Genomic DNA, 72,089 nt, shown 5'->3' on the forward strand with positions numbered 1-72,089 from the left:
GCACGTACGTGCCCCCTCCCTCCCCCAAAATCTTTAGCGTAGTGGGCTGGCTCGGCGTACGTAGGGCTAGCGTAGGGGTATGAATAAAAGGCACATTTCTCTGGGTTTGGTTCTCTTCCAGAATGGCGAATGCGTCTGCTAGATCTGCACAGCTTACATCACCACGAGGCTGATGCCGTGAGCGAAGGTGGCTGCGGGAATGATGCTCTCAGCCTGCTGGTACCAAGAAACCGTCATGGCCGCTGCGATGCACATATGCCCCACAGATCACCTTTGGACACTGCCGTATGTGAAAGAGGACCCACCACGTGCCGGCGGAAGCTCCTGAGCCGAGGTCTGCAAGCTCGGAAGGCACCTGAGATCAACGCTGGCTACCACGAAACAGGCACACAGTGCCCAGCCTGAGGCCCAGCACGGTGTAGTGCTCGGTATACGACTAACATAGTAGTCCAACAGGTACCAACAGTGGAACGGTGTCTTGATCCCACAATGGACGATGTTAGAACTGCATCTGAGAGTGGAGATGAAGGCACTCTCTTCGACCAGGTGCAACCAACTCTAGGTCCCAACAGTGGAACGGTGTCTTGATCCCACAATGGATGATGTCCGATATTACCTGCTGCTTTTTTTTCATACAACTCCCTCCATTGAGGTGCATCACACTCAGTGCTTCCGTAGCTAACTGCTGCACATGATTATTGGGATTGGCCAACTGCAGTCGCTGGATTACACCGCGGTACAGCAGGTCCGAACAGTGAAACGTGGTCTTGGTTCTATGATTCAGGATGTCAGAAGTTAAAGTGTGTGATGATTACTGTGTACTCCCTCCGATCAGGTGCAACCAACTCCATGCTTCCGAAACCAACGGCACATGGATTTGAGGCGTTAATGAACACTGCCTCTGGCCTACACTGCGGTCAGTAGGGCTCAGAATTCAGATCGAGTGGTGATTGTTTAATTTCAGAATCCAGTAGGTAACTAACTACAACGTCTATTGAAATATAAACAATATCCTTTTAGTATACTTGCTTGAAGATTTTTAGATGAGTTATATGCTTACTACAATGGCCAAATTCTTCTTGGTAGTGGAAAAGAACACTGAATAACAGTCTACAATGTGGACAGCGGAGATCGCAATTCAAATTGTTTTGATTTAATTATTGCAGAGTTTTTTGTAATTTTGTTGTTGTATTTTGTGAAGAGGAAGTGAGATACAGTATTCATGGAGGTCTGAGTTGACTACTGCCTTCAATTTACACTGTAGAGAGCAGTGTGCACAATTTAGATTGAGTCGCTATTGTAGATGACGCAGTCCTGCAGGCAAGAAATTGCTCCAGTGCGCTTTGTCCGCACCAGGCGTAGGCATCATCGCAGGCTCCGCACACACTTTTTGTTGTTTCGTGTATTACAAACTGGGCAGCTCAAGTCAACGCCATGTGGCTCTGGCCCCTTGCTTATCGCTCTCTCTGGCTTACACTACAGACAGCAGTGTTCACAATTCAGATCGAGTCGCTATTGCAGATGATGCAGTCCTGTAGGCAACAGACATTGCTCCTAGTACGGCACGCCCGCAGCACGCGTCATCGCTGGCTGTGCACATGCTTATTACTTTTATGTGGCTATCTGAGTGCACTAGAACTGATGGACCCATTATGATACAATCTTTTTGTGTATTATTATCTACTGCCTGTGTCTCAGTATGCCACAAGTTATGTTTTTTTTACAATAGAATGTTTTGTGTATTATTTCACATCTATTGTCACTACCTTACTGCAGCACAAACTATTGACCCTTTTATTATTGAATCTATGTGTGTGATCCAATGATTACTGTTGTAGTTGATGCTAGCAGCAACCATTCCCAGAGGCTGGTTTACACTCACCACACATGCATCCAGCACAGATGTCACTGGATATGTGACCCTGGTAATAAAAAGGGGTCGAGCACACGTGCCCATACCCACTTCCACTATCTATCTGTGTCCGTGTGTTCATTATCTATGCATGATACTGCCCCTGGGCCATACCACATTACATTGTGCCCCCACAGCCGGTTGCTCCTCCCCACTGCTCTGCCGCCTGCCTGCTTGCCGCTGCCTGCCTACCGCTGTGTGTGGTGAGTGAAGTTGCTGCCTCTGCCTACAGCCTGCCTGCCTCGCAGGAACCACCGGACGCTCTCTGCTTGCCGCCGCTGCCCCCTCCTCACCCGCTGACCGCCGCCGCTGACCCGGTCACTTGACCCCCGTTCTCCCGCCGCCGCCCCAGTCTCCTCCTCCGCCTCCAGTCCCGCCTCCCCTCCCTGCCCATTGGCCACCCCGCCTGACCCTCCCTCCCGGCTCCTTATTTAAAAGGACTGTGGCGGACTGGTCAGTGTGACCCCCTGTGCCCCCACAGCCGGTCGCTCCTCCCCACTGCTCTGCCGCCTGCCTGCTTGCCGCTGCCTGCCTACCGCTGTGTGTGGTGAGTGAAGTCGCTGCCTCTGCCTACAGCCTGCCTGCCTCACAGGAACCACCGGACGCTCTCTGCTTGCCGCCGCTGCCCCCTCCTCACCCGCTGACCGCCGCCGCTGACCCGGTCACTTGACCCCCGTTCTCCCGCCGCCGCCCCAGTCTCCTCCTCCGCCTCCAGTCCCGCCTCCCCTCCCTGCCCATTGGCCACCCCGCCTGACCCTCCCTCCCGGCTCCTTATTTAAAAGGACTGTGGCGGACTGGTCAGTGTGACCCCCTGTGCCCCCACAGCCGATTGCTCCTCCCCACTGCTCTGCCACCTGCCTGCTTGCCGCTGCCTGCCTACCGCTGTGTGTGGTGAGTGAAGTCGCTGCCTCTGCCTACAGCCTGCCTGCCTCGCAGGAACCACCGGACGCTCTCTGCTTGCCGCCGCTGCCCCCTCCTCACCCGCTGACCGCCGCCGCTGACCCGGTCACTTGACCCCCGTTCTCCCGCCGCCGCCCCAGTCTCCTCCTCCGCCTCCAGTCCCGCCTCCCCTCCCTGCCCATTGGCCACCCCGCCTGACCCTCCCTCCCGGCTCTTTATTTAAAAGGACTGTGGCGGACTGGTCAGTGTGACCCCCTGTGCCCCCACAGCCGGTCGCTCCTCCCCACTGCTCTGCCGCCTGCCTGCTTGCCGCTGCCTGCCTACCGCTGTGTGTGGTGAGTGAAGTCGCTGCCTCTGCCTACAGCCTGCCTGCCTCGCAGGAACCACCGGACGCTCTCCGCTTGCCACCGCTGCCCCCTCCTCACCCGCTGACCGCCGCCGCTGACCCGGTCACTTGACCCCCGTTCTCCCGCCGCCGCCCCAGTCTCCTCCTCCGCCTCCAGTCCCGCCTCCCCTCCCTGCCCATTGGCCACCCCGCCTGACCCTCCCTCCAGGCTCCTTATTTATGACGCCCCCTCAGCGACCGCGCAGCGGACGTGCGCAGCGGGAGTGCCGTTTGAGCGCCGAAGGTGCGCCAAAGGTAAGCCCGTCAGCGCCCGTCCGCGCCTGGCCCGCGCCCAGCGCCAGACCCCCTGGCCCCCGCGCCCGCCAGCCCCCCCGCAGGACCTACAACTTCGCCACACTCATCGCACTCAAGACCGCCCGAGCCCCCGGATGCTACCAAGCATCCCCGCGACACACCCATGGACCCTTCGTTTGCCGAGCCTGCAACTTCTCCTGCCACCGAACCTGCACCGCACCTGCCAAGACCGGAAGCAACAACCACCTCAAGTGCATCATGCTCAACACCCGCTCCATCCACCGCCACGCCGTGAAACTCTGGAACCTCCTCGACACCGCATCCCCAGACGTCGCCTTCCTCACGGAAACCTGGATGAACGCCTCCTCAGCCCCCGACATCGCCATAGCCATCCCGGACGGCTACAAGATCATCAGGAGGGACCGCATCAACCAGACCGGAGGAGGCATCGCCATCGTACACAAGAGCACCATTCGCATCTCGACTGACTCCAACATCACATTCAGCGCCGCCGAATACCTCCACTTCCAGATCCACACCGACCCCAAGACGACCCTCAGAGGCACCCTCATCTACAGACCCCTGGGACCGCGTTCACAGTTCTGCGATGACATCACGGACTTCATCAGCCCACACGCCCTCCCCTCCACCGACTACATCCTCCTCGGGGACATCAACTTTCACCTGGAGAACAACAACGACCGCAACACCACCACCCTGCTGGACAACCTCGCCAACCTCGGACTCAAGCAGCTGGTCAACACCCCCACCCACTACGCCGGCCACACGCTCGATCCTATCTTCTCCTCCAGCAAGCACGTCTCCTTCAGTCACTCCACCGTACTCAACTGGACAGACCACAGCTGCGTCCATTTCAGCTTCGCTAAGAACACGGTCCACCACCACCCGAAGCAGGTTCCCCACAGGAATTGGAGCAAGATCACAGCCGACCAGCTCGCCACCTCCCTCAGCCAGAACCCACCCGTCAGAACAACGGACCCTAACACAGCAGCCTGCAACCTCACGCATTGGCTGACCACAAGTGCTGACGACCTCGCCCCACTGAAGGACCCACTCACCAGACCCAGAAGCAAGAAGGCTCCCTGGTTCACAGACGAACTCAAGGACTCCAAGAAGGCCTGCCGCACCCTCGAGAAGACCTGGCGCCTCAACAAGACCACCGACAACATGACCGCCCTCAAACTCGCCACCCGCAGACATCACCAGCTCATCCGCACCACAAAGAAGAAATTTCTGAAGGAACGACTGGACAAGAACGCCTATGACAGCAAGGAACTCTTCAGCATCGTCAAGGAATTCTCCAACCCCAGCACCGGCAACAACGACATAACCCCCTCACAGGACCTCTGCGACTCCCTCGCCTCGTACTTCCACCGCAAGATCTCCGACATCCACAACAGTTTCAGCTCTCAACCCCCGCACCCACCGGTCGAACCTACGCACCCAGCCGCCATCCTCCAGACATGGACCGAGGTGACCCTGGAAGACACGACAAGCATGATGAACACCATCCACTCCGGAGCACCGACCGACCCGTGCCCCCACCACATCTTCAACAAAGTGGCCCCCACCATCGCACCCCATCTCCGAGACATCATCAACGCCTCCTTCAACACAGCCACCTTCCCTGAGAGCTGGAAGCACGCCGAGCTCAGCGCACTACTGAAGAAACCAACAGCGGACCCGACCGACCTCAAGAACTTCCGCCCCATCTCGCTCCTTCCCTTCCCGGCCAAAGTCATCGAAAAGGTCGTCAACAAGCAACTGGCCGCCTTCCTCGAGACGAACGGATCCCTCGACCCATCGCAGTCCGGATTCAGAGCCAATCACAGCACCGAGACCGCCCTCATCGCAGCCACTGACGACATCCGAGCCCTGCTCGACAAAGGTGAAACAGCGGCACTCATCCTCCTAGACCTCTCCGCTGCATTCGATACTGTTTGCCACCGCACCCTAGTCCAACGACTCAACGGCACCGGCATCCAGGGGAAGGCCCTGGACTGGATCACCTCATTCCTCTCCAGAAGAACACAAAGAGTACGCCTCCCGCCGTTCCGTTCAGAGGCCACCGAAGTCATCTGCGGCGTCCCGCAAGGATCTTCGCTCAGCCCCACTCTCTTCAACATCTACATGAAACCACTAGCTGCCATCGCCCGCAACCACAACCTGAACATCATTTCCTACGCCGATGACACCCAGCTGATCCTCTCCCTCACCAAAGACCCAGACACCGCCAAAGCGAACCTTCACGAAGGAATGAAAGACGTCGCCGAATGGATGAACAGCAGCCGCCTAAAGTTGAACACGGACAAGACAGAAGTCCTCATCCTGGGAACATCCCCCTCCGTATGGGACGACTCCTGGTGGCCCCCAGCCCTAGGCACCGCACCCAAGCCAACAGACCACGCACGCAACTTGGGCATCATCCTGGACTCCTCCCTATCGATGACCAGGCAAGTCAACACCGTCTCCTCATCTTGCTTCCACACACTCCGCATGCTCCACAAGATCTTCCAATGGATTCCCACCGAGACAAGGAAGACGGTCACCCAGGCCCTCATCACCAGCAGACTGGACTATGGAAACACCCTCTACGCCGGAACAACAGCCAAGCTTCAGAAGAGACTCCAGCGCATCCAGAATGCCTCCGCCCGACTCATCCTGGACGTCCCCCGACGCAGCCACATCTCGAGCCACCTGAGAGACCTACACTGGCTCCCTGTCAACAAGAGGATCACGTTCAGACTCCTCTCCCACGCACACAAATCCCTCCACGGCCTGGGCCCTAGGTACCTCAACGACCGCCTGACCTTCTACACGCCCACCCGCCAGCTGCGATCGGCGAACCTCGCCCTTGCCGTCGTGCCTCGCATCCAGAGAGCCACCGCGGGAGGAAGATCCTTCTCCTACCTAGCGGCTAAGACATGGAACTCCCTGCCCGTCCACCTGCGACTGACCCAGAACCACCTCGCCTTCAGGAAACAGCTCAAGACCTGGCTGTTCGAGCAGTAGCAGACCCCCCTCCCCACGCGCCTTGAGACCCTTCCGGGTGAGTAGTGCGCGATATAAATGCCATGATTGATTGATTGATTGATTGTGCTGTGGACAGCATATGCAACCATGTTACCTCCAACAGTGGGGAAAACTTTGGTTATGTAACTTTCAGGTGCATGGCTATCACAGGTGGAAGGCTACTTTGCAGACCATGAATATTGATGAAGATGATGGTTACATGTTTTGTGTAGTGTACGATATGTGTACATAGCAAAATGTTTTCAAAAAAGCCCTCTAAGCAGAAGAGGTGTGTCTCATCAAATGCTATAGAGAGAATGACTAAAATGGGTGGCGCTACAATGGGAAATGTTATGAACTAATCAAATGCTTTTTTTTAAAGTCACATGGCAATCGCACACCCAGCGTGCAAGGACACCGCACCCGACGCAATTTTGATAAAATATATTTACCATAATATAAGTTTATTACAGTTAGAAATGCATAAATGTTTAAAATATTTTAGATTATTGCTTTCTCTCATATACACTTTAAAGTTATTTAGATATAGTTTTGAGAAGTAAAAAAATGAGGGAATGGCGTACCCGGTTAGACACCATACATCTATGATGAAACACAGGGCGTGGCAGCGTGCACTCGTCGCATAGGCAACGTGCAACGGGCGTGACCCCATACGTACATGACGTAACGCGTGGCTTGGTATTGCGTACCCGTCACATACCGAAGTAGCAGCTGGTGCGACCACATACGTATATGATGTTATGCGGGATGCGGTGTCACGAACCCGTCAGATATGAAATGCGCATCATTTACTAGTTTAGCAATATGGCGGATAGTATCTGCGTGCTAATGGAGCTTGCTACACTACCGTTACAGGACTCTAGTTCTCTCAAATAAAAAAAGGTTATGCAAAACATTACATAATTTTTAAAGTTAAAAAGAAGAATATTAGAGTTCCAAAATATTAAAAAAAATAGTTTTTATAAATATTCGAATATGAAATTAACATTTAAAAAACGTTCATAATTCACTGAAAAACCCATAGGTTCAACAGACATTATAGTTAGTAATTAGCATTTAAAAAACATTTGAAATTCAATAAAAAACCATAGGTTTCAGGGACGTTATTGTTAGTTGGTCATTTGACCTATATAAAACCAGAGAACTGTGCCTGTTATAGTTAGTTGAGCTAACTATAACTCACGCGCCCGCAATGCACTGCTGATGACGTCACATATTACATCACTCATGACATGGTCAGTGACATCACTGATGACATCACTCATGACATCTCAAATGACATCACTGATGACATTAGTGATGACATTATCCACGTGATAATCTGATACCCTAATATAAACTTTGATATACCCACTCTAAAATACAGACTACTATTTTTGAAGCCATGCACACAACAATGCCAGATACTACATACCACCCACTATTTCCTAGGTCTACACACACAACCAGTCACTTATACATGCAGTTACTCATCAATACAGTACTATAATATGCACTCATACACCTATACATACAGTCACATTCCACCACTCATCCATAGAGTTACTCACACACCTGGTCAGTCATGCAAAGAATCAATCACATATCCATTTATTCATGTATACAGTTATACACTCCAACTCAGTTATGTATACACACACCACATCACTTATTTATGCAGATACTAACACATACTTATTGTCTTATTCAATCACTGATACACGCAGACACTCATTTATACACGCACTCTTCAAATAACTTACTCTCATGTATAGTCATTTATTTACTCCAACACTCACATATACTGCCTTAAAACCTATCTAGTTACTCACACATATACCACCGAGACATTCATTCACTCACCAACACACCCATACACACACTTACTGACCCATGCAGCCCTTCCCTGATATACTTTTGAATCCATACAATCAGTGAATCACCCACTCAGACATTTATGCACAGAGTCACAGACACAGACACGCAGGCACCCATACTGATACTCAGACAACAAATCAATAACCCCTTATAGACACTCATGTAGCTACTCACCAACATATGCAGCCGCTTACAGACCAACTGAGAGACTAATACAGACTTTCACACAGTTTAGCCACTAACCCATGCATTCAGTAAGACACGTTCAATCACTCACTTATACCATCAGTCACTCACCTACTAAATAATCCCTTCAAGCACTTGTAAATCCACTCATTCCTCAATACACCTTGGCATAGATATATATGAAACATTTTAAACTTTACATAAACACACATTCACTGGATGATGTCATCAGTGATGTCCTTTGAGATGCCATCACTGATGTCATCAGTGATTTGACTGATCATGTCATGAGTGTTGTAATATGTGACGTCATCAGCAGTTCATTGCGGGCACGCAAGTTATAGTTAGCTCAACTAACTATAACGGACACATTTCTCTAGTTTTATATGAGTTAAATGTCCAACTAGCAATAACGTCCCTGACACCTATTGTTTTTTAGTGAATTACAAAGGTTTTTAAATGCTAATTCCTAACTATAAAGTCTGTAAAACCTATGTTTTTTTCAATGAGTATATATATATATATATCTATATTCACTGAAAAAACCATAGGTTATAGACCATATATAGTTAGGAATTAGCATTTACAAAACCTTGAAAATTCACTGAAAAAACCATAGGTTATAGACCATATATAGTTAGGAATTAGCATTTAAAAAACCTTATTTTACTCACACAAAACCATTGAAATTCCATATATAGTTAGTTGCACTAACTATATATCGCGCACCCGCAATCCACTGCTGATCATGTCACATATTACATCATTCATGACATGGTCAGTGACATCACTGATGACATCACTGATGACATCTCAAATGACATCACTGATGACATCTCACATGACATCACTGATGACATCATCTAGTGTCTGTGTGTTTTTGTAAAGTTTAAATATGTTTTACATATTGAAGAATGAGTGGATGTATAAGTGTCTGGATGAAGGATTTAGTAGGTGCGTGACTGACTGTATGAGTGAGTGATTAAATGTGTCTCACTGAATGCATGGGTTAGTGACTAAACTGTCTTAATTTGTGCATCATTATGTCTGTTGTTCTGTAAACTGCGGTCAGTGGTACCTAGGATAAGTACCAACTCCTCGAGCACAACCTTCAGCGAAAAAATTCACAATTTATTCCAAAACTGTAAGAATTACGTGTCCATGTTTAATTCACATGTATTAGTTCATGTCCATAATCCAATCTTTATCAATTGTATCATATATGCAATCCACTTATAGTGTTTCAGTGTTTAAACATTTTCCCTCCCGATGCATTTCGGACCTCAGTCCTTCGTCAGGGGATTCCTACAAGGCAAAGACATAGTCTAAACATTTCACCCCGAGGTTCAAGAAATCAAAAATAGCTCTGTAATTAATGCGCTTGGAAAGTAAAGAAACCGTGAACTACAGTGCTCAACCAATATTCAATCATTGTCCAATTCTCGTAGTATTCATGCATTATCTTAATATTACCGCTGTGTTTGCTCAAAATGAGTGACAAAATCAACACAAGATAAGTAAAGTCCAGATCACTTCTGTAACACCCAGTGTTCGGTAAACAGTGCTCGTATTACATACATACATCAATCATCGTGTGCTCTGTGCCTAAACGTTCTTTGCAAAGTTCCTACATCGAAACACTCAAAAATAATAAAGCCAAACTTACAGAAAAGTGGTGTCTGTGAGAGCCCGCGTCCCACTCGTGTGCTATCTGGCGTTTGCCGGCTGTGTTTGAACCTAACCACAGACATAAATGAGGGGTGCTCAGGTGCGTGTAAGCCTAAACTGTTGTAGCGGCCATCTTGTAGTGGTGAAGAGTGATTAACCACATCTATACAAAGCAATCCAAGTAGTGCATCAATGTCTATCTATGTGCATAAATAAACCTAAGAGGATGAACAAACAACATTTATACAGGCTGTAGCAATGGTAAATTCAAATAAACATCAAAATGAAAAATAATAATAAGCGCTAATATTCAACATAGCGGTGACATTCAACATATAGTACAGACACATATAAGTGTCCATCATGGTCCATTACAGGTAACATGTAAACTCCATCCGATCATTGAGACCGGATGGCTTCATGGATTGAAGAAACTTAATCCAATGATTCTCACGTTGCAGTAAAAAGTCATTATTGTCTCTGCCTTCCCGTTTTTTCACCACTTCCACAGCAGCGAACCTCAATTGACTGATGTTGTGTCGGTTTTCTTTGAAATGTACAGCAAGGTTGGATTTCAAGTTCACTGTTCTTATATTACTTTTGTGTTCATTTATCCTCACTTTAAGTTTCCTTGACGTCTTGCCAGTATAAACCAAGCCGCACGGGCATTTAATAATGTAGATCACATTCTCAGTGTCACATGTGGCGTTCAGTTTGAGTCTGATATTGGTACCCTTCAGGGGGTGTTTCAGTGTAGAGCCTTTGATCATGTTATTGCAGTTTTTGCAATTCAAGCACGGCTGATTTCCTTTGTAAGTAATTTGCTCATGTTGGCTTGGATGTGTAATGATCTCTTTCAAATTTCTACCCCTTTTGTAGGCGAGTAATGGCTGTTGATTGAAAATGCCGTTGAAATCTTGTTCTCCACTAATGATCGGCCAATGCCGCAAGATTGAAGTCTTGTATGCCTGAGAGGCTTCAGAAAATTTAGATACTATTACTGGTCTTTTGGTATCTCCTTTAGCTTTCGTTGTTAGTGTGTCCTGTCTTGTGAGACTATCACAACGCTCCTTAGCTTTCATTAGGATACTCTCTGGGTATCCTCTGTGTTCAAAACGTTCTAACATTTGTTGTGCTTGTGACTCATATTCAGATTCGTTGGATACGATTCTTTTCACCCGAAGAAGCTGTGAGAAGGGCAGGTGATTCTTTAATGGTCTTTGATGGTACGATTTATAATGTAAAATATTGTTTTTGTCCGTTTCCTTTCTATACAGATTGGTTTCCAGATGGTCCCCAACCCGTGTCACCCTGACATCAAGAAATGTGATCGTTAACTGGTTCACTTCATGCGTGAACTGGATGCGGTCGTTGATGGTGTTCAAATTTGTTAAAGCTGATAATAACGAGTCTTGATCTCCATGCCACAGGACGAAGATGTCGTCTATATATCTCAGAAACATAATGGCATGTCGTATCCACTGGGTCTGGTTCAAGATATGATTGTTTTCAAAATATTGCATGAATGCATTAGCGTACACAGGTGCCGCACAGTTGCCCATGGATGTCCCAGACAATTGTGCGTACAGTTGGTCACCCCAAGAAAAATAACTTTGATATAACGTGAAGTGCATCAGCTGCATGATGAAAATTTGAAAATCTTCAGCCAAATCTGAATGTAGCAAAATATTCTCTACTGCTTCCATCCCCAAGTCATGGGGAATGCTGGTATACAAAGATTTAACATCTATGGAACATAGCCAAATGCTGTCGCTTTCCTCAAACTTGATTTCCCTGATCTTTAACAAAAAGTCGGTCGTGTCTTTTACATATGTGCAAGACTGTTGTATGAAAGGCTGCAGGTATCGATCAATGAATTTCCCAGTGTTCTCATGTATACTTCCACGAGTCGAAACAATTGGCCTGAATGGTGGCGATGTTAAGTTCTTGTGAACTTTAGGGAGCATATACATGCTAGGAGTATGTGGATTAGTGGTGGTTAGAAACTTCCTGGTTTTGGGATTTATCGTTCCGTTCTCCTCAGCCATTGACAGTATGTTCAATAGTACCTCATTGTATTGAGCAGTGGGATTGGATTGCAGCCGGCTGTAAGTATTGGTGTCAGCTAGATGTTCTTGAACTCGTTCATTATACAATTTGGTGTCCATCAGGACTAGAGCCCCTCCCTTATCTGCTGTCTGGTAGGTAATCTCTTCTTTACTTGCTAGATTATTCAAAATAGAATACTCCTTGTTAGTTAAATTCACATGTTTCTTTTTCCTGGTGAAGTTGATGCTGCTAATGTCATTCTTAACCAATTTCTCAAAAGTGTCTAAGGACTTGTGACTCACAGGTGCCATGAAGGTACTCCTTGCTCTTAATCCTCTCAATTGGTCAATACGATCACTCTCTGTTGGGGGCATCACGTTCTCAAAGAAGTGCCTTAATCGCAAGTTGCGCATAAATTTGAACAAGCTAATCTCCAATTCAAGCTCATTGGTGTGACTGGTGGGGATGAACGAAGTGCCTTTTTGTAAAACTTTGGTTTCATCATCAGATAACGTATAGGAAGAAATATTGATCACGAGGTTGTTTTCTTTGTTTTCTCTACTCTCTTGTTCAAGGTTGAACTCCTCATGTCCCTCCCTATCTCTTTTTCCTTTTCTTTTGGCCTGGCTCCTCCTGGGTCGTCTCTTTCTCCTGATCCCTCGCCTAAAAAAGGAACCGTAGTTGGAACTGATGAATCCGCACTAGTTGTAGGTCTGTTGGTGTCTGCTCGTCTCCGATCACCCCGAGATTCCTCCTCCGAGGATGAAGTTTCAGTTGTATTAGTCTGATCCCTCGGTGGTTTGTTCTGTCTTCTCCTGGCGTATACCTCCGCCCAGGAGTACACCTCCCCTAGCTTATAATCAATGGTATCTCTTCGATACTTGCGTATCTTTCGTTCATTGATTTCTCGAGTGTGCTTGTCCATTTGAATAGTGATATCATCCAATATCTTGGACCATTCCTCAGCGGACAGCATCTCATTTAGTTCCTGTTTACATTGCTGTATTTCTTTGTTTAATTCTTCCAATGCTCGGGATAACTCATCAACTATTAGCAAAATCAAGTCGAGAGAGCATTTATTAAGGATGGCGTACCATCTTTCCACGAATTTAGAGCTGTTCCTGCATAGAAGTGGCTTTAGTGGGATGCGGAGACCTCTTGGTATCCGCTGTGCGCGGTGGTAGCGTATTAAAGTGCTGGCATGAAGCCTTTGACTAATTTCCTTTCGTGAGTAGTAAAGAAGTTGCTTCAAACAATTGTCTTTATTCCTGGTAGGACCTTGAGGACTTGCCACCTCGGGGATTAAAGCGTAGATTTTGTCGATGTCTTCAGTGTTAAAAGCAAAAGTGTCTGCTTTCAAATCAGTTAATGCCGCAATGTCATCATATGCTAAAGAGGCCATGTTTTTAGCATATGATGACATTGCGGCATTAACTGATTTGAAAGCAGACACTTTTGCTTTTAACACTGAAGACATCGACAAAATCTACGCTTTAATCCCCGAGGTGGCAAGTCCTCAAGGTCCTACCAGGAATAAAGACAATTGTTTGAAGCAACTTCTTTACTACTCACGAAAGGAAATTAGTCAAAGGCTTCATGCCAGCACTTTAATACGCTACCACCGCGCACAGCGGATACCAAGAGGTCTCCGCATCCCACTAAAGCCACTTCTATGCAGGAACAGCTCTAAATTCGTGGAAAGATGGTACGCCATCCTTAATAAATGCTCTCTCGACTTGATTTTGCTAATAGTTGATGAGTTATCCCGAGCATTGGAAGAATTAAACAAAGAAATACAGCAATGTAAACAGGAACTAAATGAGATGCTGTCCGCTGAGGAATGGTCCAAGATATTGGATGATATCACTATTCAAATGGACAAGCACACTCGAGAAATCAATGAACGAAAGATACGCAAGTATCGAAGAGATACCATTGATTATAAGCTAGGGGAGGTGTACTCCTGGGCGGAGGTATACGCCAGGAGAAGACAGAACAAACCACCGAGGGATCAGACTAATACAACTGAAACTTCATCCTCGGAGGAGGAATCTCGGGGTGATCGGAGACGAGCAGACACCAACAGACCTACAACTAGTGCGGATTCATCAGTTCCAACTACGGTTCCTTTTTTAGGCGAGGGATCAGGAGAAAGAGACGACCCAGGAGGAGCCAGGCCAAAAGAAAAGGAAAAAGAGATAGGGAGGGACATGAGGAGTTCAACCTTGAACAAGAGAGTAGAGAAAACAAAGAAAACAACCTCGTGATCAATATTTCTTCCTATACGTTATCTGATGATGAAACCAAAGTTTTACAAAAAGGCACTTCGTTCATCCCCACCAGTCACACCAATGAGCTTGAATTGGAGATTAGCTTGTTCAAATTTATGCGCAACTTGCGATTAAGGCACTTCTTTGAGAACGTGATGCCCCCAACAGAGAGTGATCGTATTGACCAATTGAGAGGATTAAGAGCAAGGAGTACCTTCATGGCACCTGTGAGTCACAAGTCCTTAGACACTTTTGAGAAATTGGTTAAGAATGACATTAGCAGCATCAACTTCACCAGGAAAAAGAAACATGTGAATTTAACTAACAAGGAGTATTCTATTTTGAATAATCTAGCAAGTAAAGAAGAGATTACCTACCAGACAGCAGATAAGGGAGGGGCTCTAGTCCTGATGGACACCAAATTTTATAATGAACGAGTTCAAGAACATCTAGCTGACACCAATACTTACAGCCGGCTGCAATCCAATCCCACTGCTCAATACAATGAGGTACTATTGAACATACTGTCAATGGCTGAGGAGAACGGAACGATAAATCCCAAAACCAGGAAGTTTCTAACCACCACTAATCCACGTACTCCTAGCATGTATATGCTCCCTAAAGTTCACAAGAACTTAACATCGCCACCATTCAGGCCAATTGTTTCGACTCGTGGAAGTATACATGAGAACACTGGGAAATTCATTGATCGATACCTGCAGCCTTTCATACAACAGTCTTGCACATATGTAAAAGACACGACCGACTTTTTGTTAAAGATCAGGGAAATCAAGTTTGAGGAAAGCGACAGCATTTGGCTAAGTTCCATAGATGTTAAATCTTTGTATACCAGCATTCCCCATGACTTGGGGATGGAAGCAGTAGAGAATATTTTGCTACATTCAGATTTGGCTGAAGATTTTCAAATTTTCATCATGCAGCTGATGCACTTCACGTTATATCAAAGTTATTTTTCTTGGGGTGACCAACTGTACGCACAATTGTCTGGGACATCCATGGGCAACTGTGCGGCACCTGTGTACGCTAATGCATTCATGCAATATTTTGAAAACAATCATATCTTGAACCAGACCCAGTGGATACGACATGCCATTATGTTTCTGAGATATATAGACGACATCTTCGTCCTGTGGCATGGAGATCAAGACTCGTTATTATCAGCTTTAACAAATTTGAACACCATCAACGACCGCATCCAGTTCACGCATGAAGTGAACCAGTTAACGATCACATTTCTTGATGTCAGGGTGACACGGGTTGGGGACCATCTGGAAACCAATCTGTATAGAAAGGAAACGGACAAAAACAATATTTTACATTATAAATCGTACCATCAAAGACCATTAAAGAATCACCTGCCCTTCTCACAGCTTCTTCGGGTGAAAAGAATCGTATCCAACGAATCTGAATATGAGTCACAAGCACAACAAATGTTAGAACGTTTTGAACACAGAGGATACCCAGAGAGTATCCTAATGAAAGCTAAGGAGCGTTGTGATAGTCTCACAAGACAGGACACACTAACAACGAAAGCTAAAGGAGATACCAAAAGACCAGTAATAGTATCTAAATTTTCTGAAGCCTCTCAGGCATACAAGACTTCAATCTTGCGGCATTGGCCGATCATTAGTGGAGAACAAGATTTCAACGGCATTTTCAATCAACAGCCATTATTCGCCTACAAAAGGGGTAGAAATTTGAAAGAGATCATTACACATCCAAGCCAACATGAGCAAATTACTTACAAAGGAAATCAGCCGTGCTTGAATTGCAAAAACTGCAATAACATGATCAAAGGCTCTACACTGAAACACCCCCTGAAGGGTACCAATATCAGACTCAAACTGAACGCCACATGTGACACTGAGAATGTGATCTACATTATTAAATGCCCGTGCGGCTTGGTTTATACTGGCAAGACGTCAAGGAAACTTAAAGTGAGGATAAATGAACACAAAAGTAATATAAGAACAGTGAACTTGAAATCCAACCTTGCTGTACATTTCAAAGAAAACCGACACAACATCAGTCAATTGAGGTTCGCTGCTGTGGAAGTGGTGAAAAAACGGGAAGGCAGAGACAATAATGACTTTTTACTGCAACGTGAGAATCATTGGATTAAGTTTCTTCAATCCATGAAGCCATCCGGTCTCAATGATCGGATGGAGTTTACATGTTACCTGTAATGGACCATGATGGACACTTATATGTGTCTGTACTATATGTTGAATGTCACCGCTATGTTGAATATTAGCGCTTATTATTATTTTTCATTTTGATGTTTATTTGAATTTACCATTGCTACAGCCTGTATACATGTTGTTTGTTCATCCTCTTAGGTTTATTTATGCACATAGATAGACATTGATGCACTACTTGGATTGCTTTGTATAGATGTGGTTAATCACTCTTCACCACTACAAGATGGCCGCTACAACAGTTTAGGCTTACACGCACCTGAGCACCCCTCATTTATGTCTGTGGTTAGGTTCAAACACAGCCGGCAAACGCCAGATAGCACACGAGTGGGACGCGGGCTCTCACAGACACCACTTTTCTGTAAGTTTGGCTTTATTATTTTTGAGTGTTTCGATGTAGGAACTTTGCAAAGAACGTTTAGGCACAGAGCACACGATGATTGATGTATGTATGTAATACGAGCACTGTTTACCGAACACTGGGTGTTACAGAAGTGATCTGGACTTTACTTATCTTGTGTTGATTTTGTCACTCATTTTGAGCAAACACAGCGGTAATATTAAGATAATGCATGAATACTACGAGAATTGGACAATGATTGAATATTGGTTGAGCACTGTAGTTCACGGTTTCTTTACTTTCCAAGCGCATTAATTACAGAGCTATTTTTGATTTCTTGAACCTCGGGGTGAAATGTTTAGACTATGTCTTTGCCTTGTAGGAATCCCCTGACGAAGGACTGAGGTCCGAAATGCATCGGGAGGGAAAATGTTTAAACACTGAAACACTATAAGTGGATTGCATATATGATACAATTGATAAAGATTGGATTATGGACATGAACTAATACATGTGAATTAAACATGGACACGTAATTCATACAGTTTTGGAATAAATTGTGAATTTTTTCGCTGAAGGTTGTGCTCGAGGAGTTGGTACTTATCCTAGGTACCACTGACCACATTTGATGACTACACCTCTCTGTCAGGGGGTGATATTCTTGAAGCACACCACAACCATACAGACTGATACATCGAGGTGTGCGTGACCCGCACCACGTTCTGTAAACTGCTGCATGTGTTGATCATTAGCTAAACGAGAGGCTATATGTGTTATTAATTGGTTGCCCAAGTATTTCTATGGGAGATTGAGTTTGTGTAGGGGTGGCTGGAAGGTGTGTGACTCTATGCATAGATGTGTGAGCAGTTTATTCACTAGGTGTATGAGTTCAAGAGTGCATGTGGAAACAGCTACATGGGCAGTTGACTGTGTGCATGAGTGTATTGATGAGTGAATGGATATCTCAATGCTACATGTCATAGTAAGTACATATGTAAAACACAGTACATGTGAGAGTTGGCATATATAAATAACTGTGCATGAGACCCACTGAATGAGTGAGTAGTTGTATCGATCATTGTGAACTTGTATCGGGGATTGTATAAGAGAGTAAATATGTGTTAGTATATGTTTCAATAAGTAAGGTGTGTTTAACTGTATAGTTGAAGAAATGGAGGTGAGATTGTTTCTTTGCATGACTGACTGGGTGTGTGAGTAACTCCATGGATGAGTGGCAGTGTGTGAGTGTCTGTATACACTGAGTGTATCTAAGGTTATATTAGAGTCTGAAGAGGTTTATCGTATTAGCACAAGAATGATGTCAAATGAGATGTCATCAGTGATGTCATCAGTGATGTCATTTGAGATGTCATCAGTGATGTCATCAGTGATGTCACTGACCATGTCATGAATGATGTAATATGTGACATGATCAGCAGTGGATTGCGGGTGCGCGATATATAGTTAGTGCAACTAACTATATATGGAATTTCAATGGTTTTGTGTGAGTAAAATAAGGTTTTTTAAATGCTAATTCCTAACTATATATGGTCTATAACCTATGGTTTTTTCAGTGAATTTTCAAGGTTTTGTAAATGCTAATTCCTAACTATATATGGTCTATAACCTATGGTTTTTTCAGTGAATTTCAATGGTTTTTTAAAGCAAATATCATAAGCTGTCGAATGTCAAGTACGTGGTAAGTGAAAACATTTTCGTGTTTATGCACACTGATCTGCTTTGAATGGTGCCCCCCCCCCTCATTTCTATTAGGAGTACTCTCTCTTTGCAGATAGTGAAAGGTAGTTAACGCAGGCCTTTGCCCCCATTGTAATCCGTCGTGCCTGCTTCTCTCTCCATTTGATTGATTGTTATCCAAGTATTTACTGTTTTAGAATTAGTTCTCTTTGGTTCATTCTCTATTTACAAACAAACACAGAGTCGCAATACTCTGTTTAGTCTTTGCAGATAACGAAAAATCGTGTAAAAAAAAAGAAAAGGAATCGAGCAAAATCAGTAGGCCACTAATGGGATCTCTTTTTGACCTCGCTAAAATAGAAACATTAGGAACAACCCCTCATGACAAATACAAAACTAGTGAGATAAACTGAACTCCACACAATGATGGCTGCAAAACAGCTCGGCTCCGCCACCCACCCCACCCAAAATAACGATAAAGAACGGCTGCCATGATTGGTTGCGGAATGACCACGACGGAGCTACGAAATTGTGCTGCTCTCATGCTAACCCCAGCTTCAGTCTGAAACATCCAGAAACACTGTAGACTACCAATTCGATCAGTTCCGGTAGCGCCCCAATGTAACCCGGTAGAGAAGAACTAGCCCTCCCCTCTTTGATTGATGGTTCTTGTTGCCTGTCCCTTCTGTTGTCATTTAACAGAACTATTTAGCCTGCTGAAAAGGGTTGTGTTCCGACCGCTGGTTGGTGGAGACATTTTGACTATATTCTGTACCTGCGTTGTCGCGTAATGCGTCATATGACGCGCCGCGTTAGCGCATCCGGAAGTCATCCGGGGCGCGCAGCGCGTAACGTAAGCATAACAAGTCATGTGACTTGTTAATAAAACTTTTCATTGGTTCATTTTACTTTTCTTATTGTAATGATGAAAGGCTTGGTCATATGACCTAAAAATTACGCTTTTCATTACTTCCGAACATTATTTTTTCTTAAATATATGTTATAATGTTCCAGGCTAATGTACTTTCCCGGAAATTTTACAACTGTCCTGCAAGTAAAATATATTCTTTTTTCGAGAAAAAGAGCGTTTCTTCGTCCCATGACGGAGCCGTTGAGCAAAAGAGGGTCGACCTGCTGTCTTAGTCGCCGATACGCCTGAATATGAGATTCTTATCGATCACTTTATGTTGCAGGAATAGAAAACACAACAGCCCTTGACCATTTATCTTTACTGCGTTCCTTCGTATTATACCTTTTACCCTTCATGTAATTGGTCTGCTTTATTTCACTTGCCTTTTAATGATTCTAAAACAGTCACTATTATTAAAAACTTTACCAATGTATATACTACTACCATGTTTTCTTTTAAAAACCTTTATTGTGAAAATTTCATTATACAAATACGAGCCTATAACCACGTGGGCCTGCCACAGAGCAAACTGTAATCGTATATGATGAATAGACATTTACACTGTAGAGGAACGTAACGGGCGGGCCATTAGGTTGCAAGAACTAAGGTGTCTAACAGTTACGGAATCGGTGGACGTACATTTTATAATTAAAATACGACAGGGCCAGTTACAATAAAATTATCTAGATATACATTTGCGGGCAAGTACCATGGGTGACGTTAATTCGAACTTTCAACAGTACAGTAATCAATAACACATCAGAACTTAATATCAATAGGGATGTCGAAATATTCAATCAATTCTCGTCCCCGCCCGCCATGTGCTTCAAAACTGCATACGTATCTCGTGATTTCAAGGTTCTGCAACCAGTACACAACAAGGAGTTACGAGTCCCATTTATTCCGGCGCCATTTTGGGCGAGGACGGGCAGGTCCAGGATATAGTCAAAATGTCTCTACCAACCATCGACTATGATGATGTTCATATGCTGTATTTATTAGAGTAACACTCATCTGTCCACATGAAATTAATTTGCCACAATCTAAACATGTCATTTTAATCTTTCCAAAGTTCTTCTAAATATTTGGGACCGTTTCCCTTGCCTCTGAAGCTCTCAGTGCCACTTCTTTGATGAATGTACTAGCAGGTCAGGGGTTCTCCTCCAAATCTCTCTTTTATGCAGCACTATAATTAATTGGTGCCACCTCTCCATATGACGATGCATGGTATAGTTACCACAACTATATTTTTTTCGGTTCCTCTGGAGAGTTCATCGTGGCAGATGAAGCGTGTAACGTACCGGGCATTTACCTTTTTTTGCATGTACAGGAAAGGAAAAAAAAATCGAGCGTCCGAGTTCTAAGGTGTCCCAGGGCCATTTTAGTGGACCAGGCCCAAATCCAAAGAACAGGCCGCCATTTTGAGAGTCCTCTTGCAGCCGCCTGTCGCTGTAGCATCAAGAGCAGCCGAAACTCAGCTGAATGGCAACTGAAACGGTAAAGGGGCGCCCCACTACAGCAGACGAGCCTCCACCTAGGAAGGCCCATTCACGCCGGCTCCCCCCCCCTTCGGGCACCCCACGCCGTTATTCGGAGCAGTATTGTAGGATGGCCACACCAGTGCGGCAACTTGCTAGACATCACCTCGGTGGTAACCGAATCTCAACGCCTTGTGGTGTCTCCTATTCAGAAAACATTGTTATGCTGCCTTCGACCTATTCGCCGCAAGTGCGCACACAACTCAACTGCATAGCTTGCTAGACACCACCTCGGTGCCATCCGGATCTTGGAATGTCAGCACCTTTTGGTTTCTTCTCTTCAGAAAATATTGTTGCGCTGCCTTTGGCCCCATTCGCACATCGGTCCGCTACTGACGCCATCTCACAGGCTAATGGGGCGCCCCACGCCGAGTTTCAGCATTGTAGAATAACCACACCAGTACAGCAACTTGCTAGACATCACCTCGGTGCCATCCGGATCTCGGCGCCCCACTGCAGATGAAGTGCCTCTCAACTATGAAACCACCACGGTGACATCCGGATCTTGGCGCGTTGTGCTGCCTTCGGCCTATTCGCACATCGGTCCGCTACTGACGCCATCTCACAGGCTAATGGGGCGACCCACGCCGAGTTTCAGCATTGTAGGATGACCACACCAGTACAGCAACTTGCTAGACATCACCTCGGTGCCATCCGGATCTCGGCGCCCCACTGCAGATGAAGTGCCTCTCAACTATGAAACCACCACGGTGACATCCGGATCTTGGCGCGTTGTGCTGCCTTCGGCCTATTCGCACATCGGTCCGCTACTGACGCCATCTCACAGGCTAATGGGGCGACCCACGCCGAGTTTCAGCATTGTAGGATGACCACACCAACTTGCTAGACATCACCTCAGTGCCATCCGAATCTTGGCATCTCAACGCCTAGTGGTATCTTCCATACAAAAAATATTGTTACGCTGCCTTTGGCCCCATTCGCACATCAGTCCGCAACTTAGACATCACCTCGGTGCCATCCGGATCTTGGCATCTCAGCGCCTTGTGGTGTCAGTCAGAAAATATTGTTGCGCTGCCTTTGGCCCCATTCGCACATCGGTCCGCTACTGACGCCATCTCACAGGCCAACGGGGCGCCCCACGCCGACTTTCAACATTGTAGGATGGCCACAGAAGTGCGACAACTTACTAGACACCACCTCGGTGCCATCCGGATCTTGGCGCGTTGTGCTGCCTTCGGCCTATTCGCACATCGGTCCGCTACTGACGCAAACTCACAGGCCAACGGGGCGCCCCACGCCGACTTTCAGCATTGTAGGATGGCCACACCAGTGCTGCAACTTGCTGGACACCACCTCGGTGCCATCCGGATCTTGGCGCGTTGTATTGCCTTCGGCCTATTCGCACATCGGTCCGCTACTGACGCCGCCTCACGTGCCATCGTATTTTCTCCGCATTTTATACCCTATGCCGCATAACAGGTCATGTGACTTGTTTATAAAACTTTTCATTGGTTCATTTTACTTTTGGGGTCCTAATGATGGAAGGCTTGATCATATGACCTAAAAACAACACTTTTCATTGGATGAAAACTTTTTTTTCCCCCCAAACGATGAAAGCCCCACCTTGTTTCTGGATGTTTCAGACTAAACTGGCGTCAGCATGAGAGCACCACCATCTCGTAGCTCCGTCGTGGTCATTCCGCGAGCAATCATGGCAGCCGCTCCCCACCAGAAGCCTGCAGGAGTCGGGGCCCCCAAAACTTTTGATGAATTCTCAAGGCGGAGGGGACGCTTTCGAGAATGGGGTCCAAGACCTAGCAGACAAGCGTCCGATTTCCAAGGTGTCCCAGGGCCATTTCAGTGGACCACGCCCAAAAAGGAAAGAGCCTGCCGCCATTTTGAGAGTCCTGTGGCAGCCGCCTATCGCTGCACCGCAAGAGTGGGCGCAACTCAGCTGAATGGCGGATTTTGACACAGTGGACCAAAAGCGGACGGAATGGCAACTGAAACGGTAAAGGGGCGCCCCACTAAAACAGATGAGACTCCACCTGGAGAGGCCCGTTCACGCCGCCTCCCCCGGGGCGCCCCACGCCGTTATTCGGAGCAGCATTGTAGGATACCAAAACCAGTGCGGCAACTTACTGGACATCACCTTGGTGCCATCGTTCTGCTGCCTTGGAACTATTCGCACAACAGTTTGCTACTGATGACCCACCCCCCGCGACGCCCCACGCCGTTATTTGCTGGGTGGCAACTTACTAGACATCACTTTCGTGTCATCTAGATTTCGGCGCGTTCTGCTGCCTTGGAACTATTCGCACAACAGTTTGCTACTGATGACCCACCCCCCGCGACGCCCCACGCCGGAAATCTGGACGTTGTGCTGCGTTAGGACTATTCGCACAGCCGACCGCTACTTCGTTGTTTTTCCCTAAAAATGTTTATATGTTATTACTATTTTTGTTTTCTTGTATATATTTATAAATTATTAAAGTTTTATAATCTTACTACTTTGTCGGAGTGCTATATATTTTTAATGTGACACATAATTGTAAAAACTTTGATGTACAAAGAGTCATCCCTGGAATCTTCCGCTTCACGCTCGGTCCCCTCCCCAATCACAATACAGGATGGTTTTCAGATAATAGCAACGCTTCTGCTGTGACGGATCTCATCGAGTGTGGGCCTTGATCTACTATAACTCCTTTGAAGAGGGGTGATTCTTTACAGCTGTGGCCATAAACTACATCTGCAGGGCTAGCTGATAGCCTAGGACCGGCCTGGACAATCGGACACAGAGGAAAAGGAGTGTCAGAGGGTGCGGTAGTGAATAGGGCGAAAGGGAGGTGTCGGGCGGGCACAGGGTGTGATTCTCAGGGAAGAGCAGCGCAGATGGGGGGAGGTTTATTACCCATGCATAAGACAGAGAGCGGGGGTGACCACTGCCTGGGTGAGATGCTTGCGAGGGTGGGGAGCCATGCTAAGGATCGACAGCGTGCACAGAGTGGGTCTGGTCAAGGCATCTAAAATGGCTGCCGTGCACGACAAAAGTGTGGCATTTGAAAAAAGACAAGATGGCGCACACAATGTTTTTCAACAATTCCTGATTTCCTTCGAATCGAACGTTAACAGACGTTGGGGCATATTACCAAAGTTAAGCGATATTTATCCCTAACGATGCATTGCAAAGATTTTTTTACCGTCAGAAATTATCGCAGATAAACCTTGCTATTATCAAGGTTTATCGCAAATACGATAAAAAACGACCGCAATGCATTAATATCGCTGAAAACTCAGCGATATTCATGCATTACCGAGCTAATGCTCTTAGCCATGTTATCCACCTCCCATTGGATAACATGGCTAAGAACTGCTCAGGGCAGCTGTTACTTTTTGGAGATATTCGCGCTTATCTCGAATATTTCCAAAAGTTGATAATAGGAGATAGCGATGTTAGCGACTGTTTCCAGTCGCTAACATCTTGGCATGCCCACTTTGCATGTCATTAGTGATAAATATCACTCACATGCAAAGTGGGACCCAAGATGGTCGCTATCTCCTACTAGCCGTCGCTAACTGGTGTTAGCAACAGCTAGGTAATACAGATATAATTTTATCTCCGCGAAGCGGAGCGCTGTTACAGATATATATCTTGTTTTTGAACGTTAATTTCTCAAAATGCACTGAAGCACATATATTGAGACATAGCAAAGGCACATCGGGCTACCAGTCCCTAGGAGATAGCGATGTTAGCGACTGTTTCCAGTCGCTAACATCTTGGCATGCCCACTTTGCATGTCATTAGTGATAAATATCACTCACATGCAAAGTGGGACCCAAGATGGTCGCTATCTCCTACTAGCCGTCGCTAACTGGTGTTAGCAACAGCTAGGTAATACAGATATAATTTTATCTCCGCGAAGCGGAGCGCTGTTACAGATATATATCTTGTTTTTGAACGTTAATTTCTCAAAATGCACTGAAGCACATATATTGAGACATAGCAAAGGCACATCGGGCTACCAGTCCCTAATATTTTACCAAGTTTCGTGCAAATCCATTCAGCCGTTCGATTATTATTATTATTTTTTTTTTTTGCCCCGCGGGGCCCTTTTAAAACCTCCACATCAAACCTAGGGGGTCAGCGAGGATCTACTATGCCCCCTTATGGTCATTTGCCCCTTCGCTTTGGCCTCCTCTTGTCTCTCGATCCTACCGAGAGACAAGATGGCGGCCGCTACGTACTGTTTGGAATGTTTACAGACACCGGAGAGCCAATCAGCTTCGCTTCGCAAAGCTCCGTAACGCGAAAAGTACGCGAAGCGGTGCGCTGTTACAGATATATATCTTTTTTTGAACGTTAATTTCTCAAAATCCACTGAAGCACATATATTGAGACCTAGCAAAGGCACATCGGGCTACCAGTCCCTACAATTTTGCCAAGTTTCGTGCAAATCCATTCAGCCGTTCGATTATTATTATTATTTATTTTTTTTGCCCCGCGGGGCCCTTTTAAAACCTCCACATCAAACCTAGGGGGTCAGCGAGGATCTACTATGCCCCCTTATAGTTATTTCCCCCTTTGTTTTGACCTCCTCTTGTCTCTCGATCCTACCGAGAGACAAGATGGCGGCCGCTACGGACTGTTTGGAATGTTGACAGACGCCGGAGAACCAATCAGCTTCGCTTCACAAAGCTCCGTTGCGCGAAAAGTACGCGTCCTGGGCCGCTGCCCAGTCCGCTGTTACAGATATATATCTTTTTTTAAACGTTAATTTCTCAAAATCCACTGGAGCACATATATTGAGACCTACAAAAGGCACATCGGGCTACCAGTCCCTACAATTTTGCCAAGTTTCGTGCAAATCCATTCAGCCGTTCGGGCTAAAAGTGAGGCCAACCGCCCTATGGAAATTAACATGGGAAAAACGCGTTTTGGTGTGGTAAATAAATAAATAATACCCTATTTTTGACTAGACTTATAGCATAACAGATAGCTCAATAAATAAGAGTCAAGATTCGAGGTAGTAGGAGTTTCTGCAGGTTTATTACAGCACAAGGACAGGATCAGGACAACCTGCATGGGAATAGGACAATAAGGCCCGACAGGACAACTGGGGCCCAGCAGCTGCCGGGGCTTGGTCTGGGATGAGCGCGCTAACATTTAATAACAAAACATTGACTTATATACATAGCGCAAACACATAGCATTACATTGCAGTAGGCGTAACAGTAGGTGGAGTAGAAGGCGTGACACGTAGCAGTCGCGAGAGATAAGAGTAAAAGTAGGTGTAACTGGGAGTTTACTTAGACATGTGATGCAAAACGTAACAGAATATGTCATGAATGGGCGGACACATTGGAGGGGGCTACCTAAGGAGCCGGGACCTCTAACCTAATGGTGCGCGGAAACTAGCAATGACGTGTTACTAGGAGAAGCTGGGGGCTACGAACTCTGTGCTAGGAGCAGAGACTAGAGTCTGGAGGGTCGGAGCGACATGTACTTAAACCCTATCTGGTATCTAATGTTTAGGGAACATGTTGATATAAACTAGAAGTCATGAGGGGAAAGGCTAACCTGACTCTAAGACTGGACCATGCATTATTCTACATGTAGTGCGTGATGAGGAATACTAAATGACCATTAAATACAGTATTTCTCCAACATGGAGACGAGAAGGCTAGACAATGACGGGAACTATTGATGCAGTTCAGTAGCTTAGGAATGCAGAGGAGGAGGACTGAACTGATAACTGGAACTATAACATACTTTTGGCAGACTCAGAGGCAGAGCCGGGGTGCACCGGGCACTGCGAGGCAGGAAGTGAGTGAAGGGTCGAGGATACAGGTGGGGGCTGTATCGCTCCTCAGCGAGGCTTTCAGGAGACAGGAGCTGAATCTGTGGTCCGGGCCCTTTTGAGGCCTGGAAACGGGGACTTTATAATTGAATAACGTGCACACTGGGAAACGTGGCAACATTACTTACATAGGCCTGATATTCGTAGTATTCACGAGGACTGGAAACTAACGTACTAGAGGTGGACACAACTGTAATTGCGTCTTTAATCAGAAATGGGGAATAACATATGCATATTGGTCATGCACACATAACATATGATGGATGAAGCGTAGGGACACAGAACATGGCAAAATTTACTTTTCCACATTCCCTCCTTGTCACTACGTTTCCATCAGGAAACATCAATATTCATGATACCGTCTATCATTTCATACAGTACCATTTGCTCGTCTCGAATTGTCTTGGAACGGGATTTAGAACAGGGCTTGGGACGGGGAATACAAGAGGTAGCACACATGCTGCAAATCGCAGGGCCACATTGTATACAGAGGCAGCAGCTAAATATGATCGCTACTGCAATACCTAGAAAGGACAGGACTTTCCAACCCCATGCGGAAATTATATTCCAGAACCAACCGGACCATGTCCAGGTGCCTGGATCTTGGTGTAACAGATGGGCAATTTTATGGAGTCTGGTTATAGCTGAATAAACAGACGGCGCGTTATTTGGAATGAAAATGCAACAACTGGATCCGAGAATTCTACAGGCCCCGCCCCTATCGGCCAGTATGACGTCAAGGACGAGACGATTCTGTAAAACGACAATTCTCATAAAGGATTGCTCTTCAGTTAAATTACCTAGAGCGGAGGCAGTCTCATCTACTACTGCTTCAAGGGTTCTTGTTAACCTACGGATGAGCTTACTATTTACAACTGTACCTAAATAAGGGAAAACACCTTTATCTATATCAATGAATTGCTCTGCGGCGGTTTCAGTATAATCGACAATCGGGAGATTTCTCTTGTGTCTAGTGTGTACTAAGAAAGAATTCCTATGATAGTCAGGTGGGGCTAGAAAAACAGGTGGCAGTAGGAAAGCAATATAACAGGTTCCCTCCCAATCGAGGGGCAGACGGACATATGCAGTTTGACCACAAACAAAATAAGAATGACGTGAAGCTTTAAAAATAGATTTCCTACTGTCACTATACTTGATAACAGTAGTACATTCACTATGACCTATATGTATAGAACCATAACTACGGACACATAATTCGCCTTTGACTGGTAGTACTGAAATAGCGGGTGAGTCTGGAGTAGTATCAGACTGAACATTCAGGACCATGAAATTCGACGAATAATTACCTAAATTATATACTTCATTTTCTAAATCTAAACCTGTTCTGTGGGGGAAACCTTGCTTGTCTGGGAAACATGTACTGTTAAGAAAAGACATATCTGTTGAGGATGACGTTAACGTGGACCATGCTCTACACGAACCATTGTGTGAGAATGGGTAAGGAAAGAGTGGCAGAACTCCCTTCGGTGTCTGGAAAGGGGGGAGTCGACCACACACCCAACAATTTGTGGCATTGCTGGTCTGGTGTGAATAATGTAACATACGGATAAATGTGTTATTACGCATAGCGAGGCGGTATGAATATTCGTGAGGGGGCAGATCACTAAACATGTGCTCTACTGTAGCATGAGCAGACATATTTACATGAGGAACTGAAAAACACAGATAGAAAGCATAGCTGGTGCAGGAAATCATTATGCTGATGAATAATACGAAACTCAGAAAAACGATACATTTGATTGAGCTTTGACTGACTCTCTCACTATGGGGGTCTATTTTATACATGTCAGAAACAGTCTAACCGTTTCACCTAGGGGAGGACTTATACAATCAAACTGGCTGACTTATTAGACCTGAGTTTTAACTTATACTCCTGTTGCGGAGTTTTCTCTAACAAGGGAGGGGTTGTAATAAAGTCTTGTGCGGGACAGTCCTTTAAAACAATGTTCTGGCAATCCTTCGAATCCTGGGAAATGTTCTTGGAAATGTTTTTGAGGACTGGTTTTGATCCTTTGAAAAGTTTTACATGAGAAAGGTGGACCCACCCCTTCCTGCCTTCCAACTTGACGGCAGTCCGGGTGGTCAAGAGGACCTGACGTGGCTCCTTCCAACGTGGTTCCAGCGGACTTGATCTGTCAAAATTTCTGATCATCACAAGGGATCCTGGAACGATCTCGTGCGGTGCCACCTCGGTATTGTCTGGAAATGCGGCGGCAACCTGTGAACGACATGAGTTGAGGGCAGACATCAAGGAAGCTAGGTAATCTGTCAGCATATTACATGAAACATCGGTAATACTTCGGGGTCTAGGAGTACCCCACATGTTAGGGGGGCGGCCGAAAACGACCTCATACGGGGACAGACCTGATCTGGAATGTGCGACCATACGCATATAAAACAGAGCGACTGGCAAAGCTACTAACCAGTCCACACCCTTGTCTTTACAAACTTTTGCTATACGGATTTTCAGAGTCTGATTATGTCTTTCGACTAGTCCAGCTGCTTCTGGATGGCGTACACAATGGAACTTCCACTGGTACCCTAACAACAGGGAAACGTCGGCGCGTTATTTGGAATGAAAATGCAACAACTGGATCCGAGAATTCTACAGGCCCCGCCCCTATCGGCCAGTATGACGTCAAGGACGAGACGATTCTGTAAAACGACAATTCTCATAAAGGATTGCTCTTCAGTTAAATTACCTAGAGCGGAGGCAGTCTCATCTACTACTGCTTCAAGGGTTCTTGTTAACCTACGGATGAGCTTACTATTTACAACTGTACCTAAATAAGGGAAAACACCTTTATCTATATCAATGAATTGCTCTGCGGCGGTTTCAGTATAATCGACAATCGGGAGATTTCTCTTGTGTCTAGTGTGTACTAAGAAAGAATTCCTATGATAGTCAGGTGGGGCTAGAAAAACAGGTGGCAGTAGGAAAGCAATATAACAGGTTCCCTCCCAATCGAGGGGCAGACGGACATATGCAGTTTGACCACAAACAAAATAAGAATGACGTGAAGCTTTAAAAATAGATTTCCTACTGTCACTATACTTGATAACAGTAGTACATTCACTATGACCTATATGTATAGAACCATAACTACGGACACATAATTCGCCTTTGACTGGTAGTACTGAAATAGCGGGTGAGTCTGGAGTAGTATCAGACTGAACATTCAGGACCATGAAATTCGACGAATAATTACCTAAATTATATACTTCATTTTCTAAATCTAAACCTGTTCTGTGGGGGAAACCTTGCTTGTCTGGGAAACATGTACTGTTAAGAAAAGACATATCTGTTGAGGATGACGTTAACGTGGACCATGCTCCACACGAACCATTGTGTGAGAATGGGTAAGGAAAGAGTGGCAGAACTCCCTTCGGTGTCTGGAAAGGGGGGAGTCGACCACACACCCAACAATTTGTGGCATTGCTGGTCTGGTGTGAATAATGTAACATACGGATAAATGTGTTATTACGCATAGCGAGGCGGTATGAATATTCGTGAGGGGGCAGATCACTAAACATGTGCTCTACTGTAGCATGAGCAGACATATTTACATGAGGAACTGAAAAACACAGATAGAAAGCATAGCTGGTGCAGGAAATCATTATGCTGATGAATAATACGAAACTCAGAAAAACGATACATTTGATTGAGCTTTGACTGACTCTCTCACTATGGGGGTCTATTTTATACATGTCAGAAACAGTCTAACCGTTTCACCTAGGGGAGGACTTATACAATCAAACTGGCTGACTTATTAGACCTGAGTTTTAACTTATACTCCTGTTGCGGAGTTTTCTCTAACAAGGGAGGGGTTGTAATAAAGTCTTGTGCGGGACAGTCCTTTAAAACAATGTTCTGGCAATCCTTCGAATCCTGGGAAATGTTCTTGGAAATGTTTTTGAGGACTGGTTTTGATCCTTTGAAAAGTTTTACATGAGAAAGGTGGACCCACCCCTTCCTGCCTTCCAACTTGACGGCAGTCCGGGTGGTCAAGAGGACCTGACGTGGCTCCTTCCAACGTGGTTCCAGCGGACTTGATCTGTCAAAATTTCTGATCATCACAAGGGATCCTGGAACGATCTCGTGCGGTGCCACCTCGGTATTGTCTGGAAATGCGGCGGCAACCTGTGAACGACATGAGTTGAGGGCAGACATCAAGGAAGCTAGGTAATCTGTCAGCATATTACATGAAACATCGGTAATACTTCGGGGTCTAGGAGTACCCCACATGTTAGGGGGGCGGCCGAAAACGACCTCATACGGGGACAGACCTGATCTGGAATGTGCGACCATACGCATATAAAACAGAGCGACTGGCAAAGCTACTAACCAGTCCACACCCTTGTCTTTACAAACTTTTGCTATACGGATTTTCAGAGTCTGATTATGTCTTTCGACTAGTCCAGCTGCTTCTGGATGGCGTACACAATGGAACTTCCACTGGTACCCTAACAACAGGGAAACGTCGGCGCGTTATTTGGAATGAAAATGCAACAACTGGATCCGAGAATTCTACAGGCCCCGCCCCTATCGGCCAGTATGACGTCAAGGACGAGACGATTCTGTAAAACGACAATTCTCATAAAGGATTGCTCTTCAGTTAAATTACCTAGAGCGGAGGCAGTCTCATCTACTACTGCTTCAAGGGTTCTTGTTAACCTACGGATGAGCTTACTATTTACAACTGTACCTAAATAAGGGAAAACACCTTTATCTATATCAATGAATTGCTCTGCGGCGGTTTCAGTATAATCGACAATCGGGAGATTTCTCTTGTGTCTAGTGTGTACTAAGAAAGAATTCCTATGATAGTCAGGTGGGGCTAGAAAAACAGGTGGCAGTAGGAAAGCAATATAACAGGTTCCCTCCCAATCGAGGGGCAGACGGACATATGCAGTTTGACCACAAACAAAATAAGAATGACGTGAAGCTTTAAAAATAGATTTCCTACTGTCACTATACTTGATAACAGTAGTACATTCACTATGACCTATATGTATAGAACCATAACTACGGACACATAATTCGCCTTTGACTGGTAGTACTGAAATAGCGGGTGAGTCTGGAGTAGTATCAGACTGAACATTCAGGACCATGAAATTCGACGAATAATTACCTAAATTATATACTTCATTTTCTAAATCTAAACCTGTTCTGTGGGGGAAACCTTGCTTGTCTGGGAAACATGTACTGTTAAGAAAAGACATATCTGTTGAGGATGACGTTAACGTGGACCATGCTCCACACGAACCATTGTGTGAGAATGGGTAAGGAAAGAGTGGCAGAACTCCCTTCGGTGTCTGGAAAGGGGGGAGTCGACCACACACCCAACAATTTGTGGCATTGCTGGTCTGGTGTGAATAATGTAACATACGGATAAATGTGTTATTACGCATAGCGAGGCGGTATGAATATTCGTGAGGGGGCAGATCACTAAACATGTGCTCTACTGTAGCATGAGCAGACATATTTACATGAGGAACTGAAAAACACAGATAGAAAGCATAGCTGGTGCAGGAAATCATTATGCTGATGAATAATACGAAACTCAGAAAAACGATACATTTGATTGAGCTTTGACTGACTCTCTCACTATGGGGGTCTATTTTATACATGTCAGAAACAGTCTAACCGTTTCACCTAGGGGAGGACTTATACAATCAAACTGGCTGACTTATTAGACCTGAGTTTTAACTTATACTCCTGTTGCGGAGTTTTCTCTAACAAGGGAGGGGTTGTAATAAAGTCTTGTGCGGGACAGTCCTTTAAAACAATGTTCTGGCAATCCTTCGAATCCTGGGAAATGTTCTTGGAAATGTTTTTGAGGACTGGTTTTGATCCTTTGAAAAGTTTTACATGAGAAAGGTGGACCCACCCCTTCCTGCCTTCCAACTTGACGGCAGTCCGGGTGGTCAAGAGGACCTGACGTGGCTCCTTCCAACGTGGTTCCAGCGGACTTGATCTGTCAAAATTTCTGATCATCACAAGGGATCCTGGAACGATCTCGTGCGGTGCCACCTCGGTATTGTCTGGAAATGCGGCGGCAACCTGTGAACGACATGAGTTGAGGGCAGACATCAAGGAAGCTAGGTAATCTGTCAGCATATTACATGAAACATCGGTAATACTTCGGGGTCTAGGAGTACCCCACATGTTAGGGGGGCGGCCGAAAACGACCTCATACGGGGACAGACCTGATCTGGAATGTGCGACCATACGCATATAAAACAGAGCGACTGGCAAAGCTACTAACCAGTCCACACCCTTGTCTTTACAAACTTTTGCTATACGGATTTTCAGAGTCTGATTATGTCTTTCGACTAGTCCAGCTGCTTCTGGATGGCGTACACAATGGAACTTCCACTGGTACCCTAACAACAGGGAAACGTGTCTCATGAGTTCAGATGAGAATGGCTGGCCGTTATCAGAATATACGACTCTAGGGAGTCCATATCTAGGGAAGAATTCACGAACCAACTGCTTGGCAGTGGTCGCGGCTGTGTAATCTGGGACTGGATATGCTTCTGTCCACCTGGACAAAGCGCATACAACTACAAGGACATACTTGAAACCTCGACATCGCTCCATTTGAATATAATCCATCTGGAGGACCTCAAAAGGGTGGTCAGGGGGCTGGAAACCACCTTGTTCCACCGGGACACTTTTACCTGGATTAAACTGACAACATATCATACAGGTACGGACTTTCTGCTTGGCTGCAGCTCGTAAATGCTTGTTGAACCAAATGTTCTGGATACTGTCTAACATAGCTTTTTCTCCTAAATGTGCTGGACTATGTGCGGTATTGATAATGACTTGAACCATAGAATCGGGGAGAAACCATGTGGCTCTACCCTTCGTTAACCATCCTTGATCTGTCTGGACCCCTCCTTGTACAGACCATTTCTTGATTTCATCGGGAGTAGCATGTGACTGGATATCTATGACATCTTGAGTAGGGTCCTTAACTGTCATGCATGTAATCGGATCTGGAGTATGTGTCATATTAACTGGGATGTCTGGAGTCTGTGCTGTAAGCTTGGCTGTGCGGTCTGCTAAATCATTACCTTGGGAAATAATGTCAGTAACTTTCGTATGTGCTTTGCATTTCATGATAGAAATAGATGTCGGTAAATGTATGGCATCTAACAGGGCTTGAATAAGGAGACCATGCTGAATCTTGGTTCCATGAGAAGTCATGAAACCTCTCTCCTGCCAGAGCACTCCGAAGTCGTGTACAACTCCGAATGCGTAACGTGAATCTGTGTAAACATTAACCTTCAGGTTCTTGGCATGTATACAGGCTTGTGTCAGAGCAACTAGCTCTGCTGCTTGAGCGGACAGAGTATCAATACGATGTGTTTCAATAACTTCAGTGTCAGTAGTCACTGCATACGCGGCGACTAGTTCTCCTGTACTAGTTCTCATACATGAACCATCCACATAAAGTGTCAGGTCAGGATCTGGTAACGGAATATCTGTCAGGTCTTGTCTTGGCTTTGTCGTAATGTTAACTACTTCCACACAATCATGTGTGTCTGGATTTGAACTAACTGATGGTAACAGTGTAGCAGGATTCAGGATGTTGCAGCGTCTAATTCCTATGTGTGGCTGGAACAGTGTCAATTCATAACCTGTTAAACGTGCAATTGTCAAGTGCTGAGTTTGTGTTCGGTTTAAAAGAACTTCTACTGAATGTGGAACTTGTACTGTCAGGGAATGTCCTAGAACTATAGAATCACTTTGTCTGATAGCTAGTGCTGTGGCTGCAACTGACTTGAGGCACGCAGGCAACGCCTGGGCGACTGGATCTAATGTGCTCGAAAAATAAGCACAGGGCTTGTATTGACCTGCTTGATCTTGTGTGAGGACAGATAATGCTGTACCTTCGCGTTCAGTAACGAAAAGTGTAAAAGGCTTACTGTAGTTCGGTGTAGCTAGAACTGGAGCTTGACATAGGGCTTTCTTTAACTCGTTGAAACTAAGTGTATGGTCAGATGTCCAAGGGAGGACAGTCGATACGGCTGCCTCCTGTGTCGTTAACTGTATCAGTGGCTTGGCTAGAAATGCATACTGGGGAATCCATTGTCTACAATAAGAAGTAAGGCCGATAAAGGCACGTACCTCCTTCTGGGTTCTGGGCTGGGGAAGACTCGCTATTAACTGGATACGGTCGGGTGTCAACTGCCTACCCCTCTTGGACAGCAAGTGTCCTAAGTATACCACTTGCTGGACACAGAATTGAAGCTTCGAAGGTGACACCTTGTGCCCCATCTCGGCTAGAAAATACAGAACTGTAAGTGATGCTCGCTCGCAAGCACGTTCAGAACGGGCTGTGATCAGTAGATCATCGACATACTGGAGTAGGGCAGTGTCAGTTGGCATGTGAATATTGTCTAGTTGTCTCTTGAGTGCTTGACTGTAAATACTAGGACTTTCTGTGAAACCTTGAGGAGCGCGTGTAAACATATAGCTCCTTCCATTTAAACAAAATCCGAAAAGAAACTGGCTATCTGGATGAATTGGAACACTAAAAAATGCATTCTTGAGGTCAATAACAGTGAAAAACATGGCTTCGGAATCAATGGCTGTTAACAGGGAAGAAATGTCTGGAACAACTGGGTACTGAGGAATAATACATTTGTTAAGCTCTCGTAAATCAATCACTAATCGATATACTGGGGGTGCATTTGGGTCAGTACGTTTCATGACTGGAATGATCGGAGAATTGCATACATTGGAGTCAGTTTCTACAACTACTCCTTGAGCCATGAGCTCGTCAATAATTTTGGATAAGGCTGCTACAGCCTCAGGTGGCAATCTGTACTGCCTGATTCGTGGTAACACTACACCTGGTTTGAGAGTCACACGATAGGGTGTGATTTGCATGTAACCTACATCAGTTGGACCTTGCGCCCATAAATGCTGCGGAACATTAGACAATCTTGAATCAAAATCTCGTAATACATAGTGACCCTTAAAGTCACGTAGGAACAGACGTATTCCCTCTGGGGAACAGCAAATAACTGCACCTAATTCCTTCAGTGTCTTAATGCCTAATAGATTTTCTGGACATGACTTAGTAAGTAACAGATCAGTAGTACGGGACAATGGACCTACTTCTAGAGTAACTGGCTTAGATATCTCATTAACTATGGGTTTTCCTGAAAATCCAAGGGAAACATTTCTTGAGCCTGAGAGCGGAGCCCCTGGTACTTCGGCGTGACTAATTGTGGTCCTACTTGCCCCTGTATCGATCAAAAACTTTCTGTCTTTCCCTAATACTTGACTGTGAACATAGGGACCTTCTTGGTCTACAGGTATCTCTATGAGAGGCAAGCCTACCTCCCTCTCTAGGCTGTTTCATGAATATGACTGGTATTCTGGATACTCGGACTGTGCATACTGGTACATCTGCGATGTAACGTGCTGTGTTGCAGCAATAGGCTGCGGTACTGTAACTGTCTGTTGTGCATTCTGTGACTGAAGAGTCTGTGAAACTTGTTCTTGTCTAGGCGGACGTGGTCTTTCTTTAGTCTTACCAGTAGCTATGTTGTGTTTCAGAACTGCACACTCGTTTATAAAATGACCTGGCTGTTTACAATAATTGCAGTTCCCTTTAACGGGAGCCGCAGGGTGACTGGCTTGATTCGGACCCCTCTTCTGACTGTCTTGAGGAATAGATTGTGCAACTAGCACTTTCATTTTCGTGTCTTTCATACGTTTTCTTTCGTGTTCTTGCTCTTCCCTGATTCTATTCTGGTGATACTGGAGCATCTGGAGCATCTGGGACGGAGTATTTGCTTGCCAGGTGCTCTCGACTTTCAAAACTCGGTTTTTAATTTGTAGACTTGAATTCTCGACTAATTTGGTAACGAAAAGATGAGGGTATGACTCACTACTTGTCTTGAGACCACTATTAATACTGAAACATTTCTCGAATCTAGAATAAAAATCACTAATATCCTCATCTTGTTTCTGTTTACAGGCTGAGATTGCATCCCAGTCTTCTTTCCTAGTTGTCAATAATCTGGGTAGAACTTGAATCAATAATTCTGGTAATTCTTTACATTTATCTCCAAGACCGGTACCTGGTACTCGTGCCTTGTCTTCAGCTTCTAGAGCTGCCCAATCGATCTTTTTCTCTCCCACCTCCCATTCTTTTTCCTTTAACTTTTCATACACCCCTGCGGGTAACAGGACCTTTAACATTTTAATTATATCTGGGTAAGTGTATTCTCCCATACGGAGCATGTCTTTTAATTCTCTATGGAACCCCGCTGGATCTTTGTCATGACAGGGAATTAATTTCTTCATTTCAAGAAGTTCCATCTTTGATATCGGAGTGTATACAAACACTCGTTGCATATCGCCACCCGCCCCTTGGACTGGGTGGACTTCTCGTAGCGGATTCTGTCTGTCTATGTAGAATGGTTTACTTTCTGGGGGTGAGACATGAACAAAATGCGGGTTCAGGAACGTTCTATACTTGTGACGCTGTTCTAGAATGACACTAATTAAATCGGTACCTAGACCTCTCCATCTGTACTGGAGTAACTCGTTCAGGATATCATGTAACGGGCCTGGATCAGAATGTTGACCCTCATACAGGGTAATGAGGTGCTGGATCATATACATACCCACCAGTCGTTGCTCGGCTGGGGGCAGTTTCAGAAACATTTGTGCCACTATTTCGTCTGGAAAAGTGGTAGAATCAGTAATCCATCGGACTGCTGATCGGGCTAGTTCTTGTTCATGCATAGTACTTAATTCGCTATAACCGACTCGTGATTTCAGGATGTGATCGGTAGCTTGAAATACTTGTTCTAGAGAGCTTTGTTCTGGTGCTGGATGATGAAAAATAGACTTAGGTTCTGGACGTAAATGGCGATCTGGAAATCTGGATTTTCCTACATACGCTATTCTGGCGGGATTCTCGTCTTCCTCTTCAGGATCAGAGATACTTTCTTTCTCGCTTACTTGTGCTGCTTTACGCTGTTCGTGTAACCTTATTATTTCTTTACGAATTTTCTTGTACATACTTTCCATGGCACTAATGGTCTTGTGCTTACCCTCGGCTATATTATCACTCCACCTTGTTAGGATTCTCATTTCGGCGGGATCTTTAGACGGGTAATCTTGTTCTCTTATTAGACAATTGATCAGTAACTTTAATATCATGAGCTGAATCTCGGCTTTCCTTTGGGACATAATCTCGCCAATACTTTCTGGATCATCCCCTGTACGGATGAAACGATATATTCTGTCTAGATCTTCTTTCATATTTGGTAAGGTGACTAGATACTCGGTCACCCTTCTTACGCGTACGGAATATAAAACCATATTATACTCGCCTGGGACTGTGTCATAGACGCATTCGGCATTGGCTTGTCTGATTTCTGTAACAGACTTATTACTTTTTGGAGTACGCTGTGATGCTTGAGCATGTAATTCGAGTGCTGATAAACGCTTGTGTGGCGGTGGGGTTTGAGGAGGACCTCCTCCTGCGGCCCCTTGACTAGAATCTTCGACTGACATTCTTCGTGCTTGCAGGGTCGGTAATTGTAACGTGGGCTGAACTTGTATGACAGGCTGACCCGGGGGTACCGTAACAGGTACTCCGGTGTCTGGAGGAACGGGAAGTGCCTGATTTACAGGGATAGGTGGAGCGCGAACTGGATTTGCATATTCTGGAACTGTGTCGTCCAAATAGGACGAAATAAAAATATCAGCTGCGGTCGGTTTGTGACGTAGTTTGGTCGGAACTAATGGTGGCGGGAAATTACTGGGTGCCTCTGGGGTCGCTTTTGGCAAGCCTTCGGCAAGGAGAGGATACATACCCTTAATAAGGGCATGCCTCTGTCTGTCTGACTGTTCGGCTTTGACTTGTTCACCTATCTCGATTAATTCTCTTTCTTGGGCTCGTTCTTGGGATTCTCTACTTAACTCTGACTTTCTGACTTCCTTTTCCGTTCTTCTATGCGCTTCCTTACGCCATAACTCGATGGCATCTTTCTGTGACTGTCTGGCTTTCTTTTTCCATAATGCTTCTTCTACTCGCATGATACATTCGGCATCCCATGTACCCGATACGGGCCATCTATACTTTTCTTCTAACTGTTTGGTATACTCTACCCATAAATCTAGATACAATATGGCGCTTATGCCATGTTTCTGATACATAAAGTGACCTGGACTGTCCCTAGGCGGAACAGGAACTGCTGCTTCCAGCAGACCCTTTCTAGTTTTTAACTGACGTAGCTTGGAAAAGAGCGGCATTCTAAACTTGAATCGGAACACAATACAATACACGAAAAACAATAACAATTGGGAAAACAATTCAGGCATACCACGACATTGGAAATACATTAAACAATATCATAACATAACAGTTCGAACAGAATACTACCTGAAAATACTGAAAACAGAAACAGAACAGAATTCTCGAGAACGGAACAGACTAGAGTTACTGGATGCACTGCTGTAACAGTACGGAACATACCGGTCCCATAAAGGAACGCATCAAGACCCGTATCCACCTAGGTGAACACTTCGTTTGTGGGCTTGGGTACCACCAACCCACGGACCAGGAGTCAATTTAGACTGACCCTGTCTAGACACTACCCCAGCAATGGTACTCACCGGGCAGCACGGAACGGAAGGCCTCGGACGGGACTGGACTATGACGACGAACCTCGGACTTCGGACATCAGTTACGGGTGGGCCTCCGGATACCTCGGACCTTGGACTCTCGGCTTGGGCTCTGGTCGGGACTCGCCGCGTTCCTCCACCGTCTCGTTCGGATGCTGGACCGCCTCCTCCGTCTCCTCCGTGGGCCTGAGGGATACTTGAAGCAGAAATATCTGCACTTGGCCAGTATGGTTCCGTCACGACTGCAGAGGGTCAGGGGGTCGGCGTGGCTTCACCGACGCGTGGGGAAAGGGCAAGTCCCTATTCGGGCGCCATTATGTGGTAAATAAATAAATAATACCCTATTTTTGACTAGACTTATAGCATAACAGATAGCTCAATAAATAAGAGTCAAGATTCGAGGTAGTAGGAGTTTCTGCAGGTTTATTACAGCACAAGGACAGGATCAGGACAACCTGCATGGGAATAGGACAATAAGGCCCGACAGGACAACTGGGGCCCAGCAGCTGCCGGGGCTTGGTCTGGGATGAGCGCGCTAACATTTAATAACAAAACATTGACTTATATACATAGCGCAAACACATAGCATTACATTGCAGTAGGCGTAACAGTAGGTGGAGTAGAAGGCGTGACACGTAGCAGTCGCGAGAGATAAGAGTAAAAGTAGGTGTAACTGGGAGTTTACTTAGACATGTGATGCAAAACGTAACAGAATATGTCATGAATGGGCGGACACATTGGAGGGGGCTACCTAAGGAGCCGGGACCTCTAACCTAATGGTGCGCGGAAACTAGCAATGACGTGTTACTAGGAGAAGCTGGGGGCTACGAACTCTGTGCTAGGAGCAGAGACTAGAGTCTGGAGGGTCGGAGCGACATGTACTTAAACCCTATCTGGTATCTAATGTTTAGGGAACATGTTGATATAAACTAGAAGTCATGAGGGGAAAGGCTAACCTGACTCTAAGACTGGACCATGCATTATTCTACATGTAGTGCGTGATGAGGAATACTAAATGACCATTAAATACAGTATTTCTCCAACATGGAGACGAGAAGGCTAGACAATGACGGGAACTATTGATGCAGTTCAGTAGCTTAGGAATGCAGAGGAGGAGGACTGAACTGATAACTGGAACTATAACATACTTTTGGCAGACTCAGAGGCAGAGCCGGGGTGCACCGGGCACTGCGAGGCAGGAAGTGAGTGAAGGGTCGAGGATACAGGTGGGGGCTGTATCGCTCCTCAGCGAGGCTTTCAGGAGACAGGAGCTGAATCTGTGGTCCGGGCCCTTTTGAGGCCTGGAAACGGGGACTTTATAATTGAATAACGTGCACACTGGGAAACGTGGCAACATTACTTACATAGGCCTGATATTCGTAGTATTCACGAGGACTGGAAACTAACGTACTAGAGGTGGACACAACTGTAATTGCGTCTTTAATCAGAAATGGGGAATAACATATGCATATTGGTCATGCACACATAACATATGATGGATGAAGCGTAGGGACACAGAACATGGCAAAATTTACTTTTCCACATTGGGACCCCCCTTTTTTCTCGGCCCCCACTGGACGAACCCCCCCCAAATTTTCAAGGGCTGCTCAGAAACAAAATGTGCCATTTTCCTGAAAATTTCAGCCAATTCCGTCCACAAACGCCAAAGTTATTAGACATAGAATTTTCAAAAAACCCATAGAGAAAAAATCCTAACTATATATACCTACTGGCGACCCTCAGTAGGTAATATATATATGTATGTAGCAGTACAACAGTAGGTCCTACACGTATTTTACACAGAGTATTTTCATATACAGAATTGTTATGTATAAAAATACTTATGATTGCTCTGGATGATGATAAAAATCCAGAGTCTTTTCTTTATTTTCTCTAAAATGCATTTAAACCATGAAATGGGAACAGGGGTCATGTGACCAAGATGTGGACAGCTCGAAACACGTCTTGTTTGTTGCCCAAAAATAAATACTTTTGAAACTGGATTGGCGTGACTCGCACTTCGCGTAAATCAACAAGTTTCCTGTTTGATTGATTGATATATAAATATATATATTACCTACTGGCGGTCGCCAGTAGGTAGTTATAGTTAGGACCTAGTTTCCATAGGAAATCCGCCACATTCTATTGGGAATAACTTTGGCGCCGGTTGAAGAATTTGCGTGTAATTTTCCAAAATTTAGGCCAGCTCCGCTCTGCTCCTTCCTTAGAAGTTTCGGGGGGATTCGTCATGCGGGGGCCGAGAAAAAAGGGGGGTCCCTAAACGTGTTTTCCCATTGTTAATTTCCATAGGACGTTCAGACACGGCTACAGCCCGAACTGCTGAATGGAATTACACCAAACTTTGCAAAATTGTAGGGACTGGTACGCAGAAGTGCCTTTTCTATATTTGGTGAAAATTGCTCCAGTGGTTTTTATGAAAATTAACTTAAAAAACACATATATATCTATATGCGCGCTTCGAGCGCTCACCGGTACGCGTACCGGTAAGCGCACCCGACGCGCCACGGAAGTGCGCGAGCGGAAAGCTGATTGGCTCTTGGGTGTTCCAAACAGTCCGGAGAGTCCGCCATCTTGTGTCTCGGTAGAATCGAGACACAAGAGGTGAAAAAAAAAGGGGGAAATGATTAAAAGGGGGCAGGGTAGACACTCCCTGACCCCCTAGGTTTTCTGAGGGGGGCCCAGAAGGACCCTGAAGGCCAAAAAAACTATTTTTTTTGTTGAAATTTTTGCGGGGTAAGCTCTGAGTGCGTTCCCATGTACGCTTCCAGGTACGCGTACCCTGAGTGTAGCACAGTGAAAAACAGTGAAAGAAAATAGTGTAAAATAAGAATTTGGAGTGCTTAGAGGTAGGTTAGCTCTAAAAAGAGCTGCTGTGTTATGTGGGTGATTTAAGTACCTACAAGTAGGTACCGATGCAGAGTCTAAAATTCAAGAGAAAGACTCTGTTCCCCTCATCTGAGAAATGTACACCGTCTCCTCTGTAGATATCTTGCATGTTGTAACGCAAGTTATTGTGGTATATGGAACCCATACCATACTCTCTCAGGAAAGCAGAAACAGATCCTTTTGGGACCCCCTGAGAAGGCCTAGGGGGTCAGGGGCACTCTACCCTGCCGCCTTTTCACGTTCTCAACTATTACATCTCACTCTCTTCTGAAACTACACAAAATGGCGGCGATAGGGTGCATCAGAGACAGACAGTGAGAGAAAGGAGGCAGGAGATGAAGAAGAGATGTCAAATACACATTGGAGAAAATATAGTGGGAGAAGGGAAGTAACTATGAGTAAACTTACTATGTAACATAAAAATGTTGCACTCTATACTATAAGTCTCACTTTATACTACAATCACTTCGCTACTACCTCATAAATTACAAATAAAAATGAATAATATCTCAAACAATTTTTAATTTCTAAATATAAATTTATTCTTCTGAATTTTCATAATTTAAAAGAACTAGTAACATGTCCTCATCAGGAATTTCCTCTTCAATCACATCATCAGGAATCTCCTCATGAAAAGTCTGCAAAGAGGATTCCTGGAACTCTATGGTCTCCAAATATTCGATAAATTCGCCGTCAAGAGACTGATCAAAAAAATTCCTCACAAATGTACCTCAGACAGTACTATCACAAAATGGCCGTGTTTTCCTCTCATTTTAGATATATACATAACCAATCAAACTTCATCACAAACAAATTCATAACCGAAGTAACATTTTAATTGGTTCTAAATTTTAACACTTTCAAATGTGTTTTTCCCATGCAAATTTCCATAGGACATTTAGACACGGCTACAGCCCGAACAGCTGAACGGAATTACACCAAACTTGGCAAAATGGTAGGGACTGGTACGTAGTAGGGCGTTTTCCATATTTGTTTAAAATTGCTCCAGTGGTTTTTATGAAAAGTAACTTCAAAAACACATATATATCTATTTGCATGCTTCGAGCGCTTACCGGTATGCGTACCGGTAAGCGCACCCGACGCGCCACGGAAGTGCGTGAGCGGAAAGCTTATTGGCTCTCAGGTGTCTGTCAACATTCCAAACAGTCCGGAGAGTCTGCCATCTTGTGTCTCGGTAGAATCGAGACACAAGAGGTGAAAATAAAAAGGGGGAAATGATTAAAAGGGGGCAGGGTAGACACCCCCTGACCCCCTAGGTTTTCTGAGGGGGCCCTAGAAGGACTGTGGAAAAGTAAATTTTGCCATGTTATATGTGCCTACGTGTTCCCCATCCTATGTCATATGTGCATGATTAATATGCATATGTATCCCCCTATGATCGATTAAAGACGCAATTATAGTTGTGTCCAACTCTAGTATGCCAGTTTCCAGTTCTCGTGAAAGCAACAAGTATTAGGTACATGTTACCACGATTTACAGTGTACACGTTAATTCATTGAATTGTCCCCGTTTCTAGGCCTCAAAAGGGCCCGGACACCAGATTCAAGCTCCAGTCTCCTGAACTCACTCCGAGGAGCGATGCAGCCCCCACCTGCATCCCTGACCCTTCACTTACTTCCTTTCGCGCAGCGCGGTGCCCAGCTCTGCCTGCCAGTCTGCCAAGAGTATGTTATGCTTCTAGTTATCAGTTCAGCTCCTCGTCTTTGCATTCCTTAGCTACTGAACCGTATAAACAGCTTCAGCTATAGTCTAGTCTTTATGTCTCCATGCAAGAGAATTACTGTATTAATATTCATAGAAGATTCATAGCCCACGCATTACACGAAGAATATATGCATGCACCAGCCTTAGAGTCAAGTAGCCTCTGCCCTGATAACTTTTAGTTTCTATCAACATGTACTCCAAACACAAGATACCAGATATGCCATAGGTACATGTCGTCCTGACACCGTAGACTTTAGTCTCCTCTTCTAGTGCAGAAGTCATAGCCCCCAGTTCTCCCTGGTAACACGTCATTGCCCGTTTGCGCGCACCACTAGGTTAAAGGTCCCAGCTGCTCTCAGGTAGCCCCCTCCATGTTTCCGCCCACTCATGACATTTCTATGATGTTTCACATCACATGTCTCAGTGCACGCCCTGTACACGCCTTCTTCTTCCATCAATGTGTCCTTATCTTTCGCGACTGCTACGCCTACTGCTACGCCTATTGTATGCAATGTAATGTAATGTATGATACTATATATATGCTGCACTGTCGATGAGGCATTGCAGCTGCCATCCATTCTATTTCCGTGCAGGCTATCCCGTTCCTGTCCCTTCCCTCATGCCTGATTAAAGCCTGTTAGACTCAGATACCTCGAATCCTGTCTCTTATTTATTGAGCTATCTGTTTTATTCAATGTATTCAAAAATAGTACCGGTAATTAATTATTTATTTACCACATAATGGCGCCCGAACAGGAACTTGCCCTTTCCCCACGCGCCGGCGAAGCCACGCAGGCCCCCTGACCCTCTGCAGCCGTGACGGAACCATACCGTGCACGTGCAGATATTTCTGCTTCAAGTATCCCTCAGGCCCACGGAGGAGACGGAGACTGCGGTCCAGCATCCAGACGAGGCGGTGAGGAATGCGGCGAGTCCCGACCAGAGCCCAAGCCGAGAGTACAAGGTCCGAGGTATCCGGAGGTCCACCTGTAACTGAAGTCCGAAGTTTGTAGTCCGACGTCGTAGCAGTCCAGTCCAGTCCGAGGCCTTCCGTTCTTGCTGCCCGGTGAGTACCGTTGCTGGGGTAGTATCTAGACAGGGTCAATTAATTTGTCTCTGGTCCGATGGGTTTGGGTACACAGATCCAGTCCGAAGTATTCACCGTGAATTAAAAGACATGCTCCGTATGGGAGAATACACGTATCCTGATATCATTAAAATGTTAAAAGTCCTGTTGCCTTCGGGCATATATGAAAAACTCAAGGAAAAAGAATGGGAGGTGGGAGAGAATAAGATAGATTGGTCCGCATTAGAAGCCGAAGATAACACACGAGTACCAGGTACCGGTCTCGGGAATAAAGCTAAAGCTTTGCCCGAACTGTTAATACAAGTCTTGCCAAGATTACTAGCCACGAAAAAGGAAGACTGGGATGCCATCTCAGCCTGTAAACAGAAACAAGATGAAGATACTAGTGACTTTTATTCTAGATTCGAGAAATGTTTTATTATTAATAGTGGTCTGAAAACAAGTAGTGAATCGTACCCCCATCTTTTTGTTACCAAACTAGTCAAGAATTCAAGTCCACAAGTTAAAAATCGAGTATTGAAAGTCGAGAGTTCTTGGCAAGCTAATACTCCGTCACAGATGCTCCAGATGCTCCAGTATCACCAGAACAGAATCAGGGAAGAGCAGGAACATGAAAGAAGACGTTTGAAAGACACGAAAATGAAAGTATTAGTTGCACAGTCTGTTCCACAAGACAGTCAGAAGAGGGGTCCGAATCAAGCCAGTCATCCTACAGCTCCCGTTAAAGGGACATGCAATTATTGTAAACAGCCAGGTCATTTTATAAATGAGTGTGCAGTTCTGAAACACAACATAGCTACTGGTAAGACTAAAGAAAGACCACGTCCGCCTAGACAAGAACAAGTTTTACAGACTTCCCAGCCACCGCAGAACGCACAACAGACAGTTACAGTACCGCAGCCTATTGCTGCAACACAGCACGTTACACAGCAGATGTACCAGTATGCACAGTCAGAGTATCCAGATTATCAGCCGTATTCATGAAACAGCCTAGAGAGGGAGGTTGGCTTGCCTCTCATCGAGATTCCTGTAGATCAAGAGGGTCCCTATGTACATAGTCAAGTATTAGGGAAAGACAGAAAGTTTCTGATTGATACAGGGGCAAGTAGGACTACCATCAGTCATGACGAGGTTCCAGGGGCTCCGCTCTCAGGCTCAAGAAATGTTTCCCTTGGATTTTCAGGAAAGCCCATTGTTAATTGTTAATGAAATATCGAAACCAGTTACTCTAGAAGTTGGTCCACTGTCCCGAACTACTGATTTGTTACTCACGAAGTCTTGTCCAGAAAATTTGTTAGGCATTAAGACTTTGAAAGAATTAGGAGCAGTCATATGCTGCTCCCCAGAAGGGGTCCGCCTGTTCTTGCGTGATTTTAAAGGTCATTATGTATTACGTGATTTTGATCCAAGATTATTGAATGTACCACAGCATTTATGGGCGCAAGGTCCAACTGATGTAGGTTGTATGCACATTACACCCCATCGTGTCACTCTGAAGCAAGGTGTTGTATTACCACGAATCCGACAGTACAAATTGCCACCTGAGGCTGTAGCAGCCTTATCCAAAATTATTGACGAGCTTATTGTTCAAGGAGTGGTTGTAGAAACTGACTCCAATGTATGTAATTCTCCTATCATTCCGATTCTGAAACGTACTGATCCGAATGCACCTCCAGTTTATCGATTAGTGATCGATCTTCGAGAACTTAATAAGTGTATCATACCCCAGTACCCAGTAGTCCCTGATATTTCATCACTCTTGACAGCCATTGATTCTGAAGCCACATTCTTTTCAGTTATCGATCTCAAGAACGCATTGTCCCTATTCATCCAGACAGCCAGTTCCTTTTCGGTTTCTGTTTAAATGGAAGAAGCTATAAATTTACACGAGCACCTCAAGGTTTCACAGAAAGTCCTAGCATTTACAGTCAAGCACTTAAAAGACAACTAGACATTTACAGACATAGACAATATTCACATGCCAACTGACACTGCCCTACTCCAGTATGTCGATGATCTATTAATTACAGCCCGTTCTGAACGTGACTGCGAGCGTGCGTCACTTACAGTCCTGTATTTCCTAGCCGAGATGGGGCACAAGGTGTCCCCTTCTAAATTACAATTCTGTGTCCAGCAAGTGGTCTACTTGGGACACTTACTGTCCAAGAGGGGTAGGCAGTTGACACCTGACCGTATCCAGTTAATAGCGCATCTTCCACAACCCAAGACTCAGAAGGAGGTACGAGCTTTTATCGGCCTCACTTCTTACTGTAGACAATGGATTCCTCAGTACGCATATCTAGCCAAGCCACTGATACAGTTAACGACACAGGAGGCAGCCGTATCGACTGTCCTCCCTTGGACCCAAGAACATACACTTGTTTTTAATGAATTAAAGAAAGCTTTATGTCAAGCACCTGTTCTAGCAACACCGAACTACAGTAAGCCTTTTACACTTTTTGTTACAGAACGTGATGGTACTGCATTATCTGTTCTCACACAAGATCAAGCAGGACAATACAAGCCCTGTGCTTATTTTTCTAGCACATTAGATCCAGTGGCCCAGGCTCTGCCTGCGTGCCTCAAGTCAGTTGCAGCCACAGCTCTAGCTATCAGACAAAGTGATTCCATAGTGTTAGGACACTCCCTGACAGTACAAGTTCCACACTCCGTGGAAGTTCTTTTAAACCGAACTCAGACTCAGCACTTGACAATTGCACGTTTAACAGGTTATGAACTGACACTGTTTCAGCCACACATAGAAATCAGACGCTGCAACGTTTTAAATCCCGCTACACTGTTACCGTCAGTTACTTCAAATCCTGCCACACATGACTGTGTGGAAGTCGTTAACACCATGACAAAGCCAAGACAAGACTTGACAGATATTGCATTACCTGATCCTGACCTGACACTTTATGTGGATGGTTCATGTATGAGAACAAGTACAGGAGAACTAGTAGCCGCGTATGCAGTGACTACGGACACTGAAGTTATAGAAACACACCGTATTGATACCCTGTCTGCTCAAGCAGCAGAGCTAGTCGCTCTGACCCAAGCCTGTATACGTGCCAAGAACCTGAAAGTTAACATATATACAGATTCACGTTATGCATTCGGAGTCGTACACGACTTTGGAGTGCTCTGGAAAGAAAGAGGTTTCATGACTTCTCATGGAACTAAGATTCAGCATGGTCTCCTCATTCAAGCTCTGTTAGATGTAATACATTTACCGACAGCTATTGCCATTATGAAGTGCAAGGCACATACGAAAGTTACTGACATCATTTCCCAGGGTAACGACCTGGCAGATCGAACAGCCAAGCTTACAGCTCAGACTTCAGACATTCCAGTTAACACGACACAGACACTCATTCCAGATCAGACTACTTGTATGACAGTTAAGGACCCTACACAAGATGGACTGGTACCAGCCTCAGAGGCCGAAAGTCAACCCACACTATCGGTCTTTCCGCAAATGACTTGCACAACCTCCCTGGAGCTACTGACACGGCTGCAATCGGGCTCACCGTTGGATGTGTGTCCAGCGAGTTGTCTAGGCAGGGTGGCTCCGGCACTTAACAACTTGCTGAACCCCCTGCTTAACCTATCTTTGAGCTCCGGAGCGGTGCCGCGGGAGTGGAAACATGCACTCATTCTGCCGCTTATCAAAAAGCCTCAGTTAGATCCGCTGCAATGGACTAACTATAGACCGATTTCCCTCCTCCCTGCTCTGGCGAAGGTAGTTGAGAAGCATGTACAACTCACTCTTACCACCTTTATTGAGAAGAATAATATTCTGCATGATTCTCAATCTGGTTTCCGTGCGAATTACAGCACGGAGACGGCCCTCGTGGAGGTAACCGACGCCATCAGGGAGACGCTCGACCGGGGGGGGAAGGCTATGTTAGTCCTGTTGGACTTGTCGGCGGCCTTTGACACCGTCCCTCATGCGGGTCTCCTTTTAAGACTCAGGGAGATCGGCCTGCGGGGGACGGTGTTGGACTGGTTTAAGTCTTTCCTATCGGGCCGCCGGCAGGTGATCTGGGCTCCTCCGTTCTCCGCGGAAATGCAAGCGCTAGAGGTTGGGGTTCCTCAAGGGTCCATTCTGAGCCCCACCATATTTAATATCTATATGGCTCCTCTGGCGCTTGTAGCGGAGACTTATGGGGCCCGGGTCATCTCATATGCTGATGACACCCAGCTTTTGTTCACTTGCAGCAAAGGTGAGGCTTTTGATGGCGACAGGATAAAGCGCTGTTTGAGTGCAGTATTCGCGTGGTTTCTGAGGCACAGCCTGAAGTGCAACTCAGATAAGTCTGAGTTGCTTTTCTTCGGCTGTGCTCCTGATCCGGACTGGAAGTCCTGGTGGCCCCAGGACATGTTTCCCCCTGAGCAATCATCTTCCCAAGCAAAAAATCTGGGAGTGCTGCTTGATGATGCGCTCTCGTTTAGTCCCCATGTTATGGGGCTATCTGGGAAATGTTTTGGCATCCTCAAGATGTTGAGGAAGTTTCTTCCTCTGCTGTCCGTACAATATCGGAAGACAGTAGTGCAGGCGTTGGTGGGATCTAGATTAGATTACGCCAATGCACTCTTTGCAGGTCTGCCCAAGTATCTTCTGGCCAGACTGCAAGTTGTGCAAAATTCGGCGGCCAGAGCTATCTTCGGCCTGCCAAGGAGAACAAGCGCACAACTGCTTTTGAATAGGCTGCATTGGCTGCCTATTTCGAAAAGAATTAGATTTAAAATTCTGACGCTGGCCTTCAAAGCCCTTCATTCCATCGGTCCTAATTATATTAGGAAGCGGATTGCTTTCTATGTGCCTCGGAGGGTGTTACGATCTGCCGATCTGGCCAAATTGGAGGTGCCTCTGGCTAAGCGTGTTCGGATGGGAGAACGAGCCTTTCAATTTGTGGCAGCCCGGTGTTGGAATGAGCTCCCTCTCCCTCTACGCAAAGCTACGAACCTCCTGGCGTTTAGGAAAGAGTTGAAGACTCTCCTCTTTTCTGCGTAATTCTTTTGACAACTGTGCTGCTCCTCTATGTGTCTGTAGATCTCAGGCCTCTTTGCAAAAGCGCCGGGACGCCCCCTTGGGCAGCCGTGCGCTCAAAAAATAGGCCCTTAACATAACATAACATAACAAGATGTAATAGATATACAGTCACATGCCACTCCAGACGAAATCAAGAAATGGTCCGAACAAGGAGGGGTCCAGACAGATCAGGGATGGTTGACGAAGGGAAAAGCCACCTGGTTTCTCCCCGACTCAATGGTTCAAGTCATTATTAATACCGCACATAGTCCAGTACACCTAGGAGAAAAGGCCATGTTAGACAGTATCCAGAACATTTGGTTCAACAAGCATTTACGAGCAGCAGCCAAGCAGAAAGTACGTACCTGTATGATATGTTGTCAGTTCAATCCAGGTAAAAGTGTCCCGGTGGAACAAGGTGGATTCCATCCTCCTGACCACCCTTTTGAAGTCCTCCAGATGGATTATATTCAGATGGAGAGATGTCGAGGTTTCAAGTATGTCCTCGTAGTTATATGTGCTTTGTCCAGATGGACAGAAGCATATCCTGTTCCAGATTACACTGCCGCGACCACTGCCAGGCAGTTGGTTCGTGAGTTTTTCCCCCGCTTTGGATTACCTAGGGTCGTGTATTCAGATAACGGCCAGCCATTCTCATCCGAGCTCATGAAACAAGTTTCCCTTCTGTTAGGGTACCAGTGGAAGTTCCATTGTGTACGCCATCCTGAAGCAGCCGGTCTCGTGGAGAGACATAATCAGACATTGAAAATCCGCATTGCAAAAGTATGCGCAGAGAAAGGTGTAGATTGGTTGGTAGCACTGCCAGTTGCCCTTTTTTATATGAGAATGGTTGCACACTCTAGATCAGGTCTGTCCCCGTACGAGGTCGTATTCGGCCGTCCTCCTAATATGTGGGGTACACCTATGCCCCGAAAGATTACAGACGTTTCCAGTAATATGCTGACAGATTACCTAGCTTCCTTGATGTCTGCCCTACACTCTTGTCGTTCACAGGTTGCCGCTGCTTTTCCAGACAACACTGAGGTGAAACTGCATGAAGTCGTTCCAGGGGATTTCGTCCTGGTGCGCAATTTTGATCGTTCAAGTCCGTTGGAGCCCCCTTGGAAGGAGCCCCAGCTGGTGTTATTAACAACAAGGACCGCCGTCAAGCTCGAGGGACGCAAAGGCTGGGTGCATACCAGCCATATCAAGAAATTCCATGGATTACGGCCAAAGACATTTATCAAAGACTGCCCTATTCTTAAGGACTGTCCAGACACAGACTCTAAACTTCCCCTGTTAGAGAAAACTCCGCAGCAGGAGTATAAAGCAAAACTCCGGTCTAGTAAAATAAGTCAGACAGTTTAATTGTTTAAGTCCCTCTCGGGTGAAGCGGTTAGACAGGTTCCTGACATGTATGAGATAGACCCACACAGTGAGAGAGTTAGTCAAAACTCTAAAAGATGTATTATCGTTCTATTCTTTTTATTATTCTTGAGTTTTATGGTTACCTGCATAAGTTATGCTTTTCATTTATGTTTTCCTATTTCACATGTACATATGTTTCCTAATGTTACAGTAGAGCACACATTTAGTGACCTGCCTCGTCACGAGTTATCCTATCGTCTTGCTATGCGTAATAACACATTTATCAGAATGTTACACTATTCACACCAGACCAGCAATGCCACTAATTGTTGGGTGTGTGGTCGACTTCCCCCTTTTCAGACACCGAAGGGAGTTCTGCCACTTTTTCCTTATTCGTTTTCACACAATGGTTCATGTGGAGCATGGTCCACATTAACGTCATCCCTAACTGATATGTCGCTTCTGAATAGAACATGTTTCCCAGACAAGCTAGGTCTTTCCCATAGAACAGGGTTAGATCTAGAAAATGAAGTATATGATTTAGGTAATTATTCCTCGAATTTCATGGTTTTGAATGTTCAGTCCGATACTACTCCAGATTTGCCTGCTATTTCAGTCCTACCCGTCAAAGGCGAATTATGTGTCAGAAAGAATGGTTCCGCACATGTAGGACATAGTGATTGTACTACTATGGTCGAGTATAGTGACAGTGGGAAATCTATTTTCAAAGCCTCACGTCATTCTTATTTTGTTTGTGGTCAGACCGCATATGTTCGTCTGCCCCTCGATTGGGATGGAACCTGTTACATTGCCTTCCTACTGCCACCAGTTTTTCTAGCCCCATCCGATTATCACAGAAACACACATCTAGTACACGTTAGACATAGAAGGGAGACTGAGTCCCCAATTGTCGATCAAACTGAAACTACTCTAGAACAATATCAAGACTTCAATAAAGGTTTCTTTTTCTTTATAGGCCCTGTCCAGAATAGTAAGTTAATACGTAGGTTAACCAGAACCCTTGAAGCAGTAGTGAATGAGACTACTTCCGCTCTAGGTAACTTAACCGAAGAGCAATCTGCCATTAGATTTGTCGTGCTCCAAAATCGTCTCGTTCTTGACGTCATATTGGCCGATAGAGGAGGAGCTTGTAGAGTCATCGGATCTAGTTGCTGCATTTTCATTCCTAATAACGCACCGTCTGTTTATTCAGCTATAACCAGACTTCATAAAATTGCCCATCAGTTACACCAAGATCCAGGCACCTGGACATGGTCCGGTTGGCTCTGGAGTATCATATCTGCCTGAGGATGGAAAGTATTGTCATTCCTAGGTATAGCAGTAATGATCATATTCAGTTGCTGCCTCTGTTTACAATGTGGCCCTGCGATTTGCGGCTTGTGTGCTACATCCTGTATTCCTAGTCCTAAGTCCCGTTCCAAGACAATTCGAGACGAGCAAATGATGCTATATGAACAGATAGATGGTATCATGAATATTGATGTTTCCTGATGGGAACGTAGGGCACAAGGAGGGAATGTGGAAAAGTAAATTTTGCCATGTTATATGTGCCTACGTGTTCCCCATCCTATGTCATATGTGCATGATTAATATGCATATGTATCCCCCTATGATCGATTAAAGACGCAATTATAGTTGTGTCCAACTCTAGTATGCCAGTTTCCAGTTCTCGTGAAAGCAACAAGTATTAGGTCCATGTTACCACGATTTACAGTGTACACGTTAATTCATTGAATTGTCCCCGTTTCTAGGCCTCAAAAGGGCCCGGACACCAGATTCAAGCTCCAGTCTCCTGAACTCACTCCGAGGAGCGATGCAGCCCCCACCTGCATCCCTGACCCTTCACTTACTTCCTTTCGCGCAGCGCGGTGCCCAGCTCTGCCTGCCAGTCTGCCAAGAGTATGTTATGCTTCTAGTTATCAGTTCAGCTCCTCGTCTTTGCATTCCTTAGCTACTGAACCGTATAAACAGCTTCAGCTATAGTCTAGTCTTTATGTCTCCATGCAAGAGAATTACTGTATTAATATTCATAGAAGATTCATAGCCCACGCATTACACGAAGAATATATGCATGCACCAGCCTTAGAGTCAAGTAGCCTCTGCCCTGATAACTTTTAGTTTCTATCAACATGTACTCCAAACACAAGATACCAGATATGCCATAGGTACATGTCGTCCTGACACCGTAGACTTTAGTCTCCTCTTCTAGTGCAGAAGTCATAGCCCCCAGTTCTCCCTGGTAACACGTCATTGCCCGTTTGCGCGCACCACTAGGTTAAAGGTCCCAGCTGCTCTCAGGTAGCCCCCTCCATGTTTCCGCCCACTCATGACATTTCTATGACGTTTCACATCACATGTCTCAGTGCACGCCCTGTACACGCCTTCTTCTTCCATCAATGTGTCCTTATCTTTCGCGACTGCTACGCCTACTGCTACGCCTATTGTATGAAATGTAATGTAATGTATGATACTATATATATGCTGCACTGTCGATGAGGCATTGCAGCTGCCATCCATTCTATTTCCGTGCAGGCTATCCCGTTCCTGTCCCTTCCCTCATGCCTGATTAAAGCCTGTTAGACTCAGATACCTCGAATCCTGTCTCTTATTTATTGAGCTATCTGTTTTATTCAATGTATTCAAAAATAGTACCGGTAATTAATTATTTATTTACCACAGGACCCTGAAGGGCAAAAACCCCTTTTTTTTAAAAATAATTTCACGGGGTAAGCGCTGGGTGCGTTCCCATGTACGCTTCCAGGTACGCGTAGCCTGAGCGCACCACGGGGAAAAACAGTGTACAAAATTAGAGTAAAATAATAATTTAGAGTGCTTAGAGGTAGGGTAGCTTTGAAAAGAGCTGTTGTGTTATGTGGGTGTTTTTTGTACCTACAAGTAGGTACCGATGCAGAGTCTAAAATTCAAGAGGAAGACTCTATTCCCCTCATCTGTAAAATGTACACCATCTCTCCTATAGATGCCTTGCATGTTGTAACGCAAGTTGTTGTGGTATATGGTACCCATACCATAGTCTCTGAGGAAAGCAGAAACAGATTTATTCACATGTTTCCTTGCTTTCTCAATCTGTGGACAAAATTGGTTGGACCAGTTCCATTTTTGCCTTTGGCATATATTAGAATATACCAAGGCAGTTTTTGGAAGAAGTGACATCAATTGCTCAAAGGTGTCCTTTAAAAGCATTTCCAGACCTACCCCAGTCAAAGTGCCCAGGTCATTGCCACCACAGTGCACAATTATGAGGTCAGGGTGTGGTAGATGCATAAAGGATTTTACCAATGGTATCAAATTGGTGACATCTCAAGCCTCTCTGGCCAATCCACATAATATCGACATTTGGTAAATCAAGGTTGTGAATACCTCTGTTTGCTGCATATCTTTCACTCCAGTGAACAAAGCTATGACCCACAATCCAGACTTTAGGCATCTTGAAGGTAGATGTGGTTGTATTCAGATGAGTTGTGGAAATGAAATGGCAGTTTGAAAGTAGGAGTTATGGAAAAAAAGTGGTTGAGATTCAGTGCACTTGAAAAAGAAGAAATGATTGGTGGTTTTATAAAATTCTCCACTGAAAATGAGGGTGCATGCTTTTGTTTTTTGAAAGAAGTAATTCTAATGGTTGAGAAAAAGTCATTGAAAGAAACATTGCACATGATTAGCTAGTATATTGAGAGCTCAAACACCCTTGCTGAGTTCATTTGCAACACAGTATGATGAACTTTTCACCTGTGTGCTGAGTTAGGTGGGAGTTACCATGGTAACAGGCTGAATGAGCACTGGGGGGATGGGTGAATATGATGTGAGTTTGAAAGTGTTGAAATGTAGAACCAATTAAAATGTTAGTTTGGTTTTGAAATAGTGTGGGAAGAACTTTAATTGGTTAAGTCCAGGGATATGTGTGAAGAATTACAGGGAATCAGGGCCATTTGTGGTTGCAGTGGCTGAGGTGCATTTCAGAGATTCTGCTTAAGAAAATCTGGTGTGTGTGACTGACACTGTTCTAAATCTTCAAAAGCATTTTTAAAGGTGAGTAATGATTCATTTAATATAGATAGAGTGCTATATGCACTATAGGGAAGATTAAGAAGCATATTGGACTTCTTTATTCTTGAATTGTGTGTCATGTTTTTTTGTTATGCTGGTAAAATATTTAATAGTGCATATTGGAAATGTATTTTGGAAATGAGTCAGGTTTCTGCCTTGTAATGTAGTGGGCATTTAAATGGGCTGTGCTCTGTGTCTAAAACGATTTATTTACTATGCTAAATGTTTTTTGGTAAAATGTATGGCTTTAACTTTTTTGACAAGGATCACACTGAGTGTCTGTGTGAAATAAGAAATTATATTTTCACATTGTTCTATAATGTCACCTGTGTCTGCTCACATTTTTCATCTCTTAGCGTAAAGTGTACTGTTTCTTTTTGCATTGTGTCTCATGTTAGTACGTAATGCTGGCAAAAAATGAATAATGCATATAGGAAAAGTATTTTGGAAATGAGTCAGATTGCTGCCTTGTAATGTAGTGGTCATTGATATGGGCTGTGCTCTGTGTCTAAAACGATTTACTATGGTACATGTTTTCTGGTAAAATGTATGGCATTTTTGACAAGGATCACACGGAGTGTCTGTGTGAAATAAGGAATTATGGGGCATATTACCAACGTTAAGCGATATTTATCGCTAATGATGCTTAGCAACAAAATATTTAACGCTAAGCATCGTCGGAAATTATCGCAGATAAACCTTGCTATTATCAAGGTTTATCGCAAATGCGATAAAAAACGGCCGCAATGCATGAATATCGCTGAAAAGTCAGCGATATTCATGCATTACCGAGCTAATGCTCTTAGCCATGTTATCCACCTCCCATTGGATAACATGGCTAAGAACTGCTCAGGGCAGGTGTTAGTGTTTGGAGATATTCGCGCTTAGCGCGAATATCTCCAAAAGTTGGTAATAGGAGATAGCGATGTTAGCGACTGTTTCCAGTCACTAACATCTTGGCACGCCCACTTTGCATGTCATTAGTGATAAATATCACTGACATGCAAAGTGGGGCCCAAGATGGTCGCTATCTCCTACTAGCTGTCGCTAACTGGTGTTAGCGACAGCTAGGTATTAGGGAGATAATTTTATCTCCGCTTTCTTGGCTTTTAAAGCCAAAAAAGCGGAGATAAACCCCCTTGATAATATGCCCCTCTATTTTCACATTTTTCAATAATGTGACCTGTGTCTTCTCACAGTTTGCATCTCTTAGCTTAAAGGGTACTCTGTGCCTGTGTCTCATCTCACTCTGTGCCTGTGTCTCATCTCACTCTGTGCCTGTGTCTCAACTCACTCTGTGCCTGTGTCTCATCTCACTCTGTGCCTGCCCCATCTCTCTCTTTGTGTGTGTCATTTCTCTCTTTGCGTGTCTCATCTCACTCTGTGCCTGTGTCTCATGTCACTCTGTGCCTGTGTCTCATCTTACTCTGTGTCTGTGTCTCATGTCACTCTGTACCTGCCCCATCTCTCTCTTTGTGTGTGTCATATCTCTCTTTGCGTGTGTCTCATCTCACTCTGGTAAATGTTTTATGGTAAAATGTATGGCTTTAACATTTTTGACAAGGATCACACTGTGTGTCTGTGTAAAATAAGGAATTATATTTTCACATTTTTCAATAATGTCAACTGTGTCTGCTCACAGTTTGCATCTCTTAGCTTAAAGGTTACTCTGTGCCTGTGTCTCATCTCACTGTGCCTGTGTCTCATTTCACTCTGTGCCTGTGTCTCATCTCACTCTGTGCCTTTGTCTCAACTCACTCTGTGCTTGTGTCTCATCTCAATCTGTGCCTGCCCCATCTCTCTCTTTGTGTGTGTCATTTCTCTCTTTGCGTGTCTCATCTCACTCTGTGCCTGTGTCTCATGTCACTCTGTGCCTGTGTCTCATCTTACTCTGTGTCTGTGTCTCATGTCACTCTGTACCTGCCCCATCTCTCTCTTTGTGTGTGTCATTTCTCTCTTTGCGTGTGTCTCATCTCACTCTGGTAAATGTTTTATGGTAAAATGTATGGCTTTAACATTTTTGACAAGGATCACACTGAGTGTCTGTGTAAAATATGGAATTATATTTTCAAATTTTTCAATAATGTTACCTGTGTCTGCTCACAGTTTGCATCTCTTAGCTTAAAGGGTACTCTGTGCCTGTGTCTCATCTCACTCTGTGCCTGTGTCTCATCTCACTCTGTGCCTGCCCCATCTCTCTCTTTGTGTGTGTCATTTCTCTCTTTGCGTGTCTCATCTCACTCTGTGCCTGTGTCTCATCTCACTCTCTGCCTGTGTCTCATCTCACTCTGTGCCTGTGTCTCATCTCACTCTGTACCTGCCCCATCTCTCTCTTTGTGTGTGTCATTTCCCTCTTTGCGTGTGTCTCATCTCACTCTGGTAAATATTTTCTGGTAAAATGTATGGCTTTAACATTTTTGACAAGAATCTCACTGAGTGTCTGTGTGAAATAAGGAATTATATGTTCACATTTTTCAATAATGTCACTTGTGTCTGCTCACAGTTTGCATCTCTTAGCTTAAAGGGTACTCTGTGCCTGTGTCTCATCTCACTCTGTGCCTGTGTCTCATCTCACTCTGTGCCTGTGTCTCATCTCACTCTGTGCCTGTGTCTCATCTCACTCTGTGCCTACCCCATCTTTCTCTTTGTGTGTGTCATTTCTCTTTTTGCGTGTCTCATCTCACTCTGTGCCTGTGTCCCATCTCACTCTGTGCCTGTGTCTCATCTCACTCTGTGCCTGTGTCTCATCTCACTCTCTGCCTAAGTCTCATCTCACTCTGTACCTGTTCCATCTCTCTCTTTGTGTGTGTCATTTCTCTCTTTGCTGTGTGTCTCATCTCACTCTGGTGAATGTTTTATGGTAAAATGTATGGCTTTAACATTTTTGACAAGGATCACACTGAGTGTCTGTGTGAAATAGGGAATTATATGTTCACATTTTTCAATAATGTCACCTGTGTTTGCTCACAGTTTGCATCTCTTAGCTTAAAGGGTACTCTGTGCCTGTGTCTCATCTGACTCTGTGCCTGTGTCTCATCTGACTCTGTGCCTGTGTCTCACCTCACTCTGTGCCTGTGTCTCAACTCACTCTGTGCCTGTGTCTCATCTCACTCTGTGACTGCCCCATCTCTCTCTTTGTGTGTGTCATTTCTCTCTTTGCGTGTCTCATCTCACTCTGTGCCTGTGTCTCATCTCACTCTGTGCCTGTGTCTCATCTCACTCTCTGCCTAAGTCTCATCTCACTCTGTACCTATTCCATCTCTCTCTTTGTGTGTGTCATTTCTCTCTTTGCTGTGTGTCTCATCTCACTCTGGTGAATGTGTTATGGTAAAATGTATGGCTTTAACATTTTTGACAAGGATCACACTGAGTGTCTGTGTGAAATAGGGAATTATATGTTCACATTTTTCAATAATGTCACCTGTGTCTGCTCACAGTTTGCATCTCTTAGCTTAAAGGGTACTCTGTGCCTGTGTCCCATCTTACTCTGTGCCTGTGTCTCATCTAACTCTGTGCCTGCTCCATCTCTCTCTTTGGGTGTGTCATTTCTCTCTTTGCGTGTCTCATCCCACTCTGTGCCTGTGTCTCATCTCACTCTGTGCCTGTGTCTCATCTCACTCTGTGCCTGTGTCTCATCTCACTCTGTGCCTGTGTCTCACCTCACTCTGTGCCTGTGTCTCATCTCACTCTGTGCCTGCCCCATCTCTCTCTTTATGTGTGTAATTTATCTCTTTGCGTGCCTCATCTCACTCTGTGCCTGTGTCTCATCTCACTCTGTGCCTGTGTCTCATCTCACTCTGCGCCTGTGTCTCATCTCACTCTGTGCCTGTGTCTCATCTCACTCTGTACCTGCCCCATCTCTCTCTTTGTGTGTGTCATTTATCTATTTGCGTGTGTCTCATCTCACTCTGGTAAATGTTTTATGGTAAAATGTATGGCTTTAACATTTTTGACAAGGATCACACTGAGTGTCTGTGTGAAATAAGGAATTATATTTTCACATTTTTCAATAATGTGACCTTTGTCTGCTCACAGTTTGCATCTCTTAGCTTAAAGGGTACTCTGTGGCCATGTCTCATCTCACTCTGTGCCTGTGTCTCATCTCACTCTGTGCCTGTGTCTCAACTCACTCTGTGCCTGTGTCTCATCTCACTCTGTGCCTTTGTCTCAACTCACTCTGTGCTTGTGTCTCATCTCAATCTGTGCCTGCCCCATCTCTCTCTTTGTGTGTGTCATTTCTCTCTTTGCGTGTCTCATCTCACTCTGTGCCTGTGTCTCATGTCACTCTGTGCCTGTGTCTCATCTTACTCTGTGTCTGTGTCTCATGTCACTCTGTACCTGCCCCATCTCTCTCTTTGTGTGTGTCATTTCTCTCTTTGCGTGTGTCTCATCTCACTCTGGTAAATGTTTTATGGTAAAATGTATGGCTTTAACATTTTTGACAAGGATCACACTGAGTGTCTGTGTAAAATATGGAATTATATTTTCAAATTTTTCAATAATGTTACCTGTGTCTGCTCACAGTTTGCATCTCTTAGCTTAAAGGGTACTCTGTGCCTGTGTCTCATCTCACTCTGTGCCTGTGTCTCATCTCACTCTGTGCCTGCCCCATCTCTCTCTTTGTGTGTGTCATTTCTCTCTTTGCGTGTCTCATCTCACTCTGTGCCTGTGTCTCATCTCACTCTCTGTCTGTGTCTCATCTCACTCTGTGCCTGTGTCTCATCTCACTCTGTACCTGCCCCATCTCTCTCTTTGTGTGTGTCATTTCTCTCTTTGCGTGTGTCTCATCTCACTCTGGTAAATGTTTTCTGGTAAAATGTATGGCTTTAACATTTTTGACAAGAATCTCACTGAGTGTCTGTGTGAAATAAGGAATTATATGTTCACATTTTTCAATAATGTCACTTGTGTCTGCTCACAGTTTGCATCTCTTAGCTTAAAGGGTACTCTGTGCCTGTGTCTCATCTCACTCTGTGCCTGTGTCTCATCTCACTCTGTGCCTGTGTCTCATCTCACTCTGTGCCTACCCCATCTTTCTCTTTGTGTGTGTCATTTCTCTTTTTGCGTGTCTCATCTCACTCTGTGCCTGTGTCCCATCTCACTCTGTGCCTGTGTCTCATCTCACTCTGTGCCTGTGTCTCATCTCACTCTCTGCCTAAGTCTCATCTCACTCTGTACCTGTTCCATCTCTCTCTTTGTGTGTGTCATTTCTCTCTTTGCTGTGTGTCTCATCTCACTCTGGTGAATGTTTTATGGTAAAATGTATGGCTTTAACATTTTTGACAAGGATCACACTGAGTGTCTGTGTGAAATAGGGAATTATATGTTCACATTTTTCAATAATGTCACCTGTGTTTGCTCACAGTTTGCATCTCTTAGCTTAAAGGGTACTCTGTGCCTGTGTCTCATCTGACTCTGTGCCTGTGTCTCATCTGACTCTGTGCCTGTGTCTCACCTCACTCTGTGCCTGTGTCTCAACTCACTCTGTGCCTGTGTCTCATCTCACTCTGTGACTGCCCCATCTCTCTCTTTGTGTGTGTCATTTCTCTCTTTGCGTGTCTCATCTCACTCTGTGCCTGTGTCTCATCTCACTCTGTGCCTGTGTCTCATCTCACTCTCTGCCTAAGTCTCATCTCACTCTGTACCTATTCCATCTCTCTCTTTGTGTGTGTCATTTCTCTCTTTCCTGTGTGTCTCATCTCACTCTGGTGAATGTGTTATGGTAAAATGTATGGCTTTAACATTTTTGGCAAGGATCACACTGAGTGTCTGTGTGAAATAGGGAATTATATGTTCACATTTTTCAATAATGTCACCTGTGTCTGCTCACAGTTTGCATCTCTTAGCTTAAAGGGTACTCTGTGCCTGTGTCCCATCTTACTCTGTGCCTGTGTCTCATCTAACTCTGTGCCTGCTCCATCTCTCTCTTTGGGTGTGTCATTTCTCTCTTTGCGTGTCTCATCCCATTCTGTGCCTGTGTCTCATCTCACTCTGTGCCTGTGTCTCATCTCACTCTGTGCCTGTGTCTCATCTCACTCTGTGCCTGTGTCTCACCTCACTCTGTGCCTGTGTCTCATCTCACTCTGTGCCTGCCCCATCTCTCTCTTTATGTGTGTAATTTATCTCTTTGCGTGCCTCATCTCACTCTGTGCCTGTGTCTCATCTCACTCTGTGCCTGTGTCTCATCTCACTCTGCGCCTGTGTCTCATCTCACTCTGTGCCTGTGTCTCATCTCACTCTGTACCTGCCCCATCTCTCTCTTTGTGTGTGTCATTTATCTATTTGCGTGTGTCTCATCTCACTCTGGTAAATGTTTTATGGTAAAATGTATGGCTTTAACATTTTTGACAAGGATCACACTGAGTGTCTGTGTGAAATAAGCAATTATATTTTCACATTTTTCAATAATGTGACCTTTGTCTGCTCACAGTTTGCATCTCTTAGCTTAAAGGGTACTCTGTGGCCATGTCTCATCTCACTCTGTGCCTGTGTCTCATCTCACTCTGTGCCTGTGTCTGAACTCACTCTGTGCCTGTGTCTCATCTCACTCTGTGCCTGCCCCATCTCTCTCTTTGTGTGTGTCATTTCTCTCTTTGCGTGTCTCATCTCACTCTGTGCCTGTGTCTCATCTCACTCTGTGCCTGTGTCTCATCTCATTCTATGCCTGTGTCTCATCTCACTCTGTACCTGCCCCATCTCTCTCTTTATGTGTGTCATTTCTCTCTTTGCGTGTGTCTCATCTCACTCTGGTAAATGTTTTATGGTAAAATGTATGGCTTTATCATATTTGACAAGGATCACACTAAGGCGTCGATTCCGATCCAGTAAAATATTCCGCCGTACGAATCGCATTCGTATCCGAATCCGTACGAATGGGAACTTTACGTCCGACCTGCGAATTCCGATTCGTTCCCGTCCATTTCCGTCCGAATATCATCGAACGTCGATGATCCGTACGAACATGCATCGGGAATCCTACCGTACGATTCGTAACCAGCCCGTACAAGCACACAAGTACGATCCTATACGAGAAGCCTGACAGCGAATCGGACGGAACAAAGTATTCGGACATAAACAATGATTCGTACGGCAAATATCGGGTCGCATCAAGCCGTCAAATCATACCACACGTGTACCCCTCGCACAAGCACAAGTACGCCACGCACACCCCCCTACGCGAACACCCCCACCCGCCAACGGCACCGTACCAGTTAACCGCACGCACAAGTACGACACGCACACACCCCGAACCAGCCCACGCGAACAGCCCCAACCGCCAACGGCCCGTACAAGTCGATCGCACGCACAAGTACGACACGCACACCCCCCTATGCGAACAGCCCCACCCGCCAACGGCCCGTACAAGTCAATCGCACGCACAAGTACGACACGCACACCCCCCTAAGCGAACAGCCACACCCGCCAACGGCCCATACAAGTCGATCGCACGCACAAGTACGACACACACAACCCCTACGCGAACAGCCCCTCCCGCCAACGGCCCGTACAAGTCGATCGCACGCACAAGTATGACACGCACAACCCCCTATGCGAACGGCCCCACCCGCCAACGGCCCGTACAAGTCGATCGCACGCACAAGTACGACACGCACACCCCCCCTACGCGAACAGCCCCACCCGCCAACGGCTCGTACCAGTCAACCGCACGCACAAGTACGACACGCGCATCCCCCCAACCAGCCCGCGCGAACAGCCCCACCCGCCAAAGGCCCGTAAAAGTCGATCGCACGCACAAGTACGACAGGCACACCCCCCTACGCGAACAGCCCCACCGCCAACGGCCCGTACAAGTCAATCGCACGCACAAGTACGACATGCACACCCCCCTACGTGAACAGCCCCACCCGCCAACGGCCCGTACAAGTCGATCGCACGCACAAGTACGACATGCACACCCCCCTACGCGAACTGCCCCACCCGCCAACGGCCCGTACAAGTCGATCACACGCACAAGTACGACACGCACACCCCCCTACGCGAACAGCCCCACCCACCAATGGCTCGTACCAGTCAACCGCACGCACAAGTACGACACGCGCACAGGTCTAGGGGTGTTGGCATTGTTTGGCCAGCACGGGACAGCAAAAGACATCCAAAGTAGTAGATAACATGCAAAATAATGATGCTCTGTCTCTTACATCAACACGCTGCATATGAACTCTGTGCATGCATGACGCAGACATAAGGATTTACACCATATCCTGGATGTTGCGGGAAACTGAGCAATGCTTAACACGTGTGGTGCCGGCAACACAAGACACAGCAATGGCTGTGTCAGTCATTGTCAAGACAATGGAAGAATGTAAATACCCCAGAGTACATTTTATTTTTGTACCCCTACATACACAACTTAACAATGTCAACAATGTAAAGCTTGTGGAACTGTGATGCTGATAATGGATAAGTAAACAAGAAGTCACTTGATAGTGCCTTAACAGTGTCTGTCTCTCTCACACAGAGGGGAACGTGCGGAGCTCCCCCCCAACCAGGGGGGAGAAGGATCCCAGTCCCTGGCTCAGCAGGACCTAGACCCCACCAACAGCGCCGTCCCTCAACGCACTGTGGATGACCCCAACCAACCTGGCTCCTCTGGATCCCAAACCCCTGCAGCAACTGTACCAGCTACATCTCAGCCAACCACCGGACCCATTCCCACCACATCCCAGCAGACAGGTCAGAGCCCTGCCCATGATCCACAAGAGAGCCAGTCTGAAAATGAGGGACACCCTTTGTCGGGCGCCCCTGAGGTTGGTGACAACCTCCACCCTGCCAGCAATCGGGGGGCCCGTCGAGCCGATGTGCCCACAAGCGCAGGCCGTGCTCATGTGGGTCAGGGTGGTGGGAGTGGCGGAAGGCGGAGGCGAGAATCTGGACTGTCAGCTGCAGCACCCGATATGCCTGAACTCGCTAACATCCTGGAGGCATACCGGCGGGACACCAGGGAGGTAAGCCAGTTTGCGGAGGCCCTCAACCAGGTCAGACAACAGCAGGCAGAGCAAATAGCCAGGCAAGACCTGCATTATGGATGGGTGGAGGCACACCAGGCTCAGCTCTTGATGGTGTATCGGGATATTTGCCATATGCTACGTCAGATGGCTGCCAACATGCGTCCCCCTCCCTGTGTCACAAGGCCAGCAACATCACGGCAAAGTGCAACACCAGCCACAGGGAGGGAGGAGGAGGAGGAGGAGGAGGAACCCTCTGATGTAGCGTCCCATGCACCGTCCATGCCTGCACATGAGGGTCCCCCAAGGAAGGTGGGTCGTCCACGGCGAAGACGTTGAGGGGCAGTGGGCCATGGACATCTCCGAGGACACTGGACCTGGCATATTGCCCCTGGGTGCAACAGCATCCCCTATGAGACTCTCCCACATGGACTTGCTGGTCACAGTCTGCCCAATGATGCCAAGCACTGTGGCCTGGACTCTGGTGACTCAAACTGTAAGGCATCTCATCTCCAGCAGTGAACTTTGGATTCCACCCCTTCCTGTACAGCATCTATTCACGTTTCCTGCACAAGATCACCCAATAAATATTCTAAACCTCATACGCATTTGGTGAGTTATCTTTGAAACAGCATAAACTGATATGTGTGTGCAAATGTATAAAATGCAAGGGTATACAACAAACTGCAGTCAGCCACACACTTCGATCAGAATCTGAGTGAGTACACACATTGCTCAGAAATTCCTATCAACTACATACATGGATGGAAAGACACACCTGCGTGGGACAGTAAATGCTGGAGGGGGTATGGATCCCAAAAATGCTATCACAGGCTGGCCCAGGAGAGTCACTTTGAGGTGTACATATCAGTGGCACAAAAGTAGTGGTCCACGTAGGGAGTACCTACAACTGTGTCCTCAGGTATGTGAGCTATCATCAGCATGATGCAGTACTGTGGATGTGATGTGTGGCGCACAGGACAAGGCTGGCAGGACAGACTGTGGGCAATGGGCTGTTGCACTCTACACAAGCACACCTGAATAGGTGACCTACCCCTATGTAGCTATAAGTACTATACTACTGTAATAGTAGCTACGCATACAGAACAACTACACACGTCTGACAAATACCTACACCACAACGGGGAAATCACACCACAACCAAGAGACATGGTCATGGTGTGTGTTCCATGTGGCAACTTGACTGACTGTGACAGCTATGTTGCAGTGGTGTGAGCAGGTTGTGTACAGCCACGTGACTGTAAGCAAGCAGTTTAGTGCTATAGTGGTGTTGACAAGGTAACACTGTACAATATTGTGCCGTGGAAGGGGGGGGTGCTGGACACGGCACATGACCTGGTGGTACGTAGACCCGTTGTCATGTGAATCTGCATAGTCGTGCCAGTATGTGTCGCACACACAGGCATAGCAGCAGCAATGGCTGAGTCCGAAGCATTGTGATACCAGGATACTGATTGTCTGGTTTTGTCTGTGTGTAGGGTGGCAGGAGCATGCTCCATAAAGGGATGGAAGGAGGGTCATCCTGTAGGTGTCAGTGTTCCTGGATGGTGTGCACTGCATGGTGGCTGTGTATGCAGCAGCAGCAATGAGTGAAGACATGACGGCAGGAGGGGTGTGACAACTTGCAAAACAAGCACATACCACAACGCCATTGGCAAGCCACAAAGTGACATGTGTATGTGAAGGCAGGAGTGTCTGCCTCACTCAGGGTCATTGACAATTAAATGGCACAATAATCACCAAGATCACAGTCACTGTATCAGGGCCCTTACGGACAAGTGGGGCACAGGACACACAGCATCATCAGGTGTAGACTACAGCTAGTGTTTTCAAAGCTAAACAGCAGCTACAAAGCCATCTACCTCACACACAACATAGTATACTAGCCTTCCCCAACCCCATGCATGTGGTCACTTTACAGGTAAACACATAACAAGCATAAGCTAAGTTAATGACAAATAGTATAGATGCACATTAGAAGGACATGTGCGTTGACATCAAGGCGGCACAATATTCCGTAGAAGGCAGACGTCATGCACAGCATGATTATTTACATTGTGAGCCCATGGAGCATCATGAAACATACATGTGCATTGGCAAGAAGTCCAAATTACACTGTTATTGATGTCACCTGTAATGCAGCAGTACTATTACCTACAAGCCTGTCAAGGACTGGCCGTACCTTTCTTCTTCAGAGTGGTGTGATGCTCAAAGGGTTCCACCTCCAAATAGCCCCTTGGTCTGAGTACAAACGACAGACACAAAAGGGTGATCAGGCGAGGGAAGGAGAGGATGGGAACTGCTGGGAGGGAGACCTGAAACAGAGGCAAATAACCAATAGGATTACATTCTCATGTCACTGACATTTCAAATACCTCATTTGATACACTGTACCACTCACACCTGTGAAGTGTACTAACTGGAGACAAGTTTAGATGATTAATCATGCCATCACATGAGATCCGATGCTATGACACGGACACATAAAACCTAGGACAGTCTGTCATCCATTAGAGTCAGGTTTACCGCTCACAACTGAGTTACCATGCAATTAGATCTATGTTGTAAAAAACTCATTCACTGGCTCAGATGAGGTGGACCTTACAAAGAAATGGAAACATATGGAAATGCTACTTACGCTAACTGTAATGCCTGTATCTGATATTGGTTACCCATAAGGCCATGTAGGCAAACTTGACTTCAGCCACAACAGCTGTAACTATCACATTGGTTGAGGAAGCTAATGACCAACATGCAATGGAGGCACTCTGTAGCCAGTCTTTTGATCTGTCAAGTTAGCATTACTATGCAAAACATGACATGCAGGTAGAAGAACTATAAAGTGCTAGTGATGTTGATCCGAGCCACATAATGAGACCCTACCATTACACAGGAATGCAGCACGGGACCAGAGATTCATGTGAATGACTGCACTCCACTGGTGCAACACAATAAATCACATATGCAACATTTTCATTTTACATGCAAAACATACTTGGCATCATGTGAATCTAAACAACACTGCTACTCACTGTGAAGGCTGGCGTAGCAGTATTCTCAACCTGCACTGAGGTAATGACATGACAGTGACATGATATACTGCTACAAGGGGCAATGCATCCATGTAAACTGATTCACAGGACAGTTGTCTTAACATGTGGAACATACACTGGGCCACACCCACACCACATAGTTTCATGGTAATCAAACTGGACTGGGCCACAAGCTGGAGGTGAGGATCCAGTCACAATCTAATGCACACAGTGAGGCTGCAATCCCCCACAGAGTCTGTGGTTGTGACCTCTGACACAATGTCAACCCAAGGCATTTGCAATGTTGCAGTGGCAATGTCTACACACATTGATGCATTCACCAGAGTCTCAAACTACAACAGATGACAGTCAGATGGGGTGAATATCCTGTCATGGGAGTGGGCATACATGTAATAAGTAACATAATGTAGTTGCATGTATGCATGGTCTCACTACATGCACATGAACATGTACCACACATTCCAAAACATACCAACGCTAAACAGCCTCATATGCGTCCTTACCCAAATTGACTTCTACACATGTCCATGCATGCTCCGTTGATTTGGCTGACGTTGCAATCATAATTAGCAATAGCAGGATGACCACGATGACACCAACGGACAAAAGGCAGGGCGAGCTGTGGATGAGAGTGGCACACAAGGGGTCAAGTTCTGTATAATGTCATTATCACAATGTCCTGTTGAATAGCCAGATGTTGTAGAACACCTTTACATTCCAAGAGCACACATAGCACGTATGTGTGTTGCATTAGAACTGCACATGTGTGACACTGCACAACACACATCCAAGTGACCTTGCATACAGTCTGTTGCATACACAGCATGCTACCCATGCTACTCTACAGTCCATCTGTTACAGAAAAGCTGCTATGACTCACCATTATGAAAAGAAGTTGCGGATGAGATGACTCCGGATATCATCTTCATCCTCCTTGTCACTGGCATCCTGGGCAAGGCCTTCATCCTCAACGGGCGGATGTTCCAGCTCATCAGGATCAAGGTAGAGTGGCACGGCCTTCTCCACTGCCATGTTGTGTAGCATGCAGCACACGGTGAAGATGTCACACACCTTGCGTGGGCTGTATTGGAGGGCGCCGCCTGTCTTGTCCAGGCACCTGAACCGGCTCTTCAGGAGTCCAAATGTTCGCTCAATCACCCGCCTGGTCTTCCCATGGGCATTGTTGTACCGCTGGTCTGCAGCTGTCCTGGGGTTGCGTAGTGGAGTCATTAACCACGGCATGTTAGGATATCCAGCGTCTCCTGCAAATTGACATCATGTACAAGAGTGATTAATATGATGCAGATCATGAAGTTGTGACATACTGACATACAAAGCTAACAGTGTATACTCACCAACTAGACATGCCCGGTGGTTGTGCAGCTGCAGCATCATCTGTGGTACCCTGCTACGCCTCATGATGAAAGCATCGTGGCACGATCCTGGAAAACGTGCACAAACATGTGAGATAATCATGTTTGCAAGACACACCATCAGGGCATTTATGGAGTGGTAGTGTTTCCTGTTGCGATACGCTTGCTCCTGAGCCTGTGGTTATAGTGAACAAAACGGTTCTTAGCTTATTTGCAAATCAACAAACCAATGCTGTATAGAAACACAGTGGAAAACTATACTTGTTATAAAATTTCCAAACCCAGCCGGGAAAGGATTTTATTTTATAAAGAAGCAGTGTTCAATTCAGTAATACATTCAAAATCACATGACACAAGCCTGTGTCGTACATGAAAAAGAGGGAAATAGAAAGATAGCATAAGGGTGAAAGGGGTGTCTATCAGGCAAAGAGCGAGAGCAGAGACAGGGTACTGTTTATAAGTAATCACGCATCCAATAACAGCATTTACAACAACTCGGAATCGCAGTGGCGTGCGTGACGGACTGCAAGAATCACAGTGACGTGACGTGATCGTGCTGCCTTCAAATGGATATGGGGATTGTAGGTAAGACGTGTCCGTGATAAAAAAATGTTTATTTATTAGGAATGATGGCGGGGGTCACTTATAAGACCATGCGGTAGTAACCTTTTTGTCTATTGGTTTGGAGAAACAATGGTATGGAGGGCGCAAGGTTGGTAAGCACCGCGTTTTTAAAAAATGTTTTGAAAAAGCCCGTAATTACTTAGTTAAAAGCGCTAAAGCAGGACAACATACCAGTTAGTGAAAGGCATGGGAGTTACTTCGGGGGTCCGAGCCGTTTTTATAAAGAGGCTGTTAGGCAGTGCTAATCGTTTTCCACCGTAAAAGTGGCGCTGAAAACAGAAAGGCGCATTAAGTTTCAGGTTGCAGGAGCGGCTCTGCCACTGCGATTCCGAGTTGTTGTAAATGCTGCTATTGGATGCGTGATTGAGTCACACCCACTGTGCACTTGGCCACACACTGCGATTTCGATGTATAGTTGGCATGCGTCTGAAAAACTGCTCTTAAGCTGTTTGAAATATCCTTTTTCTTCGTCTCTCCCAAACAGGCTTCTTTTACAATCAGGCATGTCTTGTATATTACAAATGTCCTGATGATGATCCCATGTATCTTATTGAGCAATAGGGATCGAAACGTCGACACCCATGAGTGGTTTCATATTTATAATATTGAGCAATAAGATTGTTTATGTTCCACTCCAGGCGATACTGTGATTGATTTTTTACTTATAAACAGTACCCTGTCTCTGCTCTCACTCTTTGCCTGATAGACACCCCTTTCACCCTTATGCTATCTTTCTATTTCCCTCTTTTTCATGTACGACACAGGCTTGTGTCATGTGATTTTGAATGTATTACTGAATTGAACACTGCTTCTTTATAAAATAAAATCCTTTCCCGGCTGGGTTTGGAAAATTTTATAACAAGTATAGTTTTCCACTGTGTTTCTAGTAAATAAGCTAAGAACCGTTTTGTTCACTATAACGTTGTTATACCCATGGTACTTAGCTATCTGTTGGGTCTCCCTTGTCACTTATAAAACCTGAGCCTGTGGTGGCACCAGAGTAACATGTGTACCATCAATTGCACCAATTACATGTGGCATGCGGCCCAGGGCATAGAATTCACCCTTGACATCTGTCAAATCTTCTGGAGTAGGGAATCTAATGAATTCATCTAGGTGGAGTAACATAGCTGCCAAAACATCGCTCAACACCCGGCTAAACATTGTCTGAGACATCCCTCCCACATCAGCTATGGTAAATTGGAACGTACCTGTGGCAAAGAAATGGAGGGCTGCCATCACCTTTACCTTGGGTGTCAGTGCAGTTGGATACCTGTGGCGTGGTTGTAGGTGAGCCTCAAGCCTGTTCGTCAGGTCCTTGATCAACTGCCTGTTGAAGCGATACCGACGGATGCAATTGCGCTCCCTCATGGCTTCCAAGTCAGGCAACGGCCTTTCCAGAGGGGGTGCCCTGCAATACACAAATTATCGGAAATGTCTTCAACTGTCTGACTAAGACTATAACAATGTACATGGCACAAGCAAGGCTGCTTCAAATAATCTAGACAATTAGGAGTGTGGCGTGGGATACACACTGAAGTAACGTGTGCCAGCTCCCAGCCACTCCTCCGTGAATAATTAAAGACCTGTGGTGTGTGGAATGGATATGACATGCATACAAACGATCTGATGGAAAGGTCTTAGTGAGCATGACAATGTATCATGTCAGTGACACACGTCATGTGAATGTCAGTAGCAGGTTGTCTGCACAACCAGACATCTGACAGCAATAAACACACACACACACACCACATGTGCCATCATTTGCACAGTTCTGCCATAGTCATGTTGCGGTGTGTAGCACCCCATAACTATTATGTATTCATCATCATACAGCATAAATGTTTTATTCTCACAAATGGTCTGTGATGCCATAACACATATGAACAGGTCCTTAACACACGTGGCATGGTGTGCCTACATTAGTAACCCTGTCATCACGGCAAGGACACTACATAGATGCTCCTACAGCAGATGTACTGAACAGTAAGGACGAATTACTTACCTTTTGTAACAAAATATCAGTAAGCAACAGTAGTTAGTAGCATATTCCCGACTTTCAATACATACCAGGCTTTTGACCTGTTTGCCTCCCTGGA

The sequence above is a fragment of the Lissotriton helveticus genome, chromosome 5_1, assembly GCF_964261635.1.
Source record: "Lissotriton helveticus chromosome 5_1, aLisHel1.1, whole genome shotgun sequence".
Classification (NCBI taxonomy): Eukaryota; Metazoa; Chordata; class Amphibia; order Caudata; family Salamandridae; genus Lissotriton; species Lissotriton helveticus.